Source organism: Idiotropiscis lumnitzeri, unplaced genomic scaffold (assembly GCF_059441095.1).
Source record: "Idiotropiscis lumnitzeri isolate Australia: NSW breed Sydney's pygmy pipehorse unplaced genomic scaffold, RoL_Ilum_1.0 HiC_scaffold_65, whole genome shotgun sequence".
Classification (NCBI taxonomy): Eukaryota; Metazoa; Chordata; class Actinopteri; order Syngnathiformes; family Syngnathidae; genus Idiotropiscis; species Idiotropiscis lumnitzeri.
Window position 1 is genome coordinate 1,101,810 of NW_028283603.1, and position 72,089 is coordinate 1,173,898.

General features: G+C 41.9%; 1 protein-coding gene and 1 long non-coding RNA gene across 2 annotated transcripts; one reads left to right on the plus strand and one right to left on the minus strand.

Annotated features, from left to right (window-relative positions):
- The first annotated feature begins 24,615 nt into the window (after positions 1-24,615).
- LOC148315659 (uncharacterized) lies at positions 24,616-27,335 on the plus strand. The gene is made up of 2 exons (XM_088287429.1): positions 24,616-25,893; positions 25,963-27,335. The coding sequence occupies exons 1-2, from the start codon at positions 25,782-25,784 to the stop codon at positions 26,823-26,825; spliced, it is 975 nt and encodes a 324-aa protein (XP_088143555.1). The 5' UTR covers positions 24,616-25,781; the 3' UTR covers positions 26,826-27,335.
- Positions 27,336-39,737: 12,402 nt separating this feature from the next.
- On the minus strand, positions 39,738-40,635 carry LOC148315660 (uncharacterized). The gene is made up of 4 exons (XR_015840712.1): positions 40,177-40,635; positions 40,038-40,086; positions 39,896-39,961; positions 39,738-39,821 (listed from the first exon to the last, which is right to left on the minus strand). It is a non-coding gene; the product is annotated as an uncharacterized LOC148315660 (long non-coding RNA).
- Positions 40,636-72,089: the final 31,454 nt, after the last annotated feature.

A 72,089-nucleotide genomic window follows, 5' to 3' on the forward strand; every position in this document is an offset into this window, starting at 1 on the left:
TTAATTTGATTGTCCAGTATTTCCTACATGAGATATTGCAACACTTAGAAAAAGTGTACAGCGCCAGCAGACAATGAATTTGCAGCACTAAAAAAACGAAACTTCATTTACAGCTAAACCAAACGTTTCCAATGTAAATTTCCACATTTATATAGTGTAAAAAGGCATCCTGAAGCCTGGGAAGTCATTAATTTGATTGTCCAGTATTTCCCTTATGAGATAATGCCTCACATAGCAAATGTGTACAGCGCGAGCTGAAAATGCATTTACAGCACTAAAAAAACAAACTTTTATAACAGCTAAACTAAACGTTTCCAATGTAAATTTTCACCTTTATATAGTGTAAAAAGACATCCTGAAGCATGGGCAGTCATTAATTTGATTGTCCAATATTTCCCTAATGAGATAATGCCTCTCATAGCAAATGTGTACAGCGCGAGCTGAAAATGCATTTACAGCACTAAAAAACCAAACTTTTATAACAGCTAAACCAAACGTTTCCAATGTAAATTTCCACCTTTATATAGTGTAGAAAGGCATCCTGAAGCCTGGAAAGTCATTAATTTGATTGTCCAGTATTTCCTTCATGAGATATTGCAACACTTAGAAAAAGTGTACAGCGCCAGCAGACAATGAATTTGCAGCACTAAAAAAACGAAACTTCATTAACAGCTAAACCAAACGTTTCCAATGTAAATTTCCACCTTTATATAGTGTAAAAAGATATCCTGAAGCCTGGGCAGTCATTAATTTGATTGTCCAATATTTTCCTTATGAGATAATGCCTCTCATAGCAAATGTGTACAGCGCGAGCTGAAAATGCATTTACAGCACTAAAAAACCAAACTTTTATAACAGCTAAACCAAACGTTTCCAATGTAAATTTCCACAATTATATAGTGTAAAAAGGTCTCCTGAAGCCTGGGAAGTCATTAATTTGATTGTCCAGCATTTCCATTATGAGATAATGTCTCACATAGCAAATGTGTACAGCGCGAGCTGAAAATGCATTTACAGCACTAAAAAACCAAACTTTTATAACAGCTAAACCAAACGTTTACAATGTAAATTTCCACCTTTATATAGTGTAAAAAGGCATCCTGAAGCCTGGAAAGTCATTAATTTGATTGTCCAGTATTTCCTTCATGAGAAAATGCAACACTTAGAAAAAGTGTACAGCGCCAGCAGACAATGAATATGCAGCACTAAAAAAACGAAACTTCATTAACAGCTAAACCAAACGTTTCCAATGTAAATTTCCACATTTATATAGTGTAAAAAGGCATCCTGAAGCCTGGGAAGTCATTAATTTGATTGTCCATTATTTCCCTTATGAGATAATGCCTCACATAGCAAATGTGTACAGCGCGAGCTGAAAATGCATTTACAGCACTAAAAAAACAAACTTTTATAACAGCTAAACTAAACGTTTCCAATGTAAATTTCCACCTCTATATAGTGTAAAAAGGTCTACTGAAGCCTGGTAAGTCATTAATTTGATTGTCCAGTATTTCCCTTATGGGATAATGCCTCACATAGCAAATGTGTACAGCACGAGCTGAAAATGCATTTACAGCACTAAAAAACCAAACGTTAGGAGTGTTTCCTTACACTTAGATACGTTTATACTGTGTATATTTGCATGCTTTTTCTGAATGTCTGCTGCTAATGTTATACATTAACGGCTACATTACGCCGCCGACTCTGTGTGATCTATATCTTTGCTGCTGTAACACCTCAAATTTCCCCATTGTGGGACTAATAAAGGACATCTTATCTTATCTTATCTTATCTTATCTTATCTTATGTTTATAACAGCTAAACCAAACGTTTCCAATGTAAATTTCCACCTTTATATAGTGTAAAAAGGCATCCTGAAGCCTGGAAAGTCATTAATTTGATTGTCCAGTATTTCCTTCATGAGATATTGCAACACTTAGAAAAAGTGTACAGCGCCAGCAGACAATGAATTTGCAGCACTAAAAAAACGAAACTTCATTAACAGCTAAACCAAACGTTTCCAATGTAAATTTCCACATTTATATAGTGTAAAAAGGCATCCTGAAGCCTGGGAAGTCATTAATTTGATTGTCCAGTATTTCCTTCATGAGATATTGCAACACTTAGAAAAAGTGTACAGCGCCAGCAGACAATGAATTTGCAGCACTAAAAAAACGAAACTTCATTAACAGCTAAACCAAACGTTTCCAATGTAAATTTCCACATTTATATAGTGTAAAAAGGCATCCTGAAGCCTGGGAAGTCATTAATTTGATTGTCCAGTATTTCCCTTATGAGATAATGCCTCACATAGCAAATGTGTACAGCGCGAGCTGAAAATGCATTTACAGCACTAAAAAAACTAACTTTTATAACAGCTAAACTAAACGTTTCCAATGTAAATTTCCACCTTTATATAGTGTAAAAAAGACATCCTGAAGCCTGGGCAGTCATTAATTTGATTGTCCAATATTTCCCTTATGAGATAATGCCTCACATAGCATTTACAGCACTAAAAACCAAACTTTTATAACAGCTAAACCAAACGTTTCCAATGTAAATTTCCACCTATATATAGTGTAGAAAGGCATCCTGAAGCCTGGAAAGTCATTAATTTGATTGTCCAGTATTTCCTTCATGAGATATTGCAACACTTAGAAAAAGTGTACAGCGCCAGCAGACAATGAATTTTCAGCACTAAAAAAACGAAACTTCATTAACAGCTAAACCAAACGTTTCCAATGTAAATTTCCACATTTATATAGTGTAAAAAGGCATCCTGAACCCTGGGAAGTCATTAATTTGATTGTCCAGTATTTCCCTTATGAGATAATGCCTCACATAGCAAATGAGTACAGCGCGAGCTGAAAATGCATTTACAGCACTAAAAAACCAAACTTTTATAACAGCTAAACCAAACGTTTCCAATGTACATTTCCACCTTTATATAGTGTAAAAAGGCATCCTGAAGCCTGGGAAGTCATTAATTTGATTGTCCAGTATTTCCTTCATGAGATATTGCAACACTTAGAAAAAGTGTACAGCGCCAGCAGACAATGAATTTGCAGCACTAAAAAAACAAAACTTCATTTCCAGCTAAACCAAACGTTTCCAATGTAAATTTCCACATTTATATAGTGTAAAAAGGCATCCTGAAGCCTGGGAAGTCATTAATTTGATTGTCCAGTATTTCCCTTATGAGATAATGCCTCACATAGCAAATGTGTACAGCGCGAGCTGAAAATGCATTTACAGCACTAAAAAAACAAACTTTTATAACAGCTAAACTAAACGTTTCCAATGTAAATTTTCACCTTTATATAGTGTAAAAAGACATCCTGAAGCCTGGGAAGTCATTAATTTGATTGTCCAGTATTTCCCTTATGAGATAATGCCTCACCATAGCAAATGTGTACAGCGCGAGCTGAAAATGCATTTACAGCACTAAAAAACCAAACTTTTATAACAGCTAAACCAAACGTTTCCAATGTAAATTTCCACCTTTATATAGTGTAAAAAGGCATCCTGAAGCCTGGGAAGTCATTAATTTGATTGTCCAGTATTTCCCTTTTGAGATAATGCCTCACATAGCAAATGTGTACAGCGCGAGCTGAAAATGCATTTACAGCACTAAAAAACCAAACTTTTATAACAGCTAAACCAAACGTTTCCAATGTAAATTTCCACCTTTATATAGTGTAAAAAGGCATCCTGAAGCCTGGGAAGTCATTAATTTGATTGTCCAGTATTTCCCTTATGAGATAATGCCTCACATAGCAAATGTGTACAGCGCGAGCTGAGAATGCATTTACAGCACTAAAAAAACAAACTTTTATAACAGCTAAACCAAACGTTTCCAATGTAAATTTCCACCTTTATATAGTGTAGAAAGGCATCCTGAAGCCTGGAAAGTCATTAATTTGATTGTCCAGTATTTCCTTCATGAGATATTGCAACACTTAGAAAAAGTGTACAGCGCCAGCAGACAATGAATTTGCAGCACTAAAAAAACGAAACTTCATTAACAGCTAAACCAAACGTTTCCAATGTAAATTTCCACATTTATATAGTGTAAAAAGGCATCCTGAAGCCTGGGAAGTCATTAATTTGATTGTCCAGTATTTCCTTCATGAGATATTGCAACACTTAGAAAAAGTGTACAGCGCCAGCAGACAATGAATTTGCAGCACTAAAAAAACGAAACTTCATTAACAGCTAAACCAAACGTTTCCAATGTAAATTTCCACATTTATATAGTGTAAAAATGCATCCTGAAGCCTGGGAAGTCATTAATTTCTTTGTCCAGTATTTCCTTCATGAGATACAGCAACACTTAGAAAAAGTCTGTGTGACAGCCTGGAGAGACTGCTGACAGGAGGGAATAGACCCCACTGGGGCTGACATGGGCTAGCTACCCATGCTGGCAGTCTCTGACACTGTGTTCAGTTTGTTGGAGACACCCGCCAAGTGCTACAGAAAGTCTACAAAGAATGACACCCCTACAGCCTGCGAGAGCGGGGGCGCAAGATGGCTCAATGACTGACCACACGGTTACAGACCTAGGAACAAACATGACTACGAGCAAGAACACGGTGCATGAGACAATGGCAGCAGGACACTCACTTCAGGTCTGCACCTGTGGCTGGGCAAAAGTAACATCAGTTACAGGGTTGAAGATCCACCAAGGAAAGAAGCGGTGTTTGGGAAAGCCGAGTCAAGGGCCTCGCATTGACCAATACTTCTTACGAAGTAATGCGTCAAATCAGTCGAGTGAAGCACAGCGACGGGAAAAAAACCAAAGTTCGCAGAGCATCAGCCCCCCTGTCACTGAGGAGGGTATTATAAACACAGAATTGCAGGAGGTAGAACCCACCCAGCCACAGAGACCTCCCAAAGAGAACAAGATCAAAGGGCACAGACAGAGTGTGAGGTGGCCCAAAACTATTGAGAAGAGAGAGTGGGAAACCGTCAATAACGACCTGGTGAAAATGTTGGAGCAACAAGTGGGCACTGCAGAGAGAAAGCTGGAACACATCGGTGACATCATCTACCACTATGGAGAGGAGCGCTTTGGAGTGAACAGCTGGAAAACCACCAACAAAATACCACCACCAACCAAACCTAGGAGGCAACAAGAGATAGAGAGACTGATCAGGGAAAGAAGGGACCTGCGGAAACAGTGGAGAAAAGCCTCTGATCCAGAGAGAGAAGGTCTCATGCTGCTCCATGGGGACATCAAGCTCCGGTTGAAAACCTTACGAAGAGCAGAGAACTTGAGGAAACTTCGCAGGAAGAAGGAACACACAAGAACCCTGTTCTATAAAAATCCCTTCAAGTTTGTCAAAGATCTCTTCGCTAAGGACAAAAGCGGGTTCCTGCAAACTTCAAAGAAGGAACTTGAAGAGCACCTGGAAAAGGTCTACCAAGACACGAAAAGGCATGAACAGCTAGCCATCCCACATGATATCCCCCCCATTCGACCACCAGAGGTCAACATCGAGACCGGCCCTCCAAAATGGAAAGAAGTGGAGAACATGGTGGGCGTGCAAGATCAGGATCTGCACCAGGACCAAATGGAGTGTCATATAAGCTCTACAAGAACTCACCAGATGTCCTACGCTATCTTTGGAGGCTAATGAGAATCGTCTGGCAGAAGGGGATAATACCAAAGGCATGGCGAAGGGCTGGAGGTGTACTAATTCCAAAAGAGAAGGACGCAGATATCAGTCAATTTCGGCCAATCAGCCTTCTCAACGTTGAAGGGAAAATCTTTTTCAGCGTCTTGACACACACCACCTAACCTGGAGAAAAAACGAGTACATTGACACATCCGTACAAAAGGCTGGAATTTCTGGATTTGGAGCACACCAGTATGATCTGGCATCAGATTCAAGCAGCGAAGAAGAACAAAGGGGATCTTCATGTCATCTTTCTCGACCTAGCCAATGCCTTTGGTTCAGTTCCGCATAGCCTTCTCTGGGAGTCCTTCAACTTCTTCCGCGTTCCAACATCCATCACTACCTTGGTAAAATCCTACTTTGAAGACCTGCAGCTGTGCTTCACAACACCCGACTTCAAAACATCATGGCAGCAAGTAGAAGTAGGCATCATGGCAGGTTGCACGATCTCACCCCTGGCCTTTACAATGGCCATGGAGGTCATCATCAGGGCCTCAAAATGGGTGGCGGGGTGAGCGAACCAGGAACGGGATCCGCCTTCCACCGTCCGAGTATATATGGACGACATGACCACTCTGACCACCACTGCAGCTTGCACCAGGCGGCTACTTGGTAAGCTGCAGGAAAACATCAGCTGGGCCCGGATGAAAATCAAGCCGAACAAGTCACGTAGCATCTCGATAATCAAGGGAGAGCTAAAAGACGTGAAGTTCTGCATTGGTGACGAACCAATACCAACGGTGGCAGAACAACCTGTCAAAAGCCTGGGCAGATGGTATGACTCAAGTCTTAAGGATAAAAACCAGGTGCAGCAGCTAAGACAGGATATCATCAACGACCTGAACAACATCAACAAGACTCCACTACCAGGGAAGCTCAAGCTCTGGTGTCTGCAATTTGGGCTTCTCCCTCTCGTGATGTGGCCACTCACTGTCTACGAGGTCCCACTAACAACTGTGGAGAAGATGGAGCGAGCCATCACAGTATATGTGAAACAGTGGCTTGGTGTCCCACGCTGTCTGAATAACATCAGCCTCTATGGCAAAGGAGTCCTCGAACTGCCCATCACAAGTCTCACTGAAGAATACAAGTGCTCTAAAGTGAGACTACAGATGACGCTGACGGACTCCAGAGACCGGACCATCAGTGAAACGGCACCACCCCTGTCAACTGCACGGAAATGGACACCATCCAGTGCAGTGCAGCATGCCACAGCAGCCCTGAGGCACAGCGATATTGTGGGACACGTCCAGAGGGGAAGAGGAGGCTTTGGCCTTACAGCAAGCAAACCAACTTGGTGTAAGGCCTCAACCGCAGAGAGGAAAAAAATGGTCGTGGAGGAGGTGCGCCGCCAGGAAGAGGCTGAAAGGTCTGCAAAGGCTGTCTCGCTTGCCAAGCAGGGACAGTGGATGAGGTGGGAAGGCCTGGAGAAAAGAAAGCTTGGCTGGAGGGATCTCTGGGAGATGGAAGCTAGCAACATCAGCTTCATCATCAGAGCTACCAATGACGTGCTGCCATCCCCAAAAAACCTCCACCAGTGGTATGGCGAAGATCCAACCTGTGCCCTCTGCCCAACACCAGCAACTCTCAAACACATCCTGACTGGTTGTAAGACCAGCCTCACACAAGGCCGCTATACCTGGAGGCACAACCAGGTCCTCAAGAGCTTGGCAGCAGTGCTTGAAAGCAGGAGAACTACCATCAACTCCTTGCCCTTAAGAGCCACCACTACCATTACAGCACCAAAATTTGTCCGAGAGGGACAGGAAAAGCCCAACCATCCTTTTCTCAAGCCAGAAGTTGGTCAGCTAACCAAGGCTCGGGATTGGAAGATGCTGGTCGATATAGGTCAGCAACTAATCTTCCCAGCAGAGATTGCAACCACCACCCTAAGGCCAGACTTAGTGCTGTGGTCCCATTCATTGAAGACTGTCTACATTGCAGAGCTCACAGTCCCGTGGGAAAATGCAGTTGAAGAGGCCTATGAGCGTAAGAAGTTGCGCTACACTGAACTGGCGGCGGACGCACAACAACGAGGGTGGAAAGCCAAGGTCTATCCCGTCGAAGTTGGATGCAGAGGGTTTCTGGCCTCATCAACCATCAAGCTGCTGAAAGACCTGGGAATCCATGGACAGGCTCTGCGGCACACAGTCAGATCGCTCTCTAAAGCGGCTGAAAGAAGCAGCCAGTGGATCTGGATGAAGAGGAAGGACCCCTACTGGGCTCATAGATCAGCAACATGACCCCCGTCCCCCCTCCCCATCCCACCACTAATCTGCGTCATCCCACTTGAGTACCCAGGGCAGAACCATCCACCACAGTTAATTGGGCATGGGACATAAGCGCGGGCGTGATCAACCGGCCGCTGGCCACCATCGATGAGGGTGTCTAGTGATAAAGGCCGAAACACCCAGTGATTTGATGGAACACTACTGACGATGTGTCCCAAATTGACATCTTTCCCATTCCAACCATGAGACACAACCCCCATGCCACTCTCCATAGCAAGCCTAACCTCATGAGAATACCATCTATCGGCACAATGGACAGTTTACCATCACGTCCATGTTTTTATGATTCTGCTATGTGAGGCATTATCTCATAAGGGAAATACTGGACAATCAAATTAATGACTGTCCAGGCTTCAGGATGTCTTTTTCCACGATATAAAGGTGGAATCTTTCATTGGAAACGTTTGGTTTAGCTGTTATAGAAGTTTGGGTTTTTATTGTGCTGCAAATGCATTTTCAGCTTGCGCTGTGCACATTTGCAAAGTGAGGCAATATCTCATAAGGGAAATACTGGACAATCAAATTAATGACTGTCCAGTCTTCAGTATGTCAGTTTACACTATATAAAGGAAGAAATTTACATTGGAAACGTTGAATTAAGCTGTTATAGAAATGTGGTAGTTTAGTACTGCAAATGCATTTTCAGCTCGCGCTGTACACATTTTCTAAGTGAAGCATTATATCATGAGGGAAAGACTGGACAATCAAATTAATGACTGTCCAGTCTTCAGTATGTCAGTTTACACTATTGTTAGGTTGAAGATATATTTTATCCCATATTTTACTCTATTAGTATTGCAAAAGAATTGTTCCACAGCGTGACCTATGTTTGACCATATGGATGAGAAGACTTCAAGAGAAGCGGATGCCTGAAGACAGGATCAACGTCTACAACATCAAAGGAGGTGTGCCGAGACACACCTCTGAACCAAAAGGACTGAGACTTTAGTGCCAGAGCACTAAAAGGCATATCTGCCTTTTCAATCAGTAAATGACTGCCATTGATGTCTGTCTTTCCTCTTGTGTCTGAAATGTTTACATGTTCCTGCTGGTGCTCCCCCCTTCGTTCCTTAGTGCAAATACATTGTATTGTTTAGGGACTTCCCAAATAAAATAGAGGGCTCGGCGGAGTGTGCTCCAGAACGAAGTTGGAGATGTAACTGAGCACACCTCCGTTCGTTCTCCTCGCGAGTAAAAGATCAACTCTTGTCTTCCTTTCATTCATTTTGCCTTTGTTCAGTGAATGCTTAGGTGATTGAACCTGACATTATTTTGGTCCTTCGAGCGGGAAGCCAAGATACCTGAGGATTCCAGCGGGTGTGGTGAACTCCAGAAAGACCATGGCCATGGCAGGCTCACTAGAGAGAGCCTAAAAATCCTTTTCCAGGACTGGACCTCACCCCACCAGCTGGGATCTGGCGGTTGACGGCGATCCAATGGAGGGAAGACAACAGTGGTGAGATATTTTTTTTTAGGGGGGAAGTGACTGACTGGAGGTCATTGCGCGTTAAGAATAAATAAATAAGTGTTCAGAATAAATAAATGAGCATTAAGAATAAATAAATAAAAATAAAACATAAAAAAGAAAAAAAAGCAAAGAAAGACATGAAGTAGAGATGAAATAAGAAAAGAGAAAGAAAGAAAGATAGATAGAGAAAAGAGAAAGAAATTGTGTATAGATAAGAAATCCTGTGCATACTAGTCGATGGCAGGTCCATGAAGGACAGTGGAGTGAGAAATAAAAAAACCCTGTGAATACTAGTCAATGGCAGGTATATGACGGCGGAGTCCGAGAAATTCCGTGGAGAAAGTAGGACGGCGGAGTCTGTGTGTACACTTAAATTCCGTGTGTGAATGTTTGCGCAAACCGTATGTAAAGTGAGTGAACGGTGTGATTGGGGATTACAAATACCACTTGGTATTTTATCCGATGTAATACAGTAGGGTTGTACACAGCAGACTGGTGTGGATGCAAAGGCAATAATTCTCCACCTGAAAAGGTTGAATTGAGAATTACCACAACAGGAAATTTGAGTTGCTGTCCTACTGATGAGAAACCAGTTTTTAGAACACCTTAGGTGTTGACAAACTGGTCCAAATTTTCTAAAATGGGGATATTAGGTAGTAAAATAAAACCCAGGGATACGCTGCAGTGTAGAGATTGGAAGTTCATCGAAAAACAGGATCCTGATAAAACTCAGTATTTAGATACATGGATAACTGAACATGGCTTTAATGGTCAGTTAAATACACAAAAAATAGCCGCATTGCAGGGATCAATCATAGGAAAGACGAAAAAGACCCCAAAAAGATGAAGAAAAATGGCTTTGAGGAAACAGAATATTGGATGAGGGTAGCCTTAAAAAGAGAAGAGGGATACAGGAAACAAAAAGAGAATGAAAACAAAATAAGCAAAGGAAAGGAATGCGAAAAGTCAGATAGAGCAAATTACACTGAAATAGGAAGAGTAAAACAAAAGGATGATGAGACTTTTGAGCAACACAAAGTGAGAATGACAGCTGTGTTTAAAAATCACAGCGGGCTACAGGAAAATGGTAATGTAAATGGGCCATTTCAACAGCAGTTGAAGAATGCTTTACATGCAGGCTCAAGAGAGGTAATTCATAAGTGGGTAAATAAACATTTCATTTGCCTGCCAACAGGTACCCTGGAGGAGTATGTAAATCACGCCCTCCATGCTGAGAAGATAGAAAATAAAAAGAAGCAGAGGTCTATAGACAGGACAGGTCAGGTAGGACAGGTAGGACAGGAGGTCTTTTATCGAGGTGGAAAGGGCCTAGGTAGCTTTAGAGGACAAAGGGGCAGACGACAGAGAGGAGGAAGAATAGGAAGAGGAGCAAACAGGCAAAATACATCAGGCTGCTGGCGTTGTGGTAAAGAAGGCCATATAGCAAGAGATTGCCCTGAGAAAAAGCAACCTTCAGCATGACTAGGATAGGAAGCATCTAAACAGGATTTAGAGGCTGATCAAGGAACAGATGAGTTTCTAGATGAAGAGGTCCTCCTAAATTTACAAGAGATATTGGCCTTTGATGAAATAACTGAGCTGAAATAACCTTATTGGTAAATGGGTCACCAATTACCTTTTTATGTGACACTGGTGCATGTAGGATTGCTTGTAATAAATTAATTCCAAATGATAGAGCAAGAGAAATGTGTCATAGTCAGATTTGCAAGTGGAAAACTGTCTAGAGTAACAGAATTAGAACCTGTGTGGTTGAGGGACCCAGAAGGACACTGAGTTGGTTGCATGAATTGAAATTAGGTTTACTTTTACAGAACAATGAGAGCCCAAGTTGTGGGGATGTGATTAATTTACAGAAAAAGATTATTGATGGCACAATTTATACTTACATGATCCGACAGACAAGGTATATCATTCTGATGATCTGTTTTACTTAATTGTATACTTGTGTCTTTTTCAGAAAGAGAGGAGTAGGTGTTGTGAAATCTTAATTGAATGAAGAAGTGAGCATGAGAAACCCTTGTAGGAGCATAGGTGTTTCCTGATTTTGTAGTTTTTGATTTGATACCTTGATAGTTTTGAGTGGCTTTGGTAAGGCTACAGTGAATTTGGAAAATTAAAAAAAAAAAAGGAGTGAGGAAAGTTTGACAGAGGGCAATGGGTATTGGTGTAATCGTAACTCATGAGTGTGCTGTAACAAAGAGTTAACAGCTCTTTGAAGTTAGATGCTCGTTCCCAAGTAGGGGGAGGAAGTCAGAGAGAGAGTTTGGTGATTGAAGAAGGTGTGACTTGAACAAATGAATAAGGATAAGAATTAGGTTCTGCTGTAAGGATGATTTGAAGAAATAAATATGTTATGTTTCATACTTCAGTTGATGATCTTTCTATTAAGGTAACTGTAGTTAGTAACTGGAATGAAATGCACAGATGGAAATGACACGGAAAAAAAAGATGGTAATTTGATAAGAAGGGCTAGTATTTACATTAGAAATAGAAATAGAAATAGAAATAGAAATCCCTTTATTGTCATTGTACTCAAGTGTGCAACGAGATTAGAGGGCTCCCCTCTCCAGTGCAATACAACAATAATACAGACAAATATATAAATTAGATAAATAAATAAGACTGAATAGGGCATATAGAAACACATCACAATGCTGTTTTGCAAGGTTAGGGTGGTCTCGTGTGTGTGTGAGAGTTCAGTATGGAGATGGCTCTCGGAAAGAAACTGTTTCTCAGTCTATTGGTCCTTGATTTGATGCATCTGTAGCGCCTGCCAGAGGGCAACAGGTCGAACAGGTGTGAGTTTGGGTGGGTATTGTCTTTGACGATGTTGAGAGCCCTTCTGAGGCACCGGGCGGTGTAGATGTCCGACAGCGAGGGGAGAGGGCAGCCAATAATCCTTTGCGCTGTTTTGACTGTCCTCTGGAGCCTCACTCTGTCCGCCTCAGTGCAGCCGCTGTACCAGGTGGAGACAGAGTACGTCAGCAGGCTCTCGATGGACGAGTGGTAGAAGGCCAGCAGCAGCTTCCTGTCCAGGTTGAATTTCCTGAGGACTCTCAGGAAGTGCAGACGTTGGCGGACCTTCTTTACCACTGCTGTGGTGTTGTGACTCCAAGAAAGGTCATCGGAGATCTGTACTCCCAGGAACTTGAACGTGTGGACCCTCTCCACACACACGCCTTCGATGCAGAGGGGGGGCGGCAGCGTCTTGTTCCTCCTGAAGTCGACGACAATCTCCTTTGTTTTAGCAGAGTTAAGGTGCAGTCTGTTGTCCTTGCACCAAGTTGTCAGTCTCTTTACCTCCTCTCTGTAGGCTGTCTCGTAACCTTCCGAGATCAGACCGACCACTGTCGTGTCGTCAGCAAACTTGACGATGGTGTTGTTGCCGTGGGCCGGGCTGCAGTCGTAGGTGTAGAGGGCGTACAGGAGAGGGCTCAGCACGCATCCTTGGGGGGAACCGGTGCTCAGCATGAGGGTGGAGGACGTGTAGGGGCCGAGCAACACAGTCTGGGGTCTGTTGGTCAGAAAGTCCTTAATCCAGATGCGTGTGAGGGCAGGGAGGCCGAGAGTGTCCAGTTTGGCGACGAGGATGTCTGGGATGATCGTGTTGAATGCCGAGCTGTAGTCCACAAAGAGCATCCTTGCATAGCTCCGCTGTTGTTCCAGGTGGCCCAGTACAACATGCAGAGCAGTGTCGATGGCGTCCTCAGTGGATCTGTTAGCCCGGTATGCAAACTGGTAGGGGTCCAGAGTGGGAGGAAGGCAGTCCCTGATGTGCTGGAGAACCAGCCTCTCGAAGCACTTCATAATGACTGGTGTGAGAGCAACAGGACGGTAGTCATTCAGGTGGACGGCTGGTGACTTTTTGGGGACAGGAATAATGGTGGAGGTTTTCAAGCAGGAGGGGATGACTGCCTGAGCCAGGGAGCGGTTGAAGATCCTGCAGAAAACATGTGACAGTTGGTGGGCACATGCTCTGAGGACCTTGCCTGGTATTCCGTCGGATCCAGTAGCTTTTCCTGGGGTTGACCGTGTTCCTCTACGATGAGTGGGGGGGAGTTGGAGCTTGAAGTGCGGGGGTGTGATGGTTGGGGCGAGTCAAAGCGAGCGAAGAAGCAGTTAAGCTCCTCTGCCAGCGATGCACTCGGGTCTACAGAGGTCGTGCTGCTGCCACGGAAGTTGGTGATGCTCCGTAGACCCTGCCACACCTCCCGTGGTCTGTTACTGGCAAGGTGGGCCTCCAGCCTCCCCTTGTAGGTTGCCTTTGCTAGCTTGATGCCTTTGCTCAGGTCAGCACGAGCCACCCTGTACTGGGCTTTGTCGCCTGACCTGAAGGCAGCGTCACGGGCCTTGAGGAGAGCGCGAACCCTGCTGGACATCCAGGGCTTCGCATTTGGGAAGGTCCGTATAGTCTTTTGTTGGGACACAGTTTCCATGCAGAACTTGATGTAGTCCAGTACACAATGCGTGTAGACATCAAGGTCCTGATGATCAAAGAGGTCCCAGTTTGTGTCATGAAAGCAGTCCTGTAATTCACTCATGGCGTCGTCACGCCAGGTTTTCACAGTCTTTGTGGTAGGCCTGAATCTGCGCCTGAGAGGGGTGTACGCAGGTGCGAGCTGCAAGGACAGGTGGTCTGACTGGCCGAGGGGGGCGAGTGGGAGGGCTCTGTATGCGTGCTTGATGTTCGAGTACACATGGTCGAGAGTGTTGTCTCCCCTCGTCGGGCACTTGACATGCTGGTGAAACTCTGGGAGTACAGTCTTTAAATTGGCCTTATTAAAGTCTCCCGCTACAATGTGACCGCCATCAGGGTGCGCCCGCTGATGTTTATTGATGACGCACGCGAGTAGCGAGAGCGCCGTGCTAGTGCTAGCGTCGGGAGGGATGTAAACAGCTGTGAGAATCACTACCGTTAGCTCCCTCGGGAGAAAATAAGGCCGGCATTTAACGGACATGAACTCGATGTCGGGGGAAGAGTGCTTCTCGACGATCGTGCTATCGCCGCACCAGTTCTCATGCACGTAAACACAGAGCCCCCCGCCCCTCCTCTTACCGGTGTCCCTCGTCCGATCCGCGCGATGTAGCGAGCGCCCGGCCAGCTGGATGCTAGCGTCGGGGACGTCTGCGTGCAGCCAGGTTTCCGTGACGACGATCACACTGCTATCGCGCACATAGCGGTTTCCCAGGATTTGTAATCCCAGGTCGTCGATTTTGTGGACCACGGATCTGGCGTTGGTGAGGTGCAGACTCGGTAGTGGTTGCCTATGGGGCTGCCGTCGCAGCCGTTGCAAGACACCGGACCTGCAGCCTCGCTTCTGCTTCCTCTCTCTGCGTCGCCTGCGCCGCCTCCCGGTCCCGATGACCAGCCACGGTGAGCCGGGCAGCCTCGCCAGTTTGTTCGGAATTTTGCGATCATAGCAAAATTCCTCTGTGATGGTTATTTCGCATCGATATCCAATGTTCACGATGTCCTGGCGGGTATATCGATGTTGTGCCTCAGTTGATGCCAATAAGAGCAAGCAAACACTAATAAAAAGTAATAAGGAGCACTGTGAGGGGGAGCTGTTAGCCGCTGCGTCCATGCGCGCCGCCATCTTAACATCCAAGGAATTAAAGCAGAGAAGAAATTAGAGACTACAAATAACATTGATGTGTACTTGTTCACTTTGAGGTAGAACTGGTTGAAGTAAAATGAGTCATAAAGTTAGAAAAATAGGAAATAAAAATAAAATTAACATGCTTAAGATTAACAAATTATTGTAAAGTCTGAGTTCCAAATTATGCAGAAATTACTGTGCCACTGAGTAAAATGATGAATGAGGAAAACCTCTAAATGACATTGTCCTTACACTGGACTGATAAAGCATATTCAGCTTTTGTGAAAGGAAACAAGTGTTCGTATTAAGTATGGCACTGACCCTTTGTCCAGATGCAAAAGGCCTTAGTTTTAGTGTAGAAACATGGAGATAAGATGAAACCAATCGCATACTTCTATTCCAAACTAGACAACGTAGAATGTGCATTGAAGCACTGCATGAGAACAGTTAATGCAGTATCTATTGCTGTAGATATAAGATTAAGATAAAGATGGTCTTTTATTAGTCCCACAATCTGGAAATTGCAGAAACAAGTGCAACCATAGTTTTGTTCCATCCTCTGGTTTTGAGAGTACCACGTGCGGTTTCTGCATTGCTTTTGCTGATGAACATGACGTTTTTGTCACCGGCGGGACATTTATAGTGTATGAATACATTGTTATCAAAACCACATCTGATTATAGAGAGATGTACAACATTAAACACGGCTGTCATTATTATGTCAGGAGGATGGTACAAAACTAGATTGTTATGAGTTAGTAGAAAAAAGTAACCAAAAGTAAAGGCATCAAAAAGATTCGCCTTCAGAAAACGGAGAAGTGCTATTTGTAGATGGAAATAAATAAATAAATAAATGAATAAAATACTGTAGTTGTATCAAATGACACTGGGAAAAAGAACTTAGCAGTTACTCCTCAAATTACTCAGCTCATGCAACAGAATTAGTATCTTAAACAAAAGCGTGTAAACTAAAGAGAGTAAATTGTGTTACTATTTACACATATAGTCGTCTTAAAATGTGTAGCGCATACATTGCATAAGTGTTTTCCTTGAAAACACATTGCAGACAATACAGCTAAAGAAGCTGTTGCGGACATACACGTTTTAGTGATAGAAGTCCCAAAGTTAAACAAAGGCTTTGGAGGAAAATGGTGTAACATCGCTACGTGATCTCTGTATGACCAAACAATAATCTTTACAAATGGGCTGCTATATTGAGTCATGGGATAACACATGTCTCAACAGGGGAAATGGTGCATCAGATATTACGTTATTATACGGCTTACGGCTTTAATGCTTATTCGAAACATTTTTGTAGGGCATGTTTAACGTGTGCGAAACACAATTCACAAGGTAATTTGAGTCCACGCAGAGGACGCTTTCCTACACCACAATATCCATTTCAAATTATTCATATGGACTTATTTGATAAAAACCAAAGTGAAGAAAAAAAATAAAATAAATGTTTGGTCATCATAGATGTGAATTCGAAATGGTTAGAACTCTTTCTAACCAACAAATCCAGATGCATTGACAGTGGCAAAAGTACTTTGTAAGGATATCATTCCGAGATATGGTATTCCTGAAAATAATAAACAGTGATAATAGTACCCATTTTGTTAACTAACTTGTGAAAGAGATAGGAATGTTTCACGTTGATTTGAAAGATAATTGTGCTTACCACCCTCAAAGCTCTGGATTGGTGAAAAGAATGAACAAAAAAAAAAAAGTGAAAAGGCTATGCATTGAGGAAACGGGGAGGCAGTGGACACAGTGTATGGAAATTAGTAAAACTGTTTGTAAAAACGACAAGCACTGTGACTTTCCATTGAATGTTATGCGAGTCGCCTCTCTGTCCACTTTTAAACCTCGCTTGAAGATGAATATTCGGGCCTTTGACTCAGCATGAGACTGTTGCTGTTCTGTTGTTTTTCTGGTATCTACTGTAAATGTGTTTATGTGAGTTAATTTGAGTTATATACAGAGAGTTGCACTGTATTGTATTTCATTGTATTTAGGACCGAGACGTTGTAAAACATTGTTTGGAAGGCCTTATAGAATACCTCAAATTTAAGAACAAATGGGAAATAGATGCTGAAGCAACTTTAGCTGACTACATGTGAAAAGTGTTAGAAAAACAAAGACAGGCACAAATTTAGAGTGGTGAGGATCTTTCTGTCTCCTAGCAGGGCACTAAACTAGTGGAGCCAGGAGACTGGATGCTTGAAAGAAGTTTGAAGATAAGACATATGTAATTACCCAAGGGGGAATGCCATGTTTAGTTTTATTGACAGCTCTCACAGCTGTAAATATAGTAGAAGAGTCAACATTGGTTCATTTGACACATGTAAAAAGGTCATTTTGGTTGAAATCTCCTACAAAGGAGATGAGCGGAAGTCTGATGATAGGGTGGTCTTATTTCATAAGACACCAGACTAAGTAGAGGGGATATTTCAGACAAAATGACCCTGAAGTGGTTAAAAGCAGCTGTTCTATGTTGGATGTATACAATTTTATTCTGATATTTTTGTTGTTGTGTTATATGTGGGAACAACCCAGAGTTACATAAACAAACTATGATGTGACTATAGTACAATACCAACAGTAAGAATCCCAATTACTAATCAAAATGGATTTGCAAACACCAAGCAGATAATTGAAAAAAAAAAAGTGATGGGACATATTTGTGGTGCTTGGACGACATGTTGATAGATTTGAGTTGGAACCATGAGTAATACTCAAGTGGGCAACTATTGGTCCACAGAACAAAGTTACAGGAGAAAGTCTGTACTTTCGTGAAAAGATAGCAATTGGACAACGAGATATCCAAAATAAGCAAATGAAATTGTATTATTGATATTATATTAATGCTTATCTTGATAATACATGTATGGATTGGGTCAGCGTGTATCCTGTGACTAGAGTTGATGTAGATGAACATGTTTTCTATGATAGTTGCTCTTGAAAATTTAAATAGCATTAATGTTGCTGACAGAGCTAAGCGGTTAGGAATCTTTTCACCACCACTGTGTCTGGTTTTGATAGTGGTTGAAATAAACTTCAATCACTATCAAGAGGGGAAATCTGGTGGTGGTGTGGATATGATAGATCATTTGATAAATCACCCAAAAATGTAAAAGGTTTTGAGACTTAGTGCATATCTGTATGTGTTTTTCATAACTAGGCCCTGCTTATAAATTATTGGTAGTTTCTGGAGAGTGCCATTTCACAAAATGTAATTGATTGATCGTAAATGGTATGTTTTATATTGTTTGTTAATAAACTGTGTGAACTGTCCAATGTCATGACAGGACATCGGTGACGTTAAAAAAGAGAAAGCAGAGTATCACGGCAAAAAAAAAAAAAAAAATGATTCAACATACATGGAAGCCATCGGTGTTCTCCTTAGTGTAAGTAAGTAAGTAAGTGTAAATTAACAGATCAAGTAACAGGATTTGAGTCCTCGAACGAAGAACAAAGAACGCAGACAGGTCAACTGCATCATCACAACGTGCAAAAATTAGGTAATTGGACGCAAAGTGGGTTTGAAACTGTGCATGAACGGCTATCAACCAATCTCTAATGGCATTCCGAAACAGGATGACTGTTGATGTATTGTTGAATGAGAGAGGTGGTGTTTGTGCTATGTTCGGTGAACAATGTTGCACATTTATTCCCAACAACACAGCGGTGGGTGGTCGTCTAACCAGGGCCATAGAGGTCTCAGGACTCTTCATGGTAAAATGAAAGGACAACTGGTCTGTGTATATATATATATATACACATATATATACACATATATATATATATATATATATATATATATATATATTTGTTACTTTGGAATAAAGACATTAAATTGATGTAATTTTGTTTTAGAAAAATGCTGTAGTTTTTTTCTCTGAATACAACCTACAAACGGTTAAAAAGGACATTCTGAAATGGTTTTTTTTTGGGCTATCAAATATTTAGTTTGACACTCAAACCGCACACTATTCGTGTCAATTTGTTTGGTTCTATCTCCATGAGTATTTTTTTGTGGTGCATCAAAAGCGTGTTTTAACTTACTTAGGTAAGACAGGTTTAGTGGAGAGATGAGGCCAAACAGCATCACACATCTATGTGCAAGAGATGGCAACTGACAAAGAACCTTCACACCTACAATAACTGCCCCGATGTAATGTGGTGGCTGAAGATCCTCTTCCTCCCGGACAACAAACACCACCATGGTGCACTTGGCAGGCTCTTGATCCAATTCATCCTACAGACCACCATGATAAAAGACAAATTCATTAGAGTTATTTAGATGAAATTTTTTTCCACCATGAAAAAAAAACAAACAACATATATATGTGTGTGTGTGTGTGTGTGTGTGTGTTTATATATATATATATATATTTTTTTTTTTTTTTTTTGGAAGCATCTTTCAGGACACTCAAGGCCGCTGTACAGAGTAAAATACGAAAGTAAAAACACAAATACGGGTAGAAACACCAACACGTAAATCAAGCAGGATAAAATACAATAAAGTGGATGAGGGACATATCTGGAATTGGAGAGAGTAATTAAGGCGGAACAGATTGGTTTTGAGTTTAGTTTTAAACACAGGGAGGGTGGTGCAATTACAGAGGTCAGGTGGAGAGAGTTCCAGAGCTGGAGAACCGAATCGCTGAAGGCTCTGTCCCCCATGGTGGCAGGCAAGGGGTGGAGTGAGGAGGATGAAGACCGGAGAGCGCGGGATGGAGTGGGAATATGGATGATGTCTGAAAGGTAGGGGGGGGCGAGGTTGTGAAGAGATTTGAAAGTCATGTGTCATGTCATTATCCACACCGCTTATCCGGTACAGGGTCACGGGAGGGTGCTGGAGCCTATCCCAGCTGACTACGGGCGAAAGGCGCACTACACCCTGAACTGGTCGCCAGCCATAGATTTGAAAATATATAGAAGAATTTTGAAAATGATTTGTTGATTGACTGGAAGCCAGTGGATCTGCTGAAGGATGGGGGGGTTGATGTGATAGGTGGAAGGTGATTGGAATCCATTGCACATCCTTGAGGCACCCTAAAGCTCCCGTATGTCTGTCACTGAGTCTTGAATTTTTACTTAGTAAACTGAATTTGAGCATATGCAGTATTGAATTTTTGGTGAGGAGACCTTTTTTTTGAGGAATTAAAAACGCATTTTAAAGTCCTACATTCAAGTTTATTGGGATATAGTTCTTAACAAAAACATTATGATCGAAAAATTCAGAATCAAATTAAAAATATACAATTTATGTAATTCGAATTCAGTTTTTCAATTCAATAATTCAGTGTTCAATTCAAAACATTCAGGTTTCAATTCAAATATCAAAGTTAAGATATTCACATTCAAATAACCAATATTCAGATTTAGTTTCAAGTGGGACAAATATCAGACCATAGTCCAGCAATTAATCAAAACTCTGTGTCAAATTAAGTGATGATTGTACTGCCTTTATTATTTTAGAGGAGGAGTAATACCTGCTGCTGTATCTTCTAGTGCTGGACGATTAATCAAAATTTAAATCGTGATTTAGATTTCTTAATTTTGAAAATGTTCTAATTGAGGGAAAAATGTTTCAGATTAAGAAAGAGTTCAAACAAATTACATATGTTCAATTTGAGAGAACCTGGCTAACCAAGATGGAACTTTACACCCTGGAATTGAAGGAGATACTTGGAAAAAAAGGCCGAGTTACTGGCACTGAAATAAGACCTATGCTCAGTTCACTCAGTCATGTAAGAGGGTTGTGTTTTATTACTGCAAATATAATTTGCATCAAACTATTTTGGATAAGTCCATCATAAGCATTAACAGAATAAAACAATAAAAGATCTGTTAGAGCTTATGGATATCTTGCTATTTTTTTTATTTAAAGTTGAGATGCACTTTTTGGGATGTAAGCAATGCATATGTGAGCTTTTATTTATTTAAGACACTTAATCATCTTGTGTCTTTTTAAATAGCAAAACGTTGAAGCTGGAAGGCATAATCCATTCCTTGATGAAATTCCTCGGACAGTCTGCAGAGGAACTCATCACGGACTACCAGGTAAATTACAACAGTATTACGTTTTTAAAGCTGCAATTAACTCATAGACTGTGCAGCAAACATTTTTATTTGTCACAATATTCAAATAAATTAATTGCTGCCAGTATGTGACCTGCTCTGGCTAAAGGGTTGGCATTTGGCAAAGGTTACTTTCGGGTAATTGACAAAATAAATCAGAAGGTCCAAAGTTTCGATTTTGAGATTTCGACAAAAATCCTATCCTTGAGGTTGAGGTTTCTATTTTAATTTCCGTTTTCATTGCCCTTTTTATTTATTTTTTGATTCTCATATATGCTGTTATAAACATGTAATGCAGATTGCAAATACTGTCACATATCACTGGTGTCCGGCTGAAACATGTTGTCATAATTTGAGTAATTTCATGTTTTTCTAGATCTAATCTATTGGTCAATCCACACGAGTGGGTGTTACTTGTAAATATTACTGACCAATCTCAAATGTTGAAAATGGTTTGCTCTCTTTGGATGATGCAGTGTTAATGATTGCAAAAACGTGCCATTGGAAGTCTCCTGCAAGGTGAAGATTCTGGAGCTTCTTGGATACTGCCTGAAGACAGCGATATTCAGAACTATAAAAAGCAAACACAAATTTGGGACATTATGCACCTAACCATGGATGTATATGCTCTTTCAGGAAGTCAGCAGAGAACAAGCAAAAGAGGACCAGGCCAAGCAAGTACTGAAGGTCTATGTCAGGGGTGTCAAACTCATTTTTATGGACGGGCCACATCGTAGTTGTGGTTTCCCTCAGAGGGACTGTGAACCCATATAAATTGATTGGAAAGCCAGTTTTGAAATCAGAAGCTAGTAAGTAATTGTTCAACAATTTTTCAATTTATTTTAAAAGGGGAGGATTGGTAACAAATAATTGGCAATATCTCATATCTCAGTGTTGTTGTGAAGAAAATATGCTAGAAACAGGAAGTTGATGCAGATGATTTGCCCTTTGCGGGCAACATAAAATTAGGTTGTGGGCCAGATCTGGCCCCGGGCCTTGAGTTTGACACACGTACTCTATGTCTTCCAAGCAAGTGAGGGACAAGAAGACACATCCCATGCCTCTGTTTCCATTGTTGCTTAAGAAAATGAGGTTGTGGAAATGTTGCCAGTCTCCTGCTCATGGGAATTAACTATGCGCTGAACTTACTAAATTTGCAGTACCCGTTTGAGGTGCATCAGAAGCTCTTTCTTGAGATAGATGGCCTGAAACTTGCACTCGGAGTCCATTCCCTGACTCTCCATTGAATGTTAGGCAAGCCCCCTCTCTGTCCACTTTTAAAACGTTTTGAAGACACATTTTTATTCTTTAGCTTTCGACTCAACATGTGACTGTCGTTGTTCTTCTTGTATCTACTGTACGTGTTTTAATTTGTGTTCTAATTTCCTGCTAATTTATACAACACCGTATGAAAAACACTTTGTTACAGCTCCAACTATTATAATTGCAAGTTATTTGTACATGGGTATTTCTTGTTTCGTGGACTAATACTGTGCGCAAATGCAAATGCTCGGCCTTTTATCACAAAAAATGTCCGAAGGGCAAGATCTTAATTCCTCCTCTAATATAAAACCTTCCCGAAGAACAAATCGTATAATTCTAATTTGCTAGATTTAGTCCAATGCACGATACATTTAGGCTAACTCGACGTCGCTCCAGTCAGTAAAGCACGCTTTATAGTTCACCAAAATGCATACCGTGAAATTCTTACCTTGTTTATGCGACGAGGATATTATCCCGTAAGGAGTTACACTGACGCTGTACTGCTTCTTTTTGTATTTCTCTGTTCAGGTCGTCCCTCCCGCATTTCGCCCAAAGTCAGACGGGATAGGCGGCAGCACCTCCCCGCAAGCCAGTACAAGATAGGCGGTGTGGAAGATAAAGATAACACGTCCCTCCGTTTGGATCGGGTATTGTGTTTTCTTTAGAGCTTTTGGTTCGTGTGCACTGTGCAACACAGTCTGAGCGCAAATACAAATGCTCGGCCTTTTATAAATAAAAAAAAAATCCGAAGAACAAGACCATCCTCGTCTAATATAAAACCTTCCCGATGAACGAACCTTATAAAACTTGCCCTCCGTCACAGCAAAACAATTTCTGCAACAATTTCATAATCCATTTGTAAAAAGACAACGGTAAGATTTCGTCCAGTGTACGATCAGTTTAAGCAAACTGGGTTTAGCTAGTCAGTAAAACACTCTTTATAGTGTAGCAACGTTAGTAACGCTAAATTCTTACCTAGTTTATGAGACGAGTGCTGTACTTGACTATTTTTTGTAATTTATTATTATTATTTTTTTTTTAATGCTTTATAGAGCAAATTGCACCTATGACAGTTGTTATTACCACAGAAGCCATCTCAAATGGTTGCAAACTCTGAGGGTGACTTTGAACCGGAAGTCCCGCCTCAATCGTCATCTGATTGACAGCGGAATCCTGGAGCCAGAGAAGAGAAAAGAATCAGACACGAAGTTGAAGAAGCGAAAAAAAATAAACATCGAATCTCCAAGTTCTCGCAACGAGGGTGACTGTTGGGGTCTGGAGAAGTGACCGGGAGATGGAGAGCCCCGTATTTTGGTCTTGGTAAGAGGGTAACTCACTTGATGTTGACGAGGGAACCTATGCCGCTATGCTATATACCGACGTGAGAAAACTACGGCCCGGGGGCCACATGCGGCCCGTTAAACGTTTTAATCCGGCCCGCCGAATTTGAAAAAAAAAAAAAAACCTTGTTAATGTTTTATTTTCAAAATAGTGTGGTTTTTCAAAGACAAGCTTTTGTTCACTTTCATTTAAAATTAAATGTATTTTTTTTCTCAGATGAGATGAGGTTACCAAAACACTCCATCCATCTGCTCCTGGTCCAGCCCCTCTGTCAAATTTTAGAACCCATTGTGGCCCGCCAATAAAAAAGTTTTCCCACCCCTGCTATATACTATAAGCTATGTTAATGTCGTCAGGCCATTATAGAGTATTTCTTCTGACATTTTGAAGGAGAAATAATACTCAACGTTTTATTTTTTTATGATGTTTGAGGCATTCTGACTGAAATACAGTTCAATTGAGGTTACCAGTAGTCATTTCCATTACCTGTCAATGTAAATTAGAATGTAACTTACTACAGTGAACCCTCGGTTATCGCGGTTAATGGGGACCGAGACCACCCGCGAAAACTGAAAATCCGCGAAGTAGCGGCGCACCTTCAAAAATGCTTAAAAAAAAAAAAGTGCGAAGTAGCGGCGCACCTTCAAAAATGCTTTTAAAAAAAAGTGCGAAGTAGCGGCGCACCTTCAAAAATGCTTAAAAAAATAAATAAATAAAATAATATATATATATATATATATATATATATATATATATATACGGGTAGAGAGAGAGAGGGTGAAATTCATGTTATAACAAAAAAAAAAAATTATTAAAACATTTTTTTATTCCCCAGCCATTATTTTTGTAAGAGATAATAGAATTACGCTTTTTTAAATTTTGATGACGTCATAGCCCCGCCTACAGAATTACGCTTTTGTCTCGTTGTCCCCGCCTACAGAATTACGCTTTTGTCCAAAATGGCCGCTATCCCCGCCCCTGTGTTAAAACTATCCAATCTCCAGCCACCTATTTCAAAATATTTACATATTCCCTGCCCGTTGAAGGTTTAATACCACTCCTACAGAATTACGCTTTTGTCGAAGTGGGCCCCGCCTACAGAATTACGCTTTTTGTCTCGTTGTGATGACGTTGTATGTGTGTGTGTGTGTGGGCCAAGGGCCCCCGCCTACAGAATTACGCTTTTTGTCTCGTTGTGATGACGTTGTGTGTGTGATTGGGAGGGGGGCTTGGCCCCCCTCCCAAACTGTATGCTTCTTATGTTAAAAACAATGTGTTCCCTGCGTGCGTGCGTCCCCAACCCAAACTGTACTTATGTTATTCATATTTTAATATCTGAAGTATATAAAGCATCCAATGCAATGTTCTATTTAAATAAATAAAATTAAATTAAACGAGTGAAATAATATGAGTTGAAAAGAGCAGGCGTTGTTTTTACCTTTGAATAAGATGTTTATTCGGTGGATATAGGTCATCCATATTTAAATATCTGAAGTATATAAAGCATCCAATGAAATGAGCTATATCTAATTAAATAATGTAGATGTATAAAATTAAATTAAACGAGTGAAATAATACGAGTTGAGAAGAGCAGGCGTTGTTATTACCTTTGAATAATATGTTTATTCGGTTGATATTTGCCCTTTTTGCAAACATGTCTGGACATATTCCCAGCGACATAAGTTTAAACATGGTATTGTGCAGGCTTGGGGGTTTGTCCGGGCAAGACGCGGCGTCTTGCATAGACACCCTCCAAGCCTGCAGCAGCCTCAAGGTGTTTCAAAAGATAGTGAGTGGCGACATCCTGTCGATCGATGGGCAGCCGTGGGCATCCGGGCGACCACCCTCCTCCTTCTTACCTTTTTGTAAAATCTGCCGAGTCATGTTTACTTGTCTGGACATGTATCTGTTGGCTACATTTGGCCAATCGAACCACGCCTTTTAACCCTCCCCCGGTCTCAAACCAGTATAAGTAAAGCCCAAGTCACGCTCTGCACAGACAAGACAATTTTTCCAGCTCGTGAAAGAAATGAAGACGTGTAGACCAAGACGTCATCTGGGTGTGAACAGCAAGGCCCGAAGGGTGACAACCATCGCCGCACCTGATCATATTGACAACAACATTGCAGAAATCTCTTCAGGTAAACGATGCAATTAATCTTTAACTATATAGCTTTCTAATATTTAATCATGGTATCTTTGTATTACAGATAGCGGTGTGGATGAACCTACATGCGATCAAGATCTGAATATGGATGTTGTGGAAACCTTTACAACTACAAACATGGAACAGGTTGAGACCTCTACAAATGTAGACCAGGATGGACCCTCTACAAAAACAGGCGAGGACCAGACTGTGCCATCATACTCCTTGTGGATGGGGGGCCCAGGAATCTTAGCAAGACCTGTTGCACCCTCGTACAACAACGGCGAGCCATCGTATTCAGGGTGGAGTCGTCCCGTTTCGCCGACCCCGTCGTCGACACCTCCGATGACCCCCACCTCGTCGGCCGAATCTTCACAAAACGAGAAGGTACAACTGTCCAGTTGGTCCGACCAGGCTGATTCTCCACAAACCACGGAGATCAAGGTTCAGACCGTCAACGACCCTGACCACGGACCAGCACCTATTTCCGAAGATGAGGCAAAACATATGTCATGGGATAATCCTCCTAAGGGATGGATTGATATGGATGTCGTATTAGTTGTTAAGGCGGCTATTATTTACATGGTCAGACGTTTTTTGATAAAGTATCACAAAAAAAGGGGTTGTTTGCATAGCTATAGATACCTATGCAATTGTTATTATCTAAGACTGCACTATGACCGCATCATGCCCATCCTTTGCGGTAAAAAGTTTTTACCGTGTATTCACTACTTGTTGGATTTGTGTTCTGTAAAAGCGGATAAAGAAACAGTCAAGCGAATTGCAGAGATCTTAATGGTGGATTTAGCACTCGTAAAGGACTTACCGGACCGCCTTAAAGCGGATGAGCCCATATGTTTTATGATATATCGTGATCAACTTGATACTTTCGAAGAATATCTTATAGAAAATATTAACTTTGAATAAAAAATGGGTAATGTCTTCAGAAAATTATCGTTTTTTGGCTATAGAAGCCAAGGGTGGGCAGATATAATAAATAGAGCAATTACATATAACCCCGATGATAAAGACCCTTTCATTGAAAATTTTTTATTGTTTATGCAAAAAGTGCGTGCCATGTCTTTAACAATTTTTCAGGAGCCTTGGGAATTGTTTGTGCAACATGTCATATTTTTGAGTCGCTCGGGATTGATCGACACGTTTCAAAATATTTTGGAAAATTGGGAAAATGCGATAAGTGTAGGACATGTACTTACCATACTCACGCTGTTTAACGATGTGATAAGATACCGTCTCCGTCATCAACAACCTGTGGATCTCGCGCACGAATTGAAGCTGTTTGAAGACCTGTTAGAATCAAAAGTTAATCCATCTGTTTTAACCCTGACCTATAGACTTTTTACATCTTAGAGAATCCTTATCACGTGTAACCATACTTAACCTTCTTTCAATAAAAAATGGATGTTTTTAAAAAGATGCTTTTGTGTCTGTCTGTGTGTTTAGATAAATAGCGATGTGATGTTTGTCACTAAATCATAAACCGTCATGAGCGTTAAGCGGTGGTTGAAAAAACTGTACTACGACCCCGCTCATCCAGCCAGCTTTGGAGGTGTAGAACGCCTTCATTTAGCTGCGTCGGAGAAAATGGGTCAAAAAGTGACGCGTCATAAAGTCAAGGATTTTTTATCTTCGCAAGATGCATACACCTTGCACAAACCAGCACGAATTCATTTCCCTAGGAACAGAGTTTTTGTGTCCAGTCCTATGAATCAATTCCAAGCCGATCTATGTGATATGCAAGCTCTGACCGAGTACAACGATGGTTTTAAATACCTACTCACAATCATCGATGTGTTCTCAAAACGAGCGTATGCCCGTGTGCTGATGAACAAGACGGGGCCAGAAGTTGTTCGAGCCTTTGAGTCGGTCTTATCCTTTAGCGGCATCCCTAAAAAGTTACAAACAGACAAGGGGAAGGAGTTCTTCAACACGCAATTTCAGAGGTTGATGAAAAAACACAATATTAATCATTTTGCAACAGCCAGTGATTTGAAAGCCTCGGTGGTCGAAAGGTTTAATCGAACTTTAAAAACTCGAATGTGGCGATATTTCACCGCCAACAACACACGTCGTTATATCGACGTATTACAAGATTTAATCGATAGTTACAATGAAAGTTATCATACAAGTATAAAAATGAAACCTAACCAAGTCACACCGGATAACACATGGCTTGTCTTCCAAAACTTGTACGGCAACATACCCTCTGGGGGTAGTGATAGAATAAAAATGATATTTAAACAAGGAGATCTCGTTAGAATATCAAAAGTGCGAGGTGTGTTTGACAAGAAATATGAACAGAGTTTTACAGACGAGTTATTTACGATAGCGGAGTGTGTACCGCGTTTTCCACCTGTTTACAAGCTTAAAGACTACGACGGTGAAATAGTGCAAGGAACTTTTTATGCACACGAGCTCCAGAAAGTCACGATATCCAAGGATCAAATCTTTCAAGTGGAGAAGATTATCAAACGGCGTAAAGTCGGCGGACAGAAACAGTTTCTCATACGTTGGAAGGGCTGGCCTGTGAAATATGACAGTTGGGTCCCCGCTACACAAGTCGTCGACGTATAAATAAGAAGCTTTACAACGAATCTCGACATTTACCAACATGGATCCGAATCTTGAAGGGGGGTTTTACGTCACCTTACCCTCCAATGCAAGTTCTGATGTGTATGTAGACAATACGATAGCTGAATACAGAGTGAATCTGGCTCATCATATCGATCTCGAAGGTAATTGGGAAGTAGCTCTGAGTGAAATATCCTACCCCCATACATGGTTCAACGTGCCTGAAGATCAAGCATCTTTTGACTATGTAGATGCATGGGAAAACGGTGAACCAACAACAGGTGCTTTGGCACCTCTTTACTATGATGAAAACAAATTCACCATCAAATCCTTAAGCCTGTCGGCTGGGTACTACGATAATATTAAGAAAATAGGACAAGATGTGGAAGCGCTCCTCAAAAAGATCCATCCGGAAATCCATGTTGTATACCATTATTTAAAGGAGAGATTTTTCTGGGCAGGGAATGGTCATTACAAGATACGCTTTCGTCCCGCGTTAGCCTACATTTTTGGGGCGTTACCCGATGAATGGGTTACCTGCGGACCCCAGTGGACAGCGAGCCAACATCCTGCGGATATAAAAGCGGGGATGTACCATCTATATGTTTATACAGACGTGGTGTATCATCAGGCTGTGGGTGACGCTTTCGCTCCGCTCTTGAGAACGATACCCATCGATGATAATCACGGTGACATTGTATTTAAAGCCTTTAATCCTCTTTATTACATGCCTGTTAGTAGGAAGCATATTGAGGATATAAGAATCGAAGTTAAGACGGATCAGAATCAACCCGTGGGATTTACACGCGGTAAAGTTATCGCTACTCTGCACTTTAGACCCAGATAGAAAAATGGTTGTATTGGATACGCATCATGATCTTTACCGTTTTGTCGATTATTACGAAAACCAAGCGGGTGGGTCGTTATCAGGTTTTCATGGATTACCGGTCCAATATGGGCGTGGATTGGGTTCAATCTTTGCCAAATTATTTCGTTTTGTGAGTCCATTAATCAAAAGAGGGTTCAGCGTTGCCAGACCTCACCTGCAAACGGCTGCGAAAAACATTGCAACAGATGTAGCCGGTCGGGTGTTAGAACGAATAAACCGTAAGGCGGAGCCTCAAGAAGGTTCGGGTTTAATGGTTCTGGCACGAAGACCTGCAAAAAGACCCATCGGACAAAGGTTGAGAGAGCCTAAAAAACGCAAACGCGTGTCCAAGAAGAAATCAGTCAAGAAAAGGAGACGGCGAAGAAACACCGGGGATATTTTCTCTTAACCAAAATTGACCATTAGGGTTATTCATCATGGCTCTTTTGCATCACAAGTCAGCAGAGTGCACCCTAACTGAACTGGATTTATTTAGTCCACCCATGACACAACTATCAATCGAACAAAGTCAATATGTGGAAATGTTACCTATCTCGGCTCTCACCGATGATGGTCCTGTGGAGTTTTTCATACCTGGAGAAGGATCCAAATATCTCGACCTCTCAGACACCCTGCTTCAGCTGCACCTGAGGGTACTCAACAGAGATGGTAGCAATTTACCCACAGATCAACGAGTCGGTATTATTAATTATCCTTTGAATACAATCTTCTCACAAGTGGATGTAACATTAGGCGACAGGTTGATCTCGCAATCTAGCGCAACCCATCCATACAGAGCTATGATAGAGACGTTGTTAAACTTTTCAGAAGCCTCTCTAAGAAGCCAATTCACAGCGGCTATGTTTTACAAAGATACATCAGGGCATATGGATTCAACAGTCTTAACGGGGGATGCTGTTAACAAAGGATTACTGCGCAGAGCAGAATATGTGTTGGGTTCCCGAACATTCACCGTGATAGGACCTCTACACGCCGACATATTTTTTTGTGAGAGACATCTTCTCAATAACGTGGATCTACGAGTGAAACTCATCAAAGCCAACGACCAATTTTGTTTTATGAGCCCTCCCGATGTGAACTACCATCTGAAAATCGTGGGCGCTTCCCTCTTTGTGAAAAGAGTCGCCGTTTCACCAGCCATCTCTATCGGTCATGCTGCGGCTCTCAACAAAGAAAATGCTTTGTATCCGTTATCAAGAATTAATGTGAAAACTTATTCCATCCCGCAACATTCCAGAACCTGTCAACAAGATAATCTTTTCCTCGGTCATACACCTCGATATGTGGTGTTAGGTCTTGTAAATCACAACGCCTTTGTGGGCAGAAAAGATTTGAATCCCTTTAATTTCGCTCATCATCATTTGGAATATTTAGCGCTCTGCCAAGAGGGGAGACAGATACCAGCCAAAGCTTTCCAGCCCCAATTTAATGCAGGAAACGCCGTTCGAGAATTTCATAACCTGTTTACATCGACAGGAAGACATTTGAAAGATTTACCTCTTTGCATCAACAGGGAGGATTTTTCCGGTGGATATGCGCTGTATGTTTTTAACTTAAACCCCAACGATGATTCAGGAGCTCTCGCACCTGTCTCCAGCGGAAGTTTGAGGTTAGAAATGAGATTTAGACTCCCACTCCCTCACACAACCACACTTATTGTGTACGCCTGCTACGATTCCATCCTGGAAATAAATTCAAAACGACAGGTATTAGTGGATTATTACTGATGAACGGGAAAGAGCTGGAGCAACTCATGAAACGTCTACAAGGGCGTTTATTTGGAGGTGTTTACGCTTCGGATGAAATAAATTCGCTGCAGCCTAACCCCCCAATCTTCTACATCGTCAACACACATCCTCGACACTTACCCGGTGAACACTGGCTGGCTCTGACGTTGGAAAAAGATGGAACCAGTACTTTTTTTGACGCTTTTGGATTTCCTCCTGAATTTCAATATTATCCGCAAAACATTAACTCTTTTTTGAAAAAACATTCCGATCGTATTTTGTATCATAACAGACGTCTACAACACGAGCTATCAATCACCTGTGGTCAACATTGCGTCTATTATTTAACACATAGAGGCTGTGGTTTGAGTTATCAGGATGTGTTAACATGCTATAAGGATGATGTGTTAAAGAATGATGCCATGGTAACTAGTTTTGTAAAGCATTATCAAACCTGTGCGGAAAAGACATGTACCGGTCAAGCGGCATGTTCTTTTAAAAAATTTCAAACCTGTCATTGTCTGTAATCATTTAAAATGTATTTTATTGAATAAAAACACATGTATAAACATACAAAGGTTTTAGATTTTTCATTAAAACTTATGAAGAGGAATACCCCACCCACTTTACAGGGGCGGGTCTTTTTCTATTAGTTTTTTTCTTCTTCCTAATGGATGTCCTCTTGTTTGTGTCATCATCAGAGCTTAACGAACCTCGGAGTTTCAACCGTCTGAATTCGTCACGGGCGTGAGGGTTGACGATGGTGGTCTCCGGAATATTGAGTTCGTGTAGAGTGTGAAGAAACTCCTTCCAGCCTCTAGGGGTTCGAGTCGCGATGTTTTTACTCGTCAAAGTAATCTGCCTGAGTAAATCGGTCATGTGAGATCCTTTTATAGGCTTATCTTGAAACATGAATTCATGACGAGGGGTCCAGCTTCTATCAGCATCCTTAAGTTTTCTCAAAACATAGTCTGCGTTTTTCCGATAACGCGTTGGAATGTTATGCAGAATATCGAACCAGGGTTCGATTTCATTCCCCACCATTTTGTCTTGTACCTCAACATTCGAAATCTTTGAAGGGTTCAAAACCTCAGGGGTTAGAGACACGGTCAGAGGTCGTTCTTCCTTTTCACCTTGTTTGAGAAGGCTTAAATAACGATGAAGTAAAGACTGATACCTTGTTATTTTTTCATGAGGGGACAAGGATAGATCTTCCAAAACTGCCTTCATCTTCACATCCATGTCCTGTTCGGCAGTTTGTCTGATGGTAGGTTCGGGTTTTTTCAGACGTTCCAGTTGTTGTGGTGTGAGAAGAAACATTTTCTGGGCTGTTTTCAAACTCATGATGGCTAGTTTTTGTTGATTAACCCACCCAAAAGATTACCTAGGAAGGGTACAACTGTTCCCAACAGAGGAAGAATAAATCCACCCCTTTGAGTCAAAAAGGCGCGTTTTTTCTTAAGACTTGTTTTTTTACGTGCCAATAGTCTAATAATTTTCTTTTGTTTTTTTAATTTCTTAAACTGTGAAGGTGAAAGCGGTATATGACCCTTTAATAGATTGAAAGCAATTTCACAGAGGACCTTGATCAAAGAAGGTGGACCTCTGGTTAGTATGTCTTTACGTCTCTTAGCCGTGGCTTGAAACAGGTTCCTGAGTTGCGGAGCGTTTGTTTTTAAAAGCTTGGACATGTCAATTTTTGGAAATGTAGACGGTAGGCCACTGATCAGGAAGTACACCCGTTCTCAAACGGTATTGTTCTGGACATGTGGGTGTTAAATCCACCAATAAATACCCATGAGCGTCTTTGGTGGCATCTTCAAAACTTTCTAAAAAATAATTTTTCTTCGTAGGGAATATCTGATTAGCCAAAATACTGGTTTGTAATTTATCCCGAGGATTTTTGAACAAGACCATGTAATTACTATTTAGACTAATAGTACGACTGTATTTACCTTGGTGGAATACATTCTGAGTTAACAATATGACGCTCATATTTCTATGATGCCTATATTGGGTAAAGATTTTCACCACTTCAGGATGGTCCGATGCTTGGAAGATCAGATCATCAAGGATGATTAGATGAGTCTGGTGTAACGGGAACAAGGCTTCGTCATCAAAAGATTCTGGGAGACCTTTTAGGAATTTTATGTTTTTAATCAACTTTTGTAATTGGTTGTACAAGGGTTGATATGAGGTATAAATCCATACAATATTGTCAGGTACATTTCTCATAACATGTTGACAGTCTTCCAAAACACGTTTCACAAAATATGTTTTCCCACAACCGCTAGGCCCTGAGATCAAACATGAAAAAGGCACTTGGAGACGCGGATCGAATTCGACCTGTGATAATTCCATTTTCCCCTTAATAACCAAAAGGCACACTACGTCCGTCCGGCAAAAGTCTTCGTTTGTCGTAGACCACCCTAAACTTTTTGACGAATGAAGTATTTCTGACGCGAAACCCTTTTTTATCACGGACGATGCTGTGTTGTGGTGTCTTAAGCGAGTGCGTGTCGGGTTCGTTGCCATGCGTCGTGCTGGATATGTATCCCTCCACTAAGTCTTTGACACTGTCAAAGTTGATGTTTAGACCGCTTTCGTGCGTCTGTGTGATACCTTTAACCTTCATCACCGTTTTTTTAGTATCTCGAGTTTGATAGGCATAGCTTTTAGGACCGGCCGAAACAAATTCCTGAATGCTGTCACCGTCCAATTCATCAGTCAGATCACCGAGATACTGGCCTAGTTTTAGAGCCGTTTCCCCATCCCTGACCACGTAGATGAGGCTGTCTGTGTCAGTGTATAGAACCCTGTCTTGTAACTGCTCCAAAAATCTGTACATGAACAATCTTGCATGGGCTGTTGTAAAGCAAGCCACAAAGATGTTTGAGGTGTCGGAGGGTCGTGAAAGAATGTTCTTTTTGTCGCTGTATTGAATCATCGCGGTGTCTGATTTGATGAAACCGAAGTAATCGATGTCATACAAACCCGAAAACATGATTTTAAAAAATTCTTCGGGTTTGTTGGTCAGTTTTGTTTGTTTTAAATTATCTCTCTGACCATATTTTCCCCAGAGAGAATTTAGACAAAGTTTAGAAACCTGTCTCTTACCAGGATTCACTTTGATGCGTTCAGGATCCAGCCGGATACCTTGATGTGTCATGTAATCATTGATGTATTTGTCCCTCCCCACCTGATCGGTGACATTGGATGGATAGCCAGAGGCTTCCTGCTTCCCCTTGAGGAAGGTGTTCATGTAAGCTTTAAAGATGTTATTGCTCACTGAGTCGAAATGCCACACCTCCACAATTTCAACCAATCTGTAACCAAGGTCAAGAGCCTTGTTAAACTCAATAGTGACCCAAACACCGAGCAGAGCCCTGCTCTCGTCATCGTGGTGACACGATGAGGTTTGGTTGTTGATTTCGGCACATGTTCTACAGAGAGGGAACGTCAGTTTACCTTTAGCTGTTTTGTAAGGTAACAAAGGCAACAAGAGACCGCGTGGTGGGTAGACTTTGGCTTTGATCAGCCCGAAATATTTACGTGGGTCGGCAAAGTCTTTGCGGATAACGATCGGATGACCGAGAGGATAGGCGCAGTTGCTGTTGACATAAGGATACAGAGAGGTGACATCGACATAGAACACTTGCTCATTCAGAGAGGCCGTGTATCGCAATGTGAATACGCTGGTTCTGCCCCCGAAAAGAGCCTGACGTGGTGCTAGGGGTTCAGGATGTTGATAAGTAAGCAGGAACTCTTTCACACCCTGATGAGTTTTCTTCATGTTCAACCACACGTGTTCTTTCATTACCGTGAGACGCACACACGGATCCGATTTCAAGGTCGAGAGTTTCTTCTGGCTAATATCAAACAATTCTTGAAAGGTTTGATTTGTCAGAGGGAAACGTTCAGTTGGTGTATAACAATCGGGACAACCGTGGTAGAAACAACCTAGATATTCAAAAACATGTTTTACACCATCAATTTCAACATAGCCATCCACGACGTAGCGACCGAGTTGTTTTTCACCCCCGTTCAAAGCGTGTTGTATAGGCAATTTTTGACTGTGTATGATCCACTCCAAATACTGGATGGAAGCATGTGAGAAGGCTTTATATTGTCTCGCGTAATTATCGGATGATGTTATAGCCAATGTCTGAGGTTGGAGAAAATTGGTACGGAAAACGCCCATGCATGCTGATGCTATGGTGACATAATTGAATGGATCGACGCCTGTCTCGTTTAGAAACTCGTTTCTAAATTTTGTACAACCCTCGGTTAGAATGTCAACATCGTTTTTGCAGTACATCAGCGCCTCCTTCCTGAAATCAAAGGTTCCCCGACATTCTCTTTCATACCATTCAAGGAATTTGGTACGGTTGGCTGTTGTCATGCGTTCTAACCCATATTCACATGGTTGAGGATAGGAACCCACGTAGTTGAGATTTTCCAATGAGCTGAATTTGTGAGGGAAATACCCTTTACATTGATCTTCAAAACCTAGAGTTTTAGGCATTGCGCTCAGAGGCATGGGTAAAAATGATAGCGAGTCGATGAATCTGAGACAGTTTGACTCAAGCTTGAGACATAAGATTTTACTACCAGTCAAGATAACCTTAGGAACGAGACCCATGTCAATCATCGCTGATACAATGAGCTGGGAATCAAATGAACGAGCATTGTGGGCTATAAGAGTGGTGCCTTTGTAACGAGGTTTTCTGAAATGCTCAATGAGCTTTACGGCGCAATCAGGTCCTACCCATTGATGTTCTTCCCCTTGGAGTGATTTTGTGCAGACCATAAAGGGTTTGTGCACCTTTTCCTGATCCTCATATGTTTCAAAGTCATAGAAGACGATTTTTTCACGGGGTTCTTGTTTTGGGAGAGGTTGGATATAACACTGATGTTGTTCCCTAGTTATATCAGTATCTTTCAGCGGCATTTTACATGAGACACATTTTTTAACTAAACAGTTATGTTTTGCCTCTTGTGTATTATTGGTCTTGTAATAGTTAAGGCCGCAATCTGGACATTTTTTGTATCTATCGCAAAAGCTGCCAACTTTTCCACCGGTTATTTGATGCTTGGCATAGCAGACAGCGTTTCGACATGATTTATTACAGCCCTTGCAAAGGATGGGTTTCAGAGGCCGAGTTTTACAGGTCGGGTCTATGCAAACATGACAATGTCCGGGGCATTGATGTAGATTCTTATTATTGTAACCCTTGTAACAATAACAACAGAAATAACTACATCCCATCAAACCAACTGGACTTTTCACGCCGTAAAAGTGTTGATTTTGTAAAAACATCACCAAGGGATCTGCGGTTTTGGGGTATTCTGTCTCGAAATGAATCAATGGTCCAAACTCTCCTTCTTTTCTATATAGAACCACAATCTTACGACCCAAAAGCGTCTCGAATTTATTGATATCATTAAATCCTACAGGGGTCGTCTCATCCATCCCAACAGCTCTTTGATACTCGAGTGCTTGTCGATAGATCTCTTGCTCCGTCAATGAGTTATCCATTAAAAGCGCTAACGATGTAGCAAAGCATAGTTGTGTATCACCCGGATTGTTCGGCACCAGTAAATGCTTTCTTTTTTTAACAAGTATTTCATGATCCAAAAGACTGCCTATTCGACGTTTTTGACCCATACCTCCGCGAATATCACTTACAATTTGGATGACAAACTCTAGTTGTCTATCAAACAGGACTTGTGCGTTAGACTGTACGAGTCGATCGAGCAGATTTTGAACAGCGTTTTCACATACGTCGGGGTCGTCTGACATGCGAACCGTCTCATGTATATTTACATTTTCCCCCACCACTTCCAATTGAACCATATCCCCAGGCAATACGTTCGATAATGCATGATCCATCTGTTCATTTATCGAGCCCATGATAGCGGTGTAAAATGTTGGAAAATCAGTGTTATCAACGGGTTCTGGTATGTTTAACGGGATCCTGAGTTCTGTATTATTGAAACGATCTCGTATGATTACCCGATGTCCACCTCTCTGTTCAACTGAATCCTCTAACGATTGGTTGTTTAAATGGTCACCTGAAGTTTGAGTTTGACCGTTTGATGTGGCTGGTGCGTTTGTGAATTCAGCAATCTGCATGGGTTCATGTTCATTTGGATCGGCCGGTGCTTTTGTGATTTCATCTGATGTGGATAGGGCGTTTGTGATTTCATTTGGATCGGCCGGTGCTTTTGTGATTTCATCTGATGTGGATAGGGCGTTTGTGATTTCATCTGACGACGCAGGTGCATTTGTGACATCCTCAGGCTGCGAGTTGTCCTCATCTGGCGTGGCAGGTGCGTTTGTGAAATCAACATCATCAGTTGTCATTGGTTCGTGTTCATTTGATGTGTTCTGCGCGCTTGGTAAATCAAGAACTGAGTTTAATAATGTTAGTTCGATAGGTGGCGTTTGTGCGCGATCGTTTGGGCGTATATGACCATCTGATGTCTGTGTTCCCCCCTGCTGATTTAATGAGGGGACTGATAAATGAACATCCGCTGTTTGTCCATTATTGTTTGATGTGAGTAATGCTAGGTCTAGTGGTTGTGATTGCGTGTGTATCTGGTCCCTTTCTGATGTTTGTATTTGATCGTTTAACGCGAATATTGTTAGATCGAGCGGTTGTGATTGCGTGTGTATGCGATCATCTGTTGTTAAATCAAGCGGTTGTGATTGTGTGTGTATTTGACCGTTTAATGCTAGTATTGTTAGGTCTAGAGGTTGTGTTTGATCATTTGATGTGTGTCTTGTTAGATCGAGCAGTTGTGTATTATCGTTCGCCATATCGCTGTTTTGGGTCTGTTAGGTCTAAAGGATTATAAATCGCCGATTTGTCTTATCGCCGCGAATGGATCGTTAGGTATGCTTGTACTAGCGTCTGACACCATAAACAAAAGCAATGATTTCTGTAATCTAGTGGAAATGTATATGGTATACTACACAATAACAAACACACACGGATTATATATCAGAGAAATGTTACAAGAGATAAAAATGAAAATACTACATCACCATGGATTTGTGAGCTTCTCAGCCAGATCTACCAGTTTGTTGTAAGTACGTAGAACTTCTGTTAGAACCTCATGACGTTCTCTCTGAAGCCTGACTCGCTCATTACCTGGGATAGGACTTCTAGGTCTGATTGGTTGCTCATTTCGACGAGACGATGTGGTTGATCCTGGATTACCGATGGCACCTCCTTCCATGTGACGTGCCCTTGATGGGTTCCCGTTGGAGCCTCCTTCCATGCGACGGCCCTCTGATGGGTTCTCATTGACACCTCCTTCCATGCGACGGCCCTCTGATGGGTTCTCATTGACACCTCCCTCCCTATAACGTGCTAGATATGACACACGAGAAATATGTAAGATCTTCAATCATCTCAAAACAGGAAAAAATATAAATAGAAAGTTAATAATAAATTAAAAAAATAAAAATTTTTACATGATTAAAAATTATTACGGTGGAAAAATAAAAAAATTAAAAAAGTTGAAAAATAATCAAAACTTTTAATTAAAAGACATACTAAATAAAAAATTTAAAAAGTTGAAAAATAATCAAAACTTTTAATTAAAAGACATACTAAATTAGAAAATTTAAAAATATTTAAAAAATAAATACTTAATTAAAAGTAAATAAAAATTGTATTAATAGTTAACCGATTAATCAAATCAATAATAGAATTATTATCTCAAAAAACCGTTTATATAGCTACACATTATATAGCTACACTTCAAATAGGACAAGTATAATAACACATTCAAGATCCTTCGAAGAAGGCCGATCGGTAAACACAAGATGCTTCCATAAGCCCTTACAAGATGACCATCCGCTAACCATAGTCCACATATCGTTACACAATATATAGCTACATCTCAAAGACGATAACGCCTCGGAACACATAGCATCTGGTTAGCAACACATTGGAAGCTTAGCATACGGTAATAACTCGGAACACATGTCACCAACAACAGCTATCAAACATATCGTTACACAATATATAGCTACATCTCAAAGACGATAACGCCTCGGAACACATAGCATCTGGTTAGCAACACATTGGAAGCTTAGCATACGGCAATAACTCGGAACACATGTCACCAACAACAGCTATCAAACATATCGTTACACAATATATAGCTACATCTCAAAGACGATAACGCCTCGGAACACATAGCATCTGGTTAGCAACACATTGGAAGCTTAGCATACGGCAATAACTCGGAACACATGTCACCAACAACAGCTATCAAACATATCGTTACACAATATATAGCTACATCTCAAAGACGATAACGCCTCGGAACACATAGCAAATGCTGACTACAGGTCATACACAGCAGCAACATGCAGCAGCAACATAGCATCTGGTTAGCAACACATTGGAAGCTTAGCATACGACAATAACTCGGAACACATGTCACCAACAACAGCTATCAAACATATCGTTACACAATATATAGCTACATCTCAAAGACGATAACGCCTCGGAACACATTCAAAACATCTCTGCCCTTGTTCACACACAACCGAACAGATATGTTATAAACATTAAGAATCTATTTATATATTATGAGACTTTAGAAACTTACAAAAAATGTTCGTGTCCCCCTCCGGCGTATTCGACGGGAAAGACGTATTCACCCGGAAGCGCACTGTTGTACTTCCGGATGTCGCTGGAACAGAGAGAGAGAGAGTGTGTGGGATAGCGGTCGAGGGATATTTTAAATCTGTTTGCAACTATATTCACCTTGTTCTGGTGGTGTTTCAAGTTTCACAGTTACTTGCGTGAAAGCGGATTGGTGTGTCTGTGTGTCTGTCATAAAATAGATAAGACATCGAGTCAGTTTATAAGAACTTTTGAATCATAAATATAATAACATTAGACTTACAGGCTGATCTACGTTGATCATTCAGATGATCCTCTGTAAAACAGCATTTCTGAGTATATATATAAAGGTATGGTTTAAACAATATTGTTTAGCAAACAAGCATTGTTAAAAATAGATGAAATTATAAGTATTTACTTACGCTCCATTGTTAGGCACTCCTTCGTTTGTTCACGACGTCCTCAAAGATCAAAGTGTTATCCTTACGATCCAATGTTAAGCTTTTCCAGCGCTCGCTCTAGACGTCCTCATCAGAGTTTGAGAAAATTTCTGTCTCTGGTCAAACACAACCATCTATTTAACCCTCCAACCCGAAAAGAAACTCGTGAGCGAGTCGCTATCTTTTTGAAACACCTGAGGGATTAGTCTTTTTCGGTTCAGCGGGAAGTTGAACAAATAATCTCGTGATCTGATAAAACCTACTGGTTTATGCACAACTCCATACATTTCAGGAACTCCTTGAAAAGGAAATTTTTTTTTCAATTTAATATATAAACTTTTCACTAGGTACATAATTGTGATGTGCTGTGTTTCTTTGTGCCCTATTCAGTACTAAATTCCATTGCACTGTCTTATTTATTTATTTATCTAATTTATATATTTGTCTGTATTATTGTTGTATTGCACTGGAGAGGGGAGCCCCATAATCTCGTTGCACACTTGAGTACAATGACAATAAAGGGACTTCTATTTCTATTTCTATTTCTATAATTCCACACATTTCAGGACCTCCTTATTACAGATTATTTTTTGTCAATCCCTTGAAAAGGAAAACTTTTGTCCAATTTAATATATAAACGTTTCACTAGGTACATAATTCCATACAATTCATGACCTCCTTATTACAGATTATTTTTTGTCAATCCCTTGAAAAGGAAAACTTTTGTTCAATTTAATATATAAACGTTTCACTAGGTACATAATTCCATACATTTCAGGACCTCCTTATTACAGATTATTTTTTGTCAATCCCTTGAAAAGGAAAACTTTTGTTCAATTTAATATATAAACGTTTCACTAGGTACATAATTCCATACAATTCATGACCTCCTTATTACAGATTATTTTTTGTCAATCCCTTGAAAAGGAAAACTTTTGTTCAATTTAATATATAAACGTTTCACTAGGTAAGTACATGTTCCTGTTATATTACCTTTAAACATTAAACGTTTCATACTTTGATTATTCAGAGTGAAATCGAGGCTTCTGCTATATTACCCTTAAGGCACTAGATGGCAATATTGAGCTATGTTTTCAAACACCTTGAGAAGTAATGTCGTGAGCTACTCACTATCGTTTCAAACACCTTATGTTCGTAATCAGAACAAGTAAACATGACTCGGCAGATTTTACAAAAAGGTAAGAAGGAGGAGGGTGGTCGCCCGGATGCCCACGGCTGCCCATCGATCGACAGGATGTCGCCACTCACTATCTTTTGAAACACCTTGAGGCTGCTGCAGGCTTGGAGGGTGTCTATGCAAGACGCCGCGTCTTGCCCGGACAAACCCCCAAGCCTGCACAATACCATGTTTAAACTTATGTCGCTGGGAATATGTCCAGACATGTTTGCAAAAAGGGCAAATATCAACCGAATAAACATATTATTCAAAGGTAATAACAACGCCTGCTCTTCTCAACTCGTATTATTTCACTCGTTTAATTTAATTTTATACATCTACATTATTTAATTAGATATAGCTCATTTCATTGGATGCTTTATATACTTCAGATATTTAAATATGGATGACCTATATCCACCGAATAAACATCTTATTCAAAGGTAAAAACAACGCCTGCTCTTTTCAACTCATATTATTTCACTCGTTTAATTTAATTTTATTTATTTAAATAGAACATTGCATTGGATGCTTTATATACTTCAGATATTAAAATATGAATAACATAAGTACAGTTTGGGTTGGGGACGCACGCACGCAGGGAACACATTGTTTTTAACATAAGAAGCATACAGTTTGGGAGGGGGGCCAAGCCCCCCTCCCAATCACACACACAACGTCATCACAACGAGACAAAAAGCGTAATTCTGTAGGCGGGGGCCCTTGGCCCACACACACACACACATACAACGTCATCACAACGAGACAAAAAGCGTAATTCTGTAGGCGGGGCCCACTTCGACAAAAGCGTAATTCTGTAGGAGTGGTATTAAACCTTCAACGGGCAGGGAATATGTAAATATTTTGAAATAGGTGGCTGGAGATTGGATAGTTTTAACACAGGGGCGGGGATAGCGGCCATTTTGGACAAAAGCGTAATTCTGTAGGCGGGGACAACGAGACAAAAGCGTAATTCTGTAGGCGGGGCTATGACGTCATCAAAATTTAAAAAAGCGTAATTCTATTATCTCTTTTGTATTTATTCTATTACTTCTTTTTGTATTTATTTAATTACTTCGACTTTTACCTGCTGGTACGCCGTCCGGTGTGCCCTGGCATTCTTCATTTATTTATTCATTTATTCATTCATAACTGACAGCCTCGCGCTCCGCTCATGCCCGGGCGGAAGGTGTTCCTCTTCGGCTTAACAACCACGCACGCCGGCCGGTCTCCTCCGGAGCTCTCGCACGGTCCCGAACGGAGCGAAATGTCGCCCCGCTAGTGCCCGGGCGGAAGTTGTTCCTCTTCGGCTTAACTGCCACGCACGCTGGCCGGAGCTCTGGTACGGTCCGAACCGCGCGAAACGTCGCCCCAAATCGTGCCCGGGGGAACGTGCTCTTCTTTGTCCACTCTCCTCTTCGCCCACGTTCTTCTTCGGCGGACGCCAGCCGTCTAACCACTCCAGCGCCCCGTCGTGCCGCTCGGCGAAACTACAATGCCCCCGAATATTTTTTAGACCCGCGAAGCACTGAACCCGCGAAAGGTGAACCGCGAAGTAGCGAGGGTTCACTGTATTGCAACCAGATACCTATAAAATGTCATTTAATTTGCACTGTTTTGATCGCCACTGTTTTGCTCATTGAACAACAAATGAAAAGATGAATCATACACAGTGTTTGTAAAGATAATTGTCAATGTTTTATTAAATGAAATTCCAATGTAAAATTGTGTAATATTGTGTTATATAATGGGTCTACAACATACATTTCTCACAGACAAGTAGAGCTTTTTCTCATGAAATGTGTTGAAAAAAAACTAACATTTGAACATTGTTTTGCGTTACAACATCCGTGTTTACTGGTCATAAATTATTAACTTAAGTTTAATATACACTACACGAGCTGGGTAGCCACCACGCCTCAACCACCATAACAAGTTCGCTAACCCTTTAAGTCGAACGAGGTAGCTAACATATCGGGTTCAATTTGTACCAAAAATATGCTGTTGTGCCTTGTGTCTCTGTATATGTCGTCATGACGTGTCATTTGACAAAGCCTTGTGTCGATGTTAGTTGTCGATGTAACAGTCTATGTTAGATGTCAATGTATGTCTATGTTAGATCTCAATGTGTCGATGTTAGATGTCAATCTATGTGTCTATATTAGATGTGTTTATGTTAGATGTCTATGTAAATGTTTGTTAGATGTCGATGTGTGTAAGATGTCTATGTAGAGGTTGGTTAGATGTCGATGTCTATGTAAATGTTTATGATGGATGTCGATGTGTCTGTTAGATGTCCGTGTTTGTTAGATGTGATTGTAATGGTTTATGTTATAGACGTCAATGTAAGTGTCAATGTTAGATGCCCATGCATGTTTGTTAGATGTCGATATATGTGTCATTGTTACATTTCAACGTAAATGTTGTTCGTGCAAGTTTCCAGTCCTCCAGCCACGTGACATCATGCGCGTCAAAGTGATAACTCGTACATTTCACGGAGGGAAAAAAAACAGACACCATTGGTAGTTTTGACCGGGAAAAAAAAAAATCATTTATTTTTTTCGAACACCTCATGTCTCTTTCAGCGTAAGAATAAACATGACACGACCAAAATAAAATATACCAACACAGGCAAATATTTAAGGAGCACTCAAGAGATACACTTCAGCTCATTTAATCCCACCTATTTTTACTAACGCAAACCCTTCAATTCTAGCGCCCACAGAATAGTGTGCTATAATGCTATAAAAATATGGAGCCTTTACCTGACAGCGTTTGAATATAACTGAATTCCCATTGCTCACGAAAAACTGAGAAACTAAGAACAAACATTTCAAGCACAAGCTTGACTTGACTTCAACAGTTCTATTTTTTCTTTTGTGACAGCTCAGACATCAAAATAATGCTTTCCTTCTATAAAATAAAAACAGCATGACAAAAGGTGCTGAAATAAACTATATACGGAAGTGCGTGAGTGACAGTGTGTGCATGTGTTTTTGCAACGCATGTGTACACCCCGCCATACAAATTACACAATTCGTTGGGTATGTGGTATACACTTAAAAACAATTGCCTTGGAGCAAGTGAACACAACACGTCTCACACTGTATACATGCTGTAGAAGGGCTGGGCGATATGACCTCAAATCAATATCGCGAGAAATCGAGCAATTTTACCTCGATAACGATAAATGCACAATAAATTCCCACGTGGACTAAAATCAAAATAAATGCAGGAATTGCATATTGACTGTTTTTTTTATTGACCAACTGGTACACTTTACTTTCAATGAAAAATAAAAGTACAAAAATCATTTGTATGAACATTCCAAATAGCTTGCAGGGTTCGCGGTTAACTTTAAAAACTGCTTGCCCATAGGGCAAGTGCCACTAAAATTTGCCTTGCCCGAGTGGCCAAATTACTTGCCCGACTTGGGCAAGTGACAATTTTTTTTCTCTAAGAATAAAATGTTTATGGTTGTAAAATGTGCGCCACAAATGTAAATAAACATATAATCTGATAAGCATAAATTAATCTTGTTTTCATCATCAACCATGAAACCCTACTCACAAGAGCAAATGTATCATCCTGTGCAGTTATTGAAAATGTTAATTGTAGTTTTAATAATTAACAAATCTGCATGTTAAATTGGGAAAATGATATTACAGCAATCCAGATGATCAATTTTAAGTCCAGGAGAGCGTATTAATTGAGGAATCACATGAGTAAATTATGAGTGTGGCAAATTTAGTGCCTGTGGTGCTGCCTCCATAAATTTCATAGCATAAACAGAACACAGTCACTGACACTATGTCAGGTCACATCATGGAGCTAATGAATTAACAGCCAATAATCAAATATTACTCCCTTCCTTACTCACAACTGAATTGTCTACTTAAAAATATTCGAGCTATTTTAGTCATGTCAGAGGAATCCGAAATGTTCGGATTTGAACGAACTCGTCGCCACTCGTAAACATGCGCAGAAGGTAAGAAAACTTCCGGCTGTCAATTTTCGGCCAAAATATCGTAGGTTTTTGTTGTGTTTTTCAAACTTCAAATGAGGATGCTACGACAGCGAGTTCCAATACTGCGGGATTTATTGACGTCCACTTTAACTCGACATTCACTGAACTAACTGATCCCCGTAGCGCCCGCCCATTACCCCCGATAAGGCCAATGGACCATACCAAAACATAAGGGGTTGTCTGGGTTAAACCATCACCATACAGTGCACACAAACAGATCACACCACCGTTTTCGTCAAAATTAAAGATATTTGGCTGCTTTAAAAAATGCTTGCCCGGTCGGGCAAGTTGCCCATAATTTTACCTTGCCCGTGGCCAAATTTCACTTGCCCCGGGCAATCGGGAAGCGGTTAACCGCGAACCCTGAGCTTGCTTTGCATGACTTGAACAATGTCACAAAGAAAAAGGGTACCTCTTGCGAAATCTTTTTCTGCAAATAGATTGCGCCAAGATGCTCTCATGATGTAAATAATGGCAAATAAAAAAACGCGAAATAAAATGAAAGAAAATGTCAATGCAAGCCAAATAAACAAGTGGGTATTATCGGGGAAAATGTGCCGTCTCGAGTACTCTGCTGCGCAGTCGCCACTTGTCATCTATGTAATGCACAGTTAGGCTCAATCAGGGATCCATGTTGCGACCCGACCACAAGTCGGATGTAGATGCAAAATGCTTGACATGTCTAAGCTCCCGGCCCGATGTAGTCCATATCGGGAAATACGGCTTTCATGAAGCGTTTAAATCCTGTGCGCGCCACGTAACTAGAGGAGCTTTATCTTTAGCTATGTGCTAGGCTATCGCGTCCACCTCTGAGACGTTCTCTCGTGTGGTGTCGCCTCCGTTCATGGGCTGTTGTCACTTGTCGAACCTTGCTTCTCACTTTGAACTTTCAGCACAGCATGGTTGTGTTGTGGGTGGTGAGAAAGCTTCTGGATTTGAATCGCCAGCAACGAGAGCGACAGACGGGTGGAGTCACATGACTAGAGGCGCTGTAGCGGTCTTAAAGGGGCATGAACATTGCCGCAGACAAAAGGCTTTTCTTTTTTTATTCATCGAATTTACCGACATGGGCAAAATGATTTCGGTCATTGTAATAAATTTCGGTAACGGTAAATTTTCGGTTTATCGCCCAGCCCTATGCTGTAGCATGGCTTTCTTTGCCGTGGGTGTCAAATATTTTACTTTGTTTTCAGAGTGCTTACAGACCTCTTGGTTTTGCCTCAAAATAATTGTCTGCAAAGCAGTCTGTGCCATCCGCATCATTGATGTGCAGGAGTAGCTTGTTGGTAATAAATAGCTGCAAGAAGTCCGCTGTTTGCCGCAGCATCCAGTGGTCCAGCGCTCGCAGTGAAAGTCTTGTCTGGCAGCCCGAACCATCCCCAAACATTTCGAGATGCACGCCCACTAAATTCCAGAAATATAAACATGGACAAACTTGACATTCTTCCAGATTCTGTCTCTTTGCATTGTTTTGAAGTTACTCCTGCAACTTTTCCACTTCTTCGATCCTCCCCATTGTCTGAAAAAGAAGTGTATATTTTGATTTGAAATAATGACCTCAACATACCAATACATTTGTTTATCATCTGAACTGGATTATTTTGAAACAACATTTGGGATGGACATCTGGGATTTGTTGTTGTGTATATTCAGAGTAATCCTTTTCTTGTATATAGCTAAAGCAATAGTCGCTGGCCTTGAAAATGGGTACAAGACTTGACCAAATTAAGATGCCATAAGGTCTAATTTGCCCCTTCTCTACCACAACCGATTTAGAGGCCATTAGTAACAGATTTGAGAAGACCACTTTTAAAGATATGAAGCCAGAGCTCGGCACCGGACCCATTTTTATTATTTATTATAATTTTAATGTATTATTGAGCAAATGACACAATATGTCAGTAGTGATTACCACAGAAGTCATGTCAAAATAGTGCAAATTCTGAGGTCGACTTCAAATCAGACAGGCGGAGACGAGCGCCAGAGAAGAGATGAGAATCAGAAGAGATGTTGAAGAAGCTAATAACAAAAAAAACAAAAAAACACATCAAATCTCCATGTAGTAGCAACGGGGATGGCTCATGGGGTCAGGAGAAGTGAGCGGGAGATGGGGAGTATGAGGTGCCGTTGGGGACAAAAGTCAGGAATCGCTTCACACTTCTGAAATGCACTCTTACACACCAGTGAAATTGTTGTTGCTCATGCATACTTATGAAACGCTATCATACATACGAGTGAAACGCTCTCATACACACTAGTGAAATAGTTGTTGCTCATACACTCGTCAAATGCGCTCATACACATAGGTGAAACATTCTCATACACACCAGTGAAAGGCGCTCAGGCACAATTGTGAAATTATTGTTATTCATAAATACAACTGAAACATGCTCATGCCCATACACGAGTGAAATGCTTTCATACAAACACCCACACTGTTGAAAATGCTGTCATGAACACAAGATCGCTTACAAATACTAAAATGTAAAAATTAATCATTTATTTAGCAGGGATGCATGGTGGGCGACTTGTTAGCACGATGGTCTCACAATGCAGAGGTCGCGGGATTGATTCCGGCTTTCCTGTTTGGAGTTTGCATGTTTCCCACACGCCTGCGTGGGTTCTCCGGTTTCCTCCCACATTCCAAACACATGCATGGCAGGTTGTTTGGACACCCTAAATTGGTGTGAGTGTGAGCGCGGATGGTTGTTTGTCTTTGTGTGACCTGCGATTGGCTGGCAACCAGTTTAGGGTGTACCCCACCTACTGCCCCAAGATAGCTGGGATAGGCTCCAGCACCCCCCGCAACCCTTGTGAGGAGAAGCCGTACAGATAATGGATGGTGGGATGGCATTCATAATGGACGGCCGCCACGGTGGGCGACTTGTGAGCACGATGGTCTCACAATGCAGAGGTTGTGGGATCGATTCCGGCTCCGGCCTTCCTGTGTAGAGTTTGCATGTTCTCCCAAGCCTGCGTAGTTTTCTCTGAGTTCGCCAGTTTCCTCGCACATTGCAAAAACATGCATCCATTTACTCTGATGCCAATGTTTTCTGTACCTTATGGCAGATTTTTCTCTTTGCCGAAGACTATTAGCACTTGTAGAGCGAGGACCTGTGCCACAGTCGTCAACTGCACCCTAAAATCAGATCATTTTGTATTTTAGACATTACACACTACACAGTTAAAGATGGTCCAAAAAAGAAAAATGGATTAATGTATTTCAACTTACATAATACTCTTTAAAGAGCTGACCAGCTCATTCCCAGAGGTACGTATTGGGGCGTATTGGTCGTCTTTACAGAAGACTCCAGGAGGTAACTCAGGTTTGACCTTCAGCCACAACAGAGTGTTGGGTGTGAGTGCTTCCAAGTCGTTGAGGTCGGAAGATGTCCTTGTGATAGGCCTGCTGTTTATAACTGCTTCAGCCTCACCAAGCAAGGTATATTGACTTTCTTCACCCGAAATTTGTTCTTTTACAGTGACATTCAGGATTTTTCTCACAGACCAAATAAGTCGCTCACAGCTTCCTCCGTGGTGGGAACCTGCTGGGGGATTGCTATGCCACTGAATACCTTTTTGCAGCATGTGTTTCTCGATTTACTTAGTGTTCCATTCTTTGATTGATTTCTTCATTTCACTGTCAGCTGATCTAAAGTTGGTTCCGTTATCAGAATACATCTCTCTCACTTGTCCTCTTCTGACAAGAAATCTTCGGATTGCGTTGAGACAAGCATCTGTGTCACGTGAAGATGCAATTTCCAGATGTACGGCTCGTACAGCGAGACATGTAAAAATCACGCCGTATCTCTTTACTTGTCCTCTAACCCTACTTACTTAGAATGGACCAAAATAATCAACGCCAATTCTCTTGAAAGGCGGATCGTCAGGTAGCACTCTTCTGATGACTCTAGCAGCTCGAGGTATCCAAAACTGTTGATGCAGATTAGCCATCATGTGGTTCCTTCCAGCGTGAGCTGTAATCTCATGAATGTATCTCAGGACTAGCTTTGTGTTATGTGAATCCTTGGCAAGATGGCTTGCTGTTTTGCTGTTTCAGGCATGGCTGCGTGGCTCAACTGTCCACCAACCCTCATGACACCATCTTGAAGTACTATATTGAACTTGTAAAGTGGGCTACTTTTCTTCACCCTTTTTTGTTTTTCAAATATGGCTAAATCTTTTTTGAAACTTCGCCTTTGACAGTATTTCACAAGTTCTCTTTCTGCTTTATCCAAGTCGTCGCAGGTCAAATACTTTCCTTTGACAGTTCTCTTGAATAAATTCATCTTGCCTTCTTCACCTAATGTGATTAACTCCTTTCTATTTTCCTTTACTCTGTCAGTAAGTCTTTCAGCTTTAGAAACCAGGCTACGGCCTGCTTCAATGCTGTCCAAGACGAATAATGGTTCATCCACTGGCCCAGAGAATCTTTGGGCTACAGTGACTGAATTACATGCACTTGAGTCACTCATTTGACCTCCAGGTCATTAATTGGTAATTTGAAGTGGTTTTTGTGTTTAACTAAATTCCTGGACACTGCCTGATTTTTTTCAGAGCTGTACAACCACTAGAAAGGGTGGTTCCCACAATGTGAGTTTTGCTCAGGTGGCCCAACAATGTCAAAAAAAACAAGTAGGGGTGTGTGTGTGTGTTTGTATAAGCTACATGTTGGGGACCAACATCGGACAGCACACCCACTGTAGGGGACCAAAATTTTTGTGGGGACCAAAAATCTGGGCCCCACAAAAAAGAGCATTGAATTCAGTGATAAGAAGCTCAGGGGGAGGTCCTGTCAAAGTTTCAGGGCTTCCCAGGAAGGTCACAAAAACAAGACGAGTGTGCTAGAAATGTGTGTGCGAAAAATTACTCAGGATCGCTGTCTAGTGGTCGGTCCCGGTACTGCACTTACGCACACTTCACACACTCGGCTGGTCTGCGCATGTGCAGGACAGTCTGCTTTTTGTCAGGCAGCCACCCTCCCCTCCCCCACAGCCCAACCCGAAAAATTGAGATGTTAGTTAAGTATTTATTCCTATTATTGAGTGAGATTACATATTTTTACTTGGCAGCTGGCACAACAGCTAAGCTTGGAGCACAGTTATTGCAAAATAAAATAAATAAACAGTAACAACAATAACGATTGTTAATATTGTTATACTTTATAGCGTAACCTATTTATACAAATTTTCTGTATGCAATTTCAAGTGCAACTAATATAGTTGTGCATATAGATAGCCACCAAACTCCATACATTAGATAAAAATAAGAGCCACGATGTTAACCAATTAACAGTTCAAGAAAAAAGCAGACATCCAAGAACTTGCTTTGTTACTTTTGCGTGGCCAGAACTACAAACCCCAAAGCAGAGCAAACCCAAAACATCAGAGAAAGTACAATACTTTTGTCAAGGAGTGGTGCTGCTGCTTTGCGATCGCTGCCACCATAGTGAACGCGCTCCCACATTCGTGCACACGCACACATGCCACACACCTGTTTTCCACGTCCTGTCAGTCCGCATTTATTTCGTTGGTCAGCCATCACGGTTGGGTGCGCACTAGATCGCTGTTAAACCATCTTCTACGCCACAGTCCTCGTGTTCAACAAACATTTCTCCCGAATTCGCCTACCATGCACAACTCTCCACTTTCAAACCGAGCGCCGCTGTTACTTCCGGGTTTTTAGCGCCAAGCACTTGACGCTAGCGTGTGACGTCATGGCGAAATACTAGGTTTTAAAATAAAAATTTTCTTTTTTTTGTACAGTCTAAGTGCATGGGGTTATGATAGATCGAATGAGTATACCTTTATGTACTCACTAACATTTATGTTGATCATAAAATGTTGTTTTGATGAAGAAAACTGTTATTTTTTAGAATCAATTGGCTTAGGGCACTTGGGCAAACTACGGCCCGGGGGCCACTTGTGGCCCGTTAAACGTTTCAATCCAGCCCCCCAAACTTGAAAAAAATTAAATGAATAAGCCTTGTTAATGGTTTATTTTCTAAATACTGTGGTTTTTCAAAGACATATATATTGTTGTAATGCTTTTGTTCACTTTCGTTTAAAATTAAATGTATTTTAGGACTCATTGTGCCCCCCCCCCCTCCCAATCAAAAAGTTTGCCCATCCCTGGCATAGTGGATGGGCCGAGGAGTTTAAAAGGCACACATCATGCATTTTTCAGTCAGTTTTAGCCAGGGCTTGGTATGGGGAAGACCAGCTGGTTTACATGTAATCATTAAATTTTCCCAAGTTTTATTTAAGTTAATTGGACAAAACAAAAAAACGCAATATTCTTCTGCCAGAGAGTATGTAATATTCTTCTGCCATTTTATTGTAGAGGGCCATTTTGAGCCCCTAACAATATTATTCAACCAAGAGATCATGAGTCGTCGCCCACTTACTTTCTGAAGTCAGCTGGGATGTCACGGCTGTGACCCTCGTGAGGATAAAGTGGTTCAGATGGAAAAGTAGGACTAAGGGCTTTTTCTCAGGTTTCCATGCGCAAATCCATGTATATTAGGTTAATTGGAGACTCTAAATTCTCTACTCATCAAATGACATTCGTGACTCTGATGGATAGATAAAATAGATTATTAATCTGCCATGGGAAGTCCAAGGTGTCTGGTAGAAAGAAATGCATTCATACACTCATTACACAGTCAACCAAGCAAAGACACAAAGCCTAGGGCAGGGGCGGGCAAACTTTTTGATTGGAGGACCACAATGGGTTCTAAAATATGACAGAGGGGCCGGACCAGGAGCAGATGGATGGAGTGTTTTGGAAACCTCACCTCATCTGAGAAAAAAAATACATTTAATTTTATATGAAAGTGAATAAAAGCATTCCAACAATAATATTTGTCTTTGAAAACCACAGTGTTTAGAAAATAAAACATTAACAAGGTTTATATTAAATTTTTTTCAAGTTCGGCGGCCCGGATTAAAACTTTTAACGGGCCGCATGTGGCCCCCGGGCCGTAGTTTGCCCTCGCCTGGCCTAGGGCATAAACACATACATGTAATATCCAATCCGCTTATTCTCACAAGGATCGCGTGCTGGAGCCTACCCAGCTGTCAACGGGCAGTAGGCGGGGCACACCCTGAAGTGGTTGCCAGCCAATCGCAGGGCACGCAAAGACGAACAACCATCTGCGCTCAAACTCACTCACAAATGCAACCTCCACACAGGAAAGCTGGGTCCCGGGATCGAACCCTGCACCTTGGGACTGCGAGCCGGATGTCCTAACCAGTCTTAACTCATTAAATACCAGCCATTTTCACTGGAGCAACCCACTCAATCCCAGAGTTTTCCTGGGTTTTGACTAATATTGCAAGGCCCACAGAATATTGTATTCTAATGCTATATAGACATGGAGCACACCCGAAGAAAGATGAGACTCTCTTCTTTCAACAGAAAAAAAATGTTTGTTCCTATCTTTTTCCATTCTTGAACAATCGGCATTTGAAAATAGCTACATTTCATGAAAACTCCAATCCCTGGGGAAAAAACTGAGAAAATGAGCTTTTTGTAAACTGATGCATTTTGACCATAATTTGAACTTTGACACTATTATTTATGGCTTTTATGACACCTCTAACATCTAAATAATGCATGCCTTCTATAAAATAAAAAAAAGCACAAAAAACATGTTTTTGATAAAATAAATTTATTTGCACATAACACTAAACGACTGAACTGTTGAACTATGTACAAAAATGAAATACATCAGTGTCATACATACTTTTTTTTTGTGTGATATAAAATAAAACAGTTGCCTTGATGCAAGGGCACACAACATAGTTCACACCACATTCTTGTTTCACTCCGTTTGCCTTTGCGCAAACAGACCCGACACTTTCGTTGTGGTCTGGCTTTGCTGGTCCGTGGAAAATAGGCGAGCTTGTGTTTGTCCACTGGGGTTTGTGTGAAAATAATTGTCTGGGAAGTGATTGCTGGCATCCGCGATGTGCTGCAGAAGCTCATCCGTGAGAAACAGCTGCAGGAAATCAGCTGGCTCCTCAGACTCCAAATGGGCAGCGGCATTCAGTGGTCCAGGGGTTGCTGTAAAGTCGATTTTCCTCGGTTGCCATCCAGTGTGACGCCATCCGGAACCACTGCTTCCTGATGCACAACCTGTAAATTACAGAAATATAAACAATTGGAAATATATATTTATTGCTGCATTTTATTGCTGGCGTGTGAAGTTTCATATTATAATTTACCTTTCTTTACACCAACAAGACGAGGAGGAACTTTCTTGCCGCGGGATGCACAATCTGTGAATTTTAGAAAGTATGCATGATTACCACACCATTCAGTATTGTTGTTTCCTCGTCGGGGAGGAGATACGCTCGCGTCTAACTGCACATTTATGCGACATTTTCTGCCCGCAAGATGCATGATATGTACAATAAAAGCATGAGGGGTAAAACCACATGTTCAATGGTAACTTGCGAGCGCTTACCTCCTCGTTCGGGGGGATCTGGTGAGGACTCTCAGCTGCTTTGGCTATTGTCCGAAGGCAGGCGATGCAGGCCGCAAGGCACGCGCACCCTCTTTAGACGCCTGTTTGTTGAGACGACGACGAAGCGTCATCCTCTCAACCAAAGCGTCTCCATCGCCTTGATGCTTTTAGGAAGCTTTTTTTTTTACAAAAAAGCATTCCTCGATCGTCATTTGCTTGGAGGATTTCATTGCTAACGCTACTAATACGACTGCTGCTAGTGCTGCCGATGCTGCTGCTACCCACGCTGCTCTCCACACTTATAAGTCTACCCCAGGATCCCGCCCCCCATTTGTACCTCTGGCGCAGATTCAAGGCGGATCTTTTGCACCTCTGCCCCCTGCTGGGTGATTTTTACATGATTCACAATGCGGACAAGGCTGATTCTCAGTCAGAGGTTGCATCAGACCCTTATGTACACTATGACGTAAAAAAGACAGGAAACGAATATAAACATATAGATGTCTTCAGGTACCGACTCTTTATGTACATGTGAAGTTTTGGATTTTTAGCAGCATGTGCATGAGAGTTATTAAGCATTTTGTCCATTGCGGCGAAGGAAATCTTAAGTGAAAACTTTGAAGCCCCGCCCCCGTCATATCGTATTTCGGAAACAAAAGATTTTAGCCCCAGTGTTTGTCCCAGGTCTTAAGATGCTACAGACAGAATTTTAAGGCAATCAGATGAAGCCTTTAGGATCAGGGTGCAAAAGAATGACCCCTGTAAACATGCAAAAAAGGGCAAAAGTCGGACTTTCAAAAATTCATAACTCACTTCCTGTTCATATTAGACGTTAAAATATCAAATTTTTCGCCATGCCCGATGAGACTGCCAAGTTTGGTGAGTTTTTGTGCATGTTTCGGGGGTCAAAAATGCGATCGAACAATCGGAAAAATAATAATAATAATAATTTCAACAAAAACAATAGCGACTTCGCAGCGGTCGCTGCTCAGGCCCTAATAATAATAATAATAATAATAATAAAAGTAATAATATTTTCTACAAAAACATTAGGGACCTCGCAGCCGTCGCAGCTCGGGCCCTAATAACAATTTCTACAAAAACAATAGCGACTTCGCAGCGGTCGCTGCTCAGGCCCTAATAATAATAATAATAATAATAATAAAAGTAATAATAATTTCCACAAAAACAATGGGGACCTCGTAGCGGTTGCTGCTCGGGCCCTAATAATAATTTCTACATAAACAATAGGGACCTCGCCGCGGTCGCTGCTCGGGCCCCAATAATAATTTCTACACAAAGTCCATTGTGGTGACCCGCCCCTTTTAAGTAAATTCAAAATGGCCGACTTCCTGTAAAACCTAGCTCATTGCTCCAAGAGACTTTTTGTAGGTCTTGGTCTTATACATACAGTGAACCCTCGCTACTTCGCGGTTCACCTTTCGCGGGTTCAGTGCTTCGCGGGTATAAAAAATATTCGGGGGCATTGTAGTTTCGCCGAGCGGCACGACGGGCGCTGGAGCGGTTAGACGGCCGGCGTGCGCCGAAGAAGAGCGTGGGCGAAGAGGAGAGTGGACGAAGAAGAGCACGTTCCCCCGGACACGATCGGTGGCGACGTTTCGCGCGGTTCGGACCGTACCAGGGCTCCGGCCGGCGTGCGTGGCAGTTAAGCCGTAGAGGAGCACCGTCCCCGGGCACGGGCGGTGCCAAGCGGCCCCTAAGTTTAACCGAATGGAAGCTCTGGAGGAGGAGGGCATGCTCGCGTCACAGTAAGCCGAAGAGGAGCACCTTCCCCGGGCACGGGCGGTTCCAAGCGGCCCCTAAGTTTAACCAAATGGAAGCTCCGGAGGAGGAGGGCATGCTCGCGTCACAGTAAGCCGAAGAGGAGCACCTTCGCCGGGCACGGGCGGTTCCAAGCGGCCCCTAAGTTTAACCGAATGGAAGCTCCGGAGGAGGCGGGCATGCTCGCGTCACAGTAAGCCGAAGAGGAGCACCTTCCCCGGGCACGGGCGGTGCCAAGCGGCCCCTAAGTTTAACCGAATGGAAGCTCCGGGGGAGGAGGGCGGGCGTGTGTCACAGTTAAGCCGAATTGGAACACCTCTTCCGCCCGGGCACGAACGGAGCGCGAAGCTGTCAGTTATGAATGAATAAATGAATAAATAAATAAATAAATAAAGAATGCCACCTTTCATTTCACAGGGAACACCGGACGGCGTAACAGCAGGTAAAAGTCGGAGTAATTAAATAAATACAAAAAGAATGGCTGGGGAATAAAAAAATAATACGTTTTAATAATAATTTGTTTTTTTTGTTATAACATGAATTTCACTCTCTCTCTCTCCCCGTATATATATATACATATATATATATATATATATATATATATATATATATATACATATATATATATATATATATATATATATATATATATATATATACATATATATATATATATATATATATATACAGATATATATATATATATATATATATATATATATATATTTATTATATATATTGTATTTTCTTTTAAGCATTTTTGAAGGTGCGCCGCTACTTCGCGGATTTTCAGTTTCCGCGGGTGGTCTCGGTCCCCATTAACCGCGATAACCGAGGGTTCACTGTACTCCATAAAATTTACAAAAAGCGAGGTGAAACACTCAACCAGGGCTGCTTTTTTGAACATTTCTCGAGGGCCATGGCGAGCCATTTCAAAAAAGCTGCACAACTAACGTATAAAATATTGATAAATTTGCTCTGCCAGATGTGTGTGTCAAGTTTCACGAGTTGTCGTTTATATTTAGAACCTCATAATCAGCGTTGTTTTATTGCCAAAAAGTGCAATGCCACTCCCACAACTTTTCACGAAAAAGGATGAATTTCGTATTGTGACATCCTCATGGCCGAAACAGTCCTCCGAGCATATATGAGGGCGACCTTGTTGAGTTGCACGGAGAAAAACATCCAAGAAAATAACTTGTATTAGCTTTTACCAGTTGGTGGCGCTACTACTACGATGAAAAATAAGTTGGTAGATGTCTTCAGGGCTGAAGTATCCTCAAATGTGTACAACTTCGAGAAGATAGGATCATCTGAGTCATGTTGCCGGAGCTTTTGTTGCCACAGAGTACAATCTGACTTTTCAGCACCGTAATAGCCACGCCTTTTGCCAAAACGTCACAAAATTCGGCAGAGAGTAAGATCATTGTCTTGAGTCTTTTCTGACTAATTTTCAGTCGGATTCGTCAAAAGGGCACCGTGCAGTATGTGAAAATTAAAATAAAAACACATTTTTGATTCCACTTGGCGGCGCTGTGTGTATAACAAAATAATAACATTAAGATGTCTTCAGGTCGGGACGTTTTATTTACAGGTGAAGGTTTGGATTTTTAGGAGCATGTGCAGGGGAGTTATTAAGCATTCATTTATTTGTATTAGGTTCATTTTGTCTTCTTATTATTGATATTTGACTGATTCATTAAAAGCAGACAATTATGTTTTAGGTTAATTTTTTACCTGACATGTTTCGGCGAGTCTTTCGCCTTCTTCAGAGTGTCGCATGATGGTGTCTTGAGACCCGTCTTTATCAGCTGATGTTCCATGAGGGTGTGACTTACCTGTCAAAAAAATTAAAAATCAGAGCAGTAAAAGAACAAGCACAACATGAACATTACAAATCAGCAATCACTGACCACTGCAAAAGGGAAAACCACATCATGGACCGGGAGAAGGGCAGGGTCATCCGCACCGAAGAGAACAAACAACAGCGCTGGATCAGAGAGGCCATTGAGATCTGCAAGCGAGGCATAAAAACCATGAACAGAGACAAGGGAGCCTTCATCCTCTCTACCACCTGGAGCAGCATCTTGGCAGAGTGAACGGACAGCGGGGGGCGTGACTTGCCTTCATTCTTGTGACAGGTAAGTCACGCCCTCATGGAACATCAGCTGATAAAGACGGGTCACAAGACACCATCATGTGACACTCTGAAGAAGGCGAAAGACTTTCGTATTGTGACATCCTCAAGGCCTAAACTCTCATCCGAGCAAATATAAGGTAGATTTTGTTAACCTGCCCGGAGAAAAACATAAACGAAAATAATTTGTATTTGTTTTAACCAGTTGGTGGCGCTACCACTGCGATCAAAAATAAGTTGGCAGCCGTCTTCAGGGCCTGAATATCCTCAAATGTGAAAAATTTCGAGAAGATGGATCATCTGAATCATTTTGCAGGAACTTTTGTTGCCACGGAGATTAATCAGACTCTGCGGCACCGTAATAGCCACGCCCTTCGAAGGAAAGTCACAAAAATAGGGATAGAGTAAGATCAATGTCTTGAGTCTTTTCTAGCCAATTTTCAATCGGATTCGTTAAAAGGGCACCGTGCAGTACGTCAAAATGTAAAAAATGATATTGATTGGCGCAAGGTGTATAACTGAATATAAACATATAGATGTCTTCAGGTACCGACTCTTTATGTACATGTGAAGTTTTGGATTTTTAGCTGCATGTGCAGGAGAGTTATTAAGCATTTTGTCCATTGCGGCGAAGGAAATCTTAAGTGAAAACTTCGAAGCCCCGCCCCCGTTCATATAGTATTTCGGAAACAAAAAATTTTAGCCCCAGTGTTTGTCCCAGGTCTTAAGATGCTACAGACAGAATTTTAAGGCAATCAGATGAAGCCTTTAGGATCAGGGTGCAAAAGAATGACCCCTGTAAACATGCAAAAAAGGGCAAAAGTCGGACTTTCAAAAATTCATAACTCACTTCCTGTTCATATTAGACGTTAAAATATCAAATTTTTCGCCATGCCCGATGAGACTGCCAAGTTTGGTGAATTTTTGTGCATGTTTCGGGGGTCAAAAATGCGATCGAACAATCGGAAAAATAATAATAAGAATAATTTCTACAAAAACAATAGGGACTTCGCAGCGGTCGCTGCTCAGGCCCTAATAATAATAATAATAATAATAATAAAAGTAATAATATTTTCTACAAAAACAATAGGGACCTCGCAGCCGTCGCAGCTCGGGCCCTAATAACAATAGGGACCTCGCAGCGGTCACTGCTCGGGCCCTAATAATAATAATAATAATAATTTCCACAAAAACAATGGGGACCTCGTAGCGGTCGCTGCTCGGGCCCTAATAATAATTTCTACATAAACAATAGGGACCTCGCCGCGGTCGCTGCTCGGGCCCCAATAATAATTTCTACACAAAGTCCATTGTGGTGACCCGCCCCCTTTTAAGTAAATTCAAAATGGCCGACTTCCTGTAAAACCTATCTCATTGCTCCAAGAGACTTTTTTGTAGGTCTTGGTCTTATACATACAGTGAACCCTCGCTACTTCGCGGTTCACCTTTCGCGGGTTCAGTGCTTCGCGGGTATAAAAAATATTCGGGGGCATTGTAGTTTCGCCGAGCGGCACGACGGGGCGCTGGAGCGGTTAGACGGCCGGCGTGCGCCGAAGAAGAGCGTGGGCGAAGAGGAGAGTGGACGAAGAAGAGCACGTTCCCCCGGACACGATCGGTGGCGACGTTTCGCGCGGTTCGGACCGTACCAGAGCTCCGGCCGGCGTGCGTGGCAGTTAAGCCGTAGAGGAGCACCTTCCCCGGGCACGGGCGGTGCCAAGCGGCCCCTAAGTTTAACCGAATGGAAGCTCCGGAGGAGGAGGGCATGCTCGCGACACAGTAAGCCGAAGAGGAGCACCTTCCCCGGGCACGGGCGGTGCCAAGCGGCCCCTAAGTTTAACCGAATGGAAGCTCCGGGGGAGGAGGGTGGGCGTGTGTCACAGTTAAGCCGAATCGGAGCACCTCTTCCGCGCACGAGCGGAGCGCGAAGCTGTCAGTTATGAATGAATAAATGAATAAATAAATAAATAAATAAAGAATGGCACCTTTCATTTCACAGGGCACACCGGACGGCGTACCAGCAGGTAAAAGTCAGAGTAATTAAATAAATTAAAAAAGAATGGCTGGGGAATAAAAAAATAATACGTTTGAATAATAATTTGGTTTTTTTGTTATAACATGAATTTCACTCTCTCTCTCTCTCCCCGTATATATATATATATATATATATATATATTTATATATTTATTATATATATTGTATTTTTTTTTAAGCATTTTTGAAGGTGCGCCGCTACTTCGCGGATTTTCAGTTTTCGCGGGTGGTCTCGGTCCCCATTAACCGCGATAACCGAGGGTTCACTGTACTCCATAAAATTTACAAAAAGCGAGGTGAAACACTCAACCAGGGCTGCTTTTTTGAACATTTCTCGAGGGCCATGGCGAGCCATTTCAAAAAAGCTGCACAACTAACGTATAAAATATTGATAAATTTGCTCTGCCTGATGTGTGTGTAAAGTTTCACGAGTTGTCGTTCATATTTAGAACCTCATAATCAGCGTTGTTTTATTGCCGAACAGTGCAATGCCACTCCCACAACTTTTCACGAAAAAGGATGAATTTCGTATTGTGACATCCTCATGGCCGAAACAGTCATCCGAGCATATATGAGGGCGACCTTGTTGAGTTGCACGGAGAAAAACATCCAAGAAAATAACTTGTATTAGCTTTTACCAGTTGGTGGCGCTACTACTACGATGAAAAATAAGTTGGTAGATGTCTTCAGGGCTGAAGTATCCTCAAATGTGTACAACTTCGAGAAGATAGGATCATCTGAGTCATGTTGCCGGAGCTTTTGTTGCCACAAAGTACAATCGGACTTTTCAGCACCGTAATAGCCACGCCTTTTGCCAAAACGTCACAAAATTCGGCAGAGAGTAAGATCATTGTCTTGAGTCTTTTCTGACTAATTTTCAGTCGGATTCGTCAAAAGGGCACGTTGCAGTACGTGAAAATTAAAATAAAAACACATTTTTTATTCCACTTGGCGGCGCTGTGTGTATAACAAAATAATAACATTAAGATGTCTTCAGGTCGGGACGTTTTATTTACAGGTGAAGGTTTGGATTTTTAGGAGCATGTGCAGGGGAGTTATTAAGCATTCATTTATTTGTATTAGGTACATTTTGTCTTCTTATTATTGATATTTGACTGATTCATTAAAAGCAGACAATTATGTTTTAGGTTAATTTTTTACCTGACATGTTTCGGCGAGTCTTTCGCCTTCTTCAGAGTGTCGCATGATGGTGTCTTGAGACCCGTCTTTATCAGCTGATGTTCCATGAGGGTGTGACTTACCTGTCAAAAAAATGAAAAATCAGAGCAGTAAAAGAACAAGCACAACATGAACATTACAAATCAGCAATCACTGACCACTGCAAAAGGGAAAACCACATCATGGACCGGGAGAAGGGCAGGGTCATCCGCACCGAAGAGAACAAACAACAGCGCTGGATCAGAAGGCCATTGAGATCTGCAAGCGAGGCATAAAAACCATGAACAGAGACAAGGGAGCCTTCATCCTCTCTACCACCTGGAGCAACATCTTGGCGGAGTGAACGGACAGCGGGGGGCGTGACTTGCCTTCATTCTTGTGAATGGTAAGTCACGCCCTCATGGAACATCAGCTGATAAAGACGGGCCACAAGACACCATCATGTGACACTCTGAAGAAGGCGAAAGACTTTCGTATTGTGACATCCTCAAGGCTTAAACACTCATCCGAGCAAATATAAGGTAGATTTTGTAAACCTGCCCGGAGAAAAACATCAACGAAAATAATTTGTATTTGTTTTAACCAGTTGGTGGCGCTACCACTGCGATCAAAAATAAGTTGGCAGCCGTCTTCAGGGCCTGAATATCCTCAAATGTGAAAAATTTCAAGAAGATGGATCATCTGAATCATTTTGCAGGAACTTTTGTTGCCACGGAGAATAATCAGACTCTGCGGCACCGTAATAGCCACGCCCTTCGAAGGAAAGTCACAAAAATAGGGATAGAGTAAGATCAATGTCTTGAGTCTTTTCTAGCCAATTTTCAATCGGATTCGTTAAAAGGGCACCGTGCAGTACGTCAAAATGTAAAAAATGATATTGATTGGCGCAAGGTGTATAACTGAATATAAACATATAGATGTTTTCAGGTACCGACTCTTTATGTACATGTGAAGTTTTGGATTTTTAGCAGCATGTGCAAGAGAGTTATTAAGCATTTTGTCCATTGCGGCGAAGGAAATCTTAAGTGAAAACTTCGAAGCCCCGCCCCCGTCATATAGTATTTCGGAAACAAAAAATTTTAGCCCCAGTGTTTGTCCCAGGTCTTAAGATGCTACAGACAGAATTTTAAGGCAATCAGATGAAGCCTTTAGGATCAGGGTGCAAAAGAATGACCCCTGTAAACATGCAAAAAAGGGCAAAAGTCGGACTTTCAAAAATTCATAACTCACTTCCTATTCATATTAGACATTAAAATATCAAATTTTTCGCCATGCCCGATGAGACTGCCAAGTTTGGTGAATTTTTGTGCATGTTTCGGGGGTCAAAAATGCAATCGAACAATCGGAAAAATAATAATAATAATAATTTCTACAAAAACAATAGGGACTTCGCAGCGGTCGCTGCTCAGGCCCTAATAATAATAATAATAATAAGAGAAGATAAGATAAGATGTCCTTTATTAGTCCCACAATGGGGAAATTTGAAAGTAATAATATTTTCTACAAAAACAATAGGGACCTCGCAGCCGTCGCAGCTCGGGCCCTAATAACAATTTCTAGAAAAACAATAGGGACCTCGCAGCGGTCACTGCTCGGGCCCTAATAATAATAATAATAATAATTTCCACAAAAACAATGGGGACCTCGTAGCGGTCGCTGCTCGGGCCCTAATAATAATTTCTACATAAACAATAGGGACCTCGCCGCGGTCGCTGCTCGGGCCCCAATAATAATTTCTACACAAAGTCCATTGTGGTGACCCGCCCCCTTTTAATAAATTCAAAATGGCCGACTTCCTGTAAAACCTAGCTCATTGCTCCAAGAGACTTTTTTGTAGGTCTTGGTCTTATACATACAGTGAACCCTCGCTACTTCGCGGTTCACCTTTCGCGGGTTCAGTGCTTCGCGGGTATAAAAAATATTCGGGGGCATTGTAGTTTCGCCGAGCGGCACGACGGGGCGCTGGAGCGGTTAGACGGCCGGCGTGCGCCGAAGAAGAGCGTGGGCGAAGAGGAGAGTGGACGAAGAAGAGCACGTTCCCCCGGACACGATCGGTGGCGACGTTTCGCGCGGTTCGGACCGTACCAGAGCTCCGGCCGGCGTGCGTGGCAGTTAAGCCGTAGAGGAGCACCTTCCCCGGGCACGGGCGGTGCCAAGCGGCCCCTAAGTTTAACCGAATGGAAGCTCCGGAGGAGGAGGGCATGCTCGCGTCACAGTAAGCCGAAGAGGAGCACCTTCCCCGGGCACGGGCGGTTCCAAGCGGCCCCTAAGTTTAACCGAATGGAAGCTCCGGAGGAGGAGGGCATGCTCGCGACACAGTAAGCCGAAGAGGAGCACCTTCCCCGGGCACGGGCGGTTCCAAGCGGCCCCTAAGTTTAACCGAATGGAAGCTCCGGAGGAGGAGGGCATGCTCGCGTCACAGTAAGCCGAAGAGGAGCACCTTCCCCGGGCACGGGCGGTGCCAAGCGGCCCCTAAGTTTAACCGAATGGAAGCTCCGGGGGAGGAGGGCGGGTGTGTGTCACAGTTAAGCCGAATTGGAGCACCTCTTCCGCCCGGGCACGAGCGGAGCGCGAAGCTGTCAGTTATGAATGTATAAAAGAATAAATAAATAAATAAATAAAGAATGCCACCTTTCATTTCACAGGGCACACCGGACAGCGTACCAGCAGGTAAAAGTCGGAGTAATTAAATAAATACAAAAAGAATGGCTGGGGAATAAAAAAATAATACGTTTTAATAATAATTTGTTTTTTTTGTTATAACATGAATTTCACTCTCTCTCTCCCCGTATATATATATATATATATATATATATACTATATATATATATTTATTATATATATTGTATATTTTTTTAAGCATTTTTGAAGGTGCGCCGCTACTTCGCGGATTTTCAGTTTTCGCGGGTGGTCTCTGTCCCCATTAACCGCGATAACCGAGGATTCACTGTACTCCATAAAATTTACAAAAAGCGAGGTGAAACACTCAACCAGGGCTGCTTTTTTTAACATTTCTCGAGGGCCATGGCGAGCCATTTCAAAAAGGCTGCACAACTAACGTATAAAATATTGATAAATTTGCTCGGCCTGATGTGTGTGTAAAGTTTCACGAGTTGTCGTTCATATTTAGAACCTCATAATCAGCGTTGTTTTATTGCCGAACAGTGCAATGCCACTCCCACAACTTTACAAGAAAAAGGACGAATTTCGTATTGTGACATCCTCATGGCCGAAACAGTCATCCGAGCATATATGAGGGCGACCTTGTTGAGTTGCACGGAGAAAAACATCCAAGAAAATAACTTGTATTAGCTTTTACCAGTTGGTGGCGCTACTACTACGATGAAAAATAAGTTGGTAGATGTCTTCAGGGCTGAAGTATCCTCAAATGTGTACAACTTCGAGAAGATAGGATCATCTGAGTCATGTTGCCGGAGCTTTTATTGCCACAGAGTACAATCTGACTTTTCAGCACCGTAATAGCCACGCCTTTTGCCAAAACGTCACAAAATTCGGCAGAGAGTAAGATCATTGTCTTGAGTCTTTTCTGACTAATTTTCAGTCGGATTCGTCAAAAGGGCACCGTGCAGTATGTGAAAATTAAAATAAAAACACATTTTTGATTTTTGATTCCACTTGGCGGCGCTGTGTGTATAACAAAATAATAACATTAAGATGTCTTCAGGTCGGGACGTTTTATTTACAGGTGAAGGTTTGGATTTTTAGGAGCATGTGCAGGGGAGTTATTAAGCATTCGTTTATTTGTATTAGGTTCATTTTGTCTTCTTATTATTGATATTTGACTGATTCATTAAAAGCAGACAATTATGTTTTAGGTTAATTTTTTACCTGACATGTTTCGGCGAGTCTTTCGCCTTCTTCAGAGTGTCGCATGATGGTGTCTTGAGACCCGTCTTTATCAGCTGATGTTCCATGAGGGTGTGACTTACCTGTCAAAAAAATGAAAAATCAGAGCAGTAAAAGAACAAGCACAACATGAACATTACAAATCAGCAATCACTGACCACTGCAAAAGGGAAAACCACATCATGGACCGGGAGAAGGGCAGGGTCATCCGCACCGAAGAGAACAAACAACAGCGCTGGATCAGAGAGGCCATTGAGATCTGCAAGCGAGGCATAAAAACCATGAACAGAGACAAGGGAGCCTTCATCCTCTCTACCACCTGGAGCAGCATCTTGGCGGAGTGAACGGACAGCGGGGGGCGTGACTTGCCTTCATTCTTGTGAATGGTAAGTCACGCCCTCATGGAACATCAGCTGATAAAGACGGGCCACAAGACACCATCATGTGACACTCTGAAGAAGGCGAAAGACTTTCGTATTGTGACATCCTCAAGGCTTAAACACTCATCCGAGCAAATATAAGGTAGATTTTGTTAACCTGCCCGGAGAAAAACATCAACGAAAATAATTTGTATTTGTTTTAACCAGTTGGTGGCGCTACCACTGCGATCAAAAATAAGTTGGCAGCCGTCTTCAGGGCCTGAATATCCTCAAATGTGAAAAATTTCAAGAAGATGGATCATCTGAATCATTTTGCAGGAACTTTTGTTGCCACGGAGAATAATCAGACTCTGCGGCACCGTAATAGCCACGCCCTTCGAAGGAAAGTCACAAAAATAGGGATAGAGTAAGATCAATGTCTTGAGTCTTTTCTAGCCAATTTTCAATCGGATTCGTTAAAAGGGCACCGTGCAGTACGTCAAAATGTAAAAAATGATATTGATTGGCGCAAGGTGTATAACTGAATATAAACATATAGATGTTTTCAGGTACCGACTCTTTATGTACATGTGAAGTTTTGGATTTTTAGCAGCATGTGCAAGAGAGTTATAAAGCATTTTGTCCATTGCGGCGAAGGAAATCTTAAGTGAAAACTTCGAAGCCCCGCCCCCGTTCATATAGTATTTCGGAAACAAAAAATTTTAGCCCCAGTGTTTGTCCCAGGTCTTAAGATGCTACAGACAGAATTTTAAGGCAATCAGATGAAGCCTTTAGGATCAGGGTGCAAAAGAATGACCCCTGTAAACATGCAAAAAAGGGCAAAAGTCGGACTTTCAAAAATTCATAACTCACTTCCTGTTCATATTAGACGTTAAAATATCAAATTTTTCGCCATGCCCGATGAGACTGCCAAGTTTGGTGAATTTTTGTGCATGTTTCGGGGGTCAAAAATGCGATCGAACAATCGGAAAAATAATAATAAGAATAATTTCTACAAAAACAATAGGGACTTCGCAGCGGTCGCTGCTCAGGCCCTAATAATAATAATAATAATAATAATAAAAGTAATAATATTTTCTACAAAAACAATAGGGACCTCGCAGCCGTCGCAGCTCGGGCCCTAATAACAATAGGGACCTCGCAGCGGTCACTGCTCGGGCCCTAATAATAATAATAATAATAATTTCCACAAAAACAATGGGGACCTCGTAGCGGTCGCTGCTCGGGCCCTAATAATAATTTCTACATAAACAATAGGGACCTCGCCGCGGTCGCTGCTCGGGCCCCAATAATAATTTCTACACAAAGTCCATTGTGGTGACCCGCCCCCTTTTAAGTAAATTCAAAATGGCTGACTTCCTGTAAAACCTATCTCATTGCTCCAAGAGACTTTTTTGTAGGTCTTGGTCTTATACATACAGTGAACCCTCGCTACTTCGCGGTTCACCTTTCGCGGGTTCAGTGCTTCGCGGGTATAAAAAATATTCGGGGGCATTGTAGTTTCGCCGAGCGGCACGACGGGGCGCTGGAGCGGTTAGACGGCCGGCGTGCGCCGAAGAAGAGCGTGGGCGAAGAGGAGAGTGGACGAAGAAGAGCACGTTCCCCCGGACACGATCGGTGGCGACGTTTCGCGCGGTTCGGACCGTACCAGAGCTCCGGCCGGCGTGCGTGGCAGTTAAGCCGTAGAGGAGCACCTTCCCCGGGCACGGGCGGTGCCAAGCGGCCCCTAAGTTTAACCGAATGGAAGCTCCGGAGGAGGAGGGCATGCTCGCGACACAGTAAGCCGAAGAGGAGCACCTTCCCCGGGCACGGGCGGTGCCAAGCGGCCCCTAAGTTTAACCGAATGGAAGCTCCGGGGGAGGAGGGTGGGCGTGTGTCACAGTTAAGCCGAATCGGAGCACCTCTTCCGCGCACGAGCGGAGCGCGAAGCTGTCAGTTATGAATGAATAAATGAATAAATAAATAAATAAATAAAGAATGGCACCTTTCATTTCACAGGGCACACCGGACGGCGTACCAGCAGGTAAAAGTCAGAGTAATTAAATAAATTAAAAAAGAATGGCTGGGAAATAAAAAAATAATACGTTTGAATAATAATTTGGTTTTTTTGTTATAACATGAATTTCACTCTCTCTCTCTCTCCCCGTATATAAATATATATATATATATATATTTATATATTTATTATATATATTGTATATTTTTTTAAGCATTTTTGAAGGTGCGCCGCTACTTCGCGGATTTTCAGTTTTCGCGGGTGGTCTCTGTCCCCATTAACCGCGATTACCGAGGGTTCACTGTACTCCATAAAATTTACAAAAAGCGAGGTGAAACACTCAACCAGGGCTGCTTTTTTTAACATTTCTCGAGGGCCATGGCGAGCCATTTAAAAAAAGCTGCACAACTAACGTATAAAATATTGATAAATTTGCTCGGCCTGATGTGTGTGTAAAGTTTCACGAGTTGTCGTTCATATTTAGAACCTCATAATCAGCGTTGTTTTATTGCCGAACAGTGCAATGCCACTCCCACAACTTTACACGAAAAAGGACGAATTTCGTATTGTGACATCCTCATGGCCGAAACAGTCATCCGAGCATATATGAGGGCGGCCTTGTTGAGTTGCACGGAGAAAAACATCCAAGAAAATAACTTGTATTAGCTTTTACCAGTTGGTGGCGCTACTACTACGATGAAAAATAAGTTGGTAGATGTCTTCAGGGCTGAAGTATCCTCAAATGTGTACAACTTCGAGAAGATAGGATCATCTGAGTCATGTTGCCGGAGCTTTTGTTGCCACAGAGTACAATCTGACTTTTCAGCACCGTAATAGCCACGCCTTTTGCCAAAACGTCACAAAATTCGGCAGAGAGAAAGATCATTGTCTTGAGTCTTTTCTGACTAATTTTCAGTCGGATTTGTCAAAAGGGCACCGTGCAGGATGTGAAAATTAAAATAAAAACACATTTTTGATTCCACTTGGCGGCGCTGTGTGTATAACAAAATAATAACATTAAGATGTCTTCAGGTCGGGACGTTTTATTTACAGGTGAAGGTTTGGATTTTCAGGAGCATGTGCAGGGGAGTTATTAAGCATTCATTTATTTGTATTAGGTTCATTTTGTCTTCTTATTATTGATATTTGACTGATTCATTAAAAGCAGACAATTATGTTTTAGGTTAATTTTTTACCTGACATGTTTCGGCGAGTCTTTCGCCTTCTTCAGAGTGTCGCATGATGGTGTCTTGAGACCCGTCTTTATCAGCTGATGTTCCATGAGGGTGTGACTTACCTGTCAAAAAAATGAAAAATCAGAGCAGTAAAAGAACAAGCACAACATGAACATTACAAATCAGCAATCACTGACCACTGCAAAAGGGAAAACCACATCATGGACCGGGAGAAGGGTAGGGTCATCCGCACCGAAGAGAACAAACAACAGCGCTGGATCAGAGAGGCCATTGAGATCTGCAAGCGAGGCATAAAAACCATGAACAGAGACAAGGGAGCCTTCATCCTCTCTACCACCTAGAGCAGCATCTTGGCGGAGTGAACGGACAGCGGGGGGTGTGACTTGCCTTCATTCTTGTGACAGGTAAGTCACGCCCTCATGGAACATCAGCTGATAAAGACGGGTCACAAGACACCATCATGTGACACTCTGAAGAAGGCGAAAGACTTTCGTATTGTGACATCCTCAAGGCCTAAACACTCATCCGAGCAAATATAAGGTAGATTTTGTGAACCTGCCCGGAGAAAAACATCAACGAAAATAATTTGTATTTGTTTTAACCAGTTGGTGGCGCTACCACTGCGATCAAAAATAAGTTGGCAGCCGTCTTCAGGGCCTGAATATCCTCAAATGTGAAAAATTTCGAGAAGATGGATCATCTGAATCATTTTGCAGGAACTTTTGTTGCCACGGAGAATAATCAGACTCTGCGGCACCGCAATAGCCACGCCCTTCGAAGGAAAGTCACAAAAATAGGGATAGAGTAAGATCAATGTCTTGAGTCTTTTCTAGCCAATTTTCAATCGGATTCGTTAAAAGGGCACCGTGCAGTACGTCAAAATGTAAAAAATGTTATTGATTGGCGCAAGGTGTATAACAGAATATAAACATATAGATGTCTTCAGGTACCGACTCTTTATGTACATGTGAAGTTTTGGATTTTTAGCAGCATGTGCAGGAGAGTTATTAAGCATTTTGTCCATTGCGGCGAAGGAAATCTTAAGTGAAAACTTTGAAGCCCCGCCCCCGTCATATAGTATTTCGGAAACAAAAGATTTTAGCCCCAGTGTTTGTCCCAGGTCTTAAGATGCTACAGACAGAATTTTAAGGCAATCAGATGAAGCCTTTAGGATCAGGGTGCAAAAGAATGACCCCTGTAAACATGCAAAAAAGGGCAAAAGTCGGACTTTCAAAAATTCATAACTCACTTCCTGTTCATATTAGATGTTAAAATATCAAATTTCTCGCCATGCCCGATGAGACTGCCAAGTTTGGTGAGTTTTTGTGCATGTTTCGGGGTCAAAAATGCGATCGTACAATCGGAAAAATAATAATAATAATAATTTCTACAAAAACAACAGGGACTTCGCAGCGGTCGCTGCTCAGGCCCTAATAATAATAATAATAATAATAATAAAAGTAATAATATTTTCTACAAAAACAATAGGGACCTCGCAGCCGTCGCAGCTCGGGCCCTAATAACAATTTCTAGAAAAACAATAGGGACCTCGCAGCGGTCACTGCTCGGGCCCTAATAATAATAATAATAATAATTTCCACAAAAACAATGGGGACCTCGTAGCGGTCGCTGCTCGGGCCCTAATAATAATTTCTACATAAACAATAGGGACCTCGCCGCGGTCGCTGCTCGGGCCCCAATAATAATTTCTACACAAAGTCCATTGTGGTGACCCGCCCCCTTTTAAGTAAATTCAAAATGGCCGACTTCCTGTAAAATCTAGCTTATTGCTCCAAGAGACTTTTTTGTAGGTCTTGGTCTTATACATACAGTGAACCCTCGCTACTTCGCGGTTCACCTTTCGCGGGTTCAGTGCTTCGCGGGTATAAAAAATATTCGGGGGCATTGTAGTTTCGCCGAGCGGCACGACGGGGCGCTGGAGCGGTTAGACGGCCGGCGTGCGCCGAAGAAGAGCGTGGGCGAAGAGGAGAGTGGACGAAGAAGAGCACGTTCCCCCGGACACGATCGGTGACGACGTTTCGCGCGGTTCGGACCGTACCAGAGCTCCGGCCGGCGTGCGTGGCAGTTAAGCCGTAGAGGAGCAATTTCCCCGGGCACGGGCGGTGCCAAGCGGCCCCTAAGTTTAACCGAATGGAAGCTCCGGAGGAGGAGGGCATGCTCGCGTCACAGTAAGCCGAAGAGGAGCACCTTCCCCGGGCACGGGCGGTTCCAAGCGGCCCCTAAGTTTAACCGAATGGAAGCTCCGGAGGAGGAGGGCATGCTCGCGACACAGTAAGCCGAAGAGGAGCACCTTCCCCGGGCACGGGCGGTGCCAAGCGGCCCCTAAGTTTAACCGAATGGAAGCTCCGGGGGAGGAGGGTGGGCGTGTGTCACAGTTAAGCCGAATTGGAGCACCTCTTGCGCCCGGGCACGAGCGGAGCGCGAAGCTGTCAGTTATGAATGAATAAATGAATAAATAAATAAATAAATAAAAAATGCCACCTTTCATTTCACAGGGCACACCGGACGGCGTACCAGCAGGTAAAAGTCGGAGTAATTAAATAAATACAAAAAGAATGGCTGGGGAATAAAAAAATAATACGTTTTAATAATAATTTGTTTTTTTTGTTATAACATGAATTTCACTCTCTCTCTCCCCGTATATATATATATATATATATACATATATATATATATATATATATATATATATATATATATATATACATATATGTATATATATATATATACATATATATATATATATATATATATATATATATATATATATATATATATGTATATATGTATATATATATATATATATATATATATATATATATATATATATATATATATGTATATATATATATTTATATATATATATATTGTATTTTTTTTTTAAGCATTTTTGAAGGTGCGCCGCTACTTCGCGGATTTTCAGTTTTCGCGGGTGGTCTCTGTCCCCATTAACCGCGATAACCGAGGGTTCACTGTACTCCATAAAATTTACAAAAAGCGAGGTGAAACACTCAACCAGGGCTGCTTTTTTGAACATTTCTCGAGGGCCATGGCGAGCCATTTAAAAAAAGCTGCACAACTAACGTATAAAATATTGATAAATTTGCTCTGCCTGATGTGTGTGTAAAGTTTCACGAGTTGTCGTTCATATTTAGAACCTCATAATCAGCGTTGTTTTATTGCCGAACAGTGCAATGCCACTCCCGCAACTTTTCACGAAAAAGGACGAATTTCGTATTGTGACATCCTCATGGCCGAAACAGTCATCCGAGCATATATGAGGGCGACCTTGTTGAGTTGCACAGAGAAAAACATCCAAGAAAATAACTTGTATTAGCTTTTACCAGTTAGTGGCGCTACTACTACGATGAAAAATAAGTATGTAGATGTCTTCAGGGCTGAAGTATCCTCAAATGTGTACAACTTGTGTACACGGGCGGTTCCAAGCGGCCCCTAAGTTTAACCGAATGGAAGCTCCGGAGGAGGAGGGCATGCTCGCGACACAGTAAGCCGAAGAGGAGCACCTTCCCCGGGCACGGGCGGTTCCAAGCGGCCCCTAAGTTTAACCGAATGGAAGCTCCGGAGGAGGAGGGCATGCTCGCGACACAGTAAGCCGAAGAGGAGCACCTTCC

Bases quoted from the DNA above. Each gene is read 5' to 3' on its own strand.
- LOC148315659 (XM_088287429.1), top strand. From the start codon at position 25,782: ATGAAGACGTGTAGACCAAGACGTCATCTGGGTGTGAACAGCAAGGCC. The intron at 25,894-25,962 runs GTAAACGATGCA...TTTGTATTACAG, and splicing joins CATTGCAGAAATCTCTTCAG to ATAGCGGTGTGGATGAACCT.